Below are 62,631 nucleotides of genomic sequence, written 5' to 3' on the forward strand. Positions count from 1 at the left end.
ATAACAATAAAGAAAAAGTCAGAACACGCTAAGCTAAAAACAACAGAGAGAACAAATATGAGCATAATTAAAACTACAAACACAGAAAAAAAAGCTAAAACAACGCAAGAATCACGAGAAAGAGAAGTAAAAGTTGATGACCTTATCCTCTGTCATTTCCTCTGTCTAACACGTTTAGTTAAGTTAAACGTGTCAGAGCTTGCCATGGGAGGAAGCCTCGCTCTTAATTAACATACGACTTTACATTACTCACTGCACGCTGACCTCTTCATGCAAAACTAGAACCTAGAAGTCTGGTCTGTCTAACTACTTTGCAGTTGTTTGAATTTGGTTTATCTGGTTAAAACAACAGCTAGGCCGCTCATAGACGTCACATAATGAGCTGGTCGTTTAGTGCAGGCAGCATGAAGCCACAAGGTTTAAACAGGAAACCACGTCCTTATTCCCTCTGCTTCCACAGTGATGCAAGTTTGTTCTTTTCTGTAGCAAATTATACAGAAGAACAGAGGGGAAATTCAGGTGCAGCAGGGGGAAAGTGGCATAATGCGAGGCATGTAGGTTCACACAAAGATAAGTATTAAAATATATATCTAAAAACCTAAATTAAGAATAATATACTGAAAAGATGAGGGGAAGTTCTGACATAAAAAAACTGTGCAGTCATTAAAAAAAACAGAATACTACGATCCAAAAAAATGTACACAAAAAAAAAAAACTTTGCTTAAGGTGGAATTGATTGTATTTAAAACAAAGCAAACATTTTTCAGTGGCAACATTACAAAGGTGTGAAATCCTGCTCTCAAACTGAAAATGTAAACTCATGCTTAGCTTTTTAATTCCTACATGTTCACTGGCACGAACTCTGTGAGGAAATCTGAGTAGTCAAAGGACAAATAGACGCTACTTTAAAAAACAAAAAAGTATCGATCTTATCGCGCCGGTATCTATCAATTCTCTAACAGCGCAGAGTGAGTGTCGGACTTTAGGCTATGACTCAAACTTTTATTTGAGTATATAAAGGTGTGACACACGCAGACCCATTGAGAGATGCAGTTGACTAAAACATTATGCACGAACCGCACAGTATATAACTGTAACATTTAATAATAGATGCTTAAACAAAGAAAAAGACAATCAAATTTTCTCATTGGTAGTAAACCCCACAAACGCTAAAATAAATGGATCCAGATCAACGATCCAGTGACTAACAAGGCAGCACCTTGGAAACAGTGTGTCAACTGTGTGAATGTAAACCAAAGTGTTTTCATTCAGCTGGAGGGTAGGGATTCCCAACATGAGTCATCCAGCAGGTCTCACCCGGATTAATCTAATTGTGTGTGTAAGACGCCGACCTGCGCGACTCCTACACTCTTTATTCCTGAACATGTTCATTATTCGGGTGCTGGTACCGATTCTGAGTCAAGTACAGTAGTCACCGAGGGAGGGGGGAAAAAAAGAGCTTGCATCAGGACACACATCCTGACACTGAGTCATAAAATCTTCCCCTGCTGCCTTCAGGCCAAAACAGGAGCGCGTACAACAAAAACATTCTGAGAATGAAGCGCTGTTGTTTCGCAACGGCCGGACGATGAGTGAAAATTACTCTAATGTTTCTTGCTGTTAGACTCTAATGATATTTGTAGATGGTTTACGAGTGATACTCTGCTGCACTTTCATAACAAACCTGAGCAGAAATCTAAACTCAGTCCGAGGGATGAATTCAAAGTGAACCCCATCGCAGATTTAAAGAAGCCAGGAAGATTTATCAGTATTAGAATGAAAATCAAAGATTTTGTAGAGAGAATAATTAGCTGATAACGAATCTGGCTTTTAGTAAATGCACTAAGGTTTACTTCTGACGTCATTTTCATATATAAAACGAAACACACACAAAAGCTCATAACAGCACGCATTTCTACACAAATACTAAACTAAAGGGGGAAAGTTTGGTGGAGGAAAAAAAGGGAGAAAAATTTAAAATTTCTAAGCCACCTGTCATTCTTCGGCGTCTTACAACAGAATTGCTATCTCCAACAAACAGAGTGAGTCTTTACAGTGTGAGTCAATACATTTTGGTATTTTATATTTTCTCAGAACCAGTCTGTGCATTTTTGCTCCAGTTCTTACACCTCCGTCATTCTGAACGGGAGGTCAGCTTTGGATGCCCCTGGCTACGGTTTAGTTTGCTGGGTGCCCTGGAAGTCCCTCAGTTTGGAAACCTGAGAATTCAACTCGTAGCCGCCAGGGGAAGGAGTCATCATGAGGACCTGATCAGCCAATCAGAATTGAGCTAGGGAAACACGCAAGCCACGCTATGTTCAACAGCCAATAGTCAAACTGATTTACTCTTTTTTGTTTTTGTTTAAACTTTACTTGGAATGTAAATAAACTATTTATGTAGATAAAACTACATCATACCTCGTCATACATCATCATGTTTTCACATTCGATGTTTTAGAAAGTCCGACTGTGTAAACCGGATGGTTAAAGAGGTTATGTTTGCATAATTAAATAATTAAAGCACATGAATCAAAGCTTGAGGCTTATTAATCATTTCAAAAGCTCACTCACTTCACGAGAGTGAAAGTTCAGAGCTGGTGTTTTCTGTTCAATACAAAAACCTCCATACATTAAAATAGAGCAAATCTCAGGATTTGTTTATCCTTTGAAGAAAAATTGACTGAAAATGTCAGTCAATTAATGTGCTCTGTTGTTCTGAAACCCGCCTGGTCTACTCGGTTTCTGATCCAAACTGTGTTACTGGAGCGAGTAAATAAACTCGGTGTGGTTCATCCTCCTCCAGGCCGGACCCGCGTAAAACAAACGGGAACAATCATGGAAGGACTTTGCTGTCTTTAATAAGGCCAAGGAAAATTAAAATAAAAAACACCGACAACCTTTTACACAACACAGCTTACGGCTAACACCCCTGGAGGAATGTGCTGAAGCGTGTGGCTGTTGTAACGATTCTGTCTGTACTTGTTTCTCCTCAGATGTTTGGACCTTTGCCAGGAGAAGCCGACAGCCTCCGCTGAGGCTCTCTGGATGTGATGCATCATGTTTGAGGGGATGCGCTCTGAACCAGGCAGGTTTCTTCCCTTTCATCCAACGTTAAAATCAACTTGGTGAAAAACAATGCCTAACATGGCCATTAGCTGAATGCAGCTCAGCACATCCCATCAGTGTGTCTTGTAATGTACAGGCCAACGTGGGTTTGCTGCTCATTTTTCTTGCTTAAATCGGAAAAGGTGCATTTAACTGGAACTTTCCACTCATTTCTGGTGAGTCTTGTCTAGACAGCCTTACTTCAAACTATGAGGCAAGAACCTAAATCTGAACTCAATTTAACTTCAGTTCAGGCTGCATTTTACTAGGCACCAGATGTGATACCAACTCTGGCACATGGTCAGTGTGCCAAAGGCGCAACACTCATTTAATCTCAAGAAATTGTGGGCAGTGGATCAATGAAAGGACTCGATGACTAACGCAGCAGAGTGAGATTTGGACTGCGTGGGAGGGAAGGACGTGTTGAGCGGGTTCCAACACAAAACTTGTTGGGTTCAGAAACAAGTCCTCAGTTTGCTTCAAAACAAGAGGACAACAGTAGCTGTGCTTCCATTAACAATAAAATTGCACAAATTGATAGTATTAAAATAAATTTGTTTAATAGAAACACGCCAATTTCGGTGGGGGCGAGGGGAGAATACACGTCTTTCGATAAAACGCCTTTATCGAAACGCTCCATTGACTACAATTTCCCCTAAACGCTCCCACATATAAGAGGTTTGTTGCTTCAGCGCCTGGAAAATGTGAAAATCTGATGGCTGATAGCTGATGAATGCTGTACTGAGTGAATTACGAATATAACTGTTTACATCCATCACTACCATGATTTTGTCTTGACTTATCGCGTGAACAAGCCTCTTCACGCGTAATTTCAATTTAATTGGAAACACAGCAATTGCAGTTATGTTTTTTCAACATCAGACTACAGATAAAGATTTGACCACATTTGTAATGGAAACAGCTACTGCCACTTACGCTTTGTTTATATTCTGTCTCAAACGCAAACATCATTTTATTGGGATGTTTGTGATTCTGCCAGCAGTCTACTTGTGCACAATCTGGCTTTTATGGAAAAGTGTCAGCAAGAGAGTTATCGAGAGAAAACGTCATAAGGAGTCCGATTAAAGTTACCCTCAAGCCATTTAGGGGACATGACGAACAGGTGGATGTGTTTTGCTCAAAGCATATTTATAGGCATGTGTGTTAGAATGGCCCATCAATATTGAACCGATAATCTGTGGCGATTTAAGTTCACATTTATGCTTCCGATCCAAACTGGATAGAAATGTCAACAAAATACAATTCTATATAATATTGGCTAAGACAGATGAATACATACTAATCATTTCTGTATTTGGAAAACCCCTGAAAACCATGAATCATTTTTCCATCTACTTCCCAGTTACAGCAAGGCACTGTGATCTCTTTAGGTCACCTCAGTCCTGCTTTAGCTGCAACGTTTTGAGTGGACGTGTTTTTGCTTTGAAAAGTTTGTGCAAATACTTCCTGTTTTTTGCTGCCCTCTGTAAAATCACTACCAGCATCCAACGTTTGGTAACCAACATTGCATTATCTCCTGCAAGGTGCCCAACAAACTTGAGTCACAGGATTTCAAGACAGTTTGACACAATATCCTTTATTTGACATCAACAAAGACTGATCAAATGACAACAAAACTGTTGGCAGAGTTTGGTGTTCTGGCCATAAACACAGAAACTGTTACAGGATGACACCTTTATACAGGCAAGATGTACGCGGAACAGTGTGGAAGCTCCACACGCGACCTGGATGGGAGGCCAAAGAGTCCGGCACAGACTTAACATTTAAAGCCGTGAACGTTGGTCCTTCTGAAGCGTCGGTAGCTAATAATCAGAGGGGGGAGGGCGCGTGGCAGAATACGATGGATGAAATGAGAGGTTTATCACAAATATCAAGGCAACTTGGGCTACACTGCAGTGATAACAATAAGGCACCCTCTTTGAGATCTGCTCAGTTCTCAAAGAGAACTGAGCAGTGACTTTGAGATAACACAGAGCAAAGATCCACAAAGACACCTGGAGGAGGCTAATACTTATGTTTCATATATTGTGCTTATGGATGTTTTTAACACTGGGCTTGTACACTGAAAAAAAACCCCAACTGTGTGTGTGTGTATAATGAAGAACAAAGCGATGCGCCGTGTGCTGCCTCAGATTACACAAACGCGTCTTCTAGTGGCTAAAATGTGCATATTCCAGATATCCACTTGTTTCAAGCATTCTGCAGTTTTTGATGCTAATGCGTCTGCACCGCTTCACAGTAACAAAACAAAAATAAAACACTAAAAGCCCTTCATTAAACACAAAATCTAAGACATGAAAACAGAGGCAAAGATTCCCGCGGCTCTACGGTAGGAAGGTTTTAGACCACGTTCCCGCAATGAGCTGGAAAAGTGCGCCATCCAGTGGTTGAATCACAAACTACTCATAGTCCTCTGTGAAGTTTCATCTGGATGAGCTGTGTGATGACAAAAACCAATAAATAACAGAGAAGAATGCAATAAATAACTGCTTGAAATAAAATGCAGCACAGTCAGTGATGTTAAAGTGTTTTGTGTTGAGTCTTGTGATGAGATTTCCTGTCTCTCTTTTCATAAATGCTGCTCAGGCTTGTGATAAAAGTGAAATCTTGTTCAGTTTGAATAGTTGGATTTTGATTTTGGTCGACCGTCTTCAGAAGTGTTGCCGTGGTAACTAAGCATGGGCCAATGTTAGGCTGTATGAAAACTTGGGAGTTCATTTATATAAAGTGAGTAAAATGCATAACTTGATCTCATTGCTAATGGAAAGTTAATCTCATTCATTTCCTACAAGGGATGTCCCAATCTGATTCCAGATGTTACATATTCCTGATTATGGCAGTGTTAGAAATGACCGTTTTTGGAGTTCCTGAAGGATTTCATGCCAGCTGCACCTCCAGGTATGCATATGACACATATTTGATGCAGGTAATGTGCAGCTATATAGTTTGTGTCCACGAACCTGTTCATCAGATCTGGGTTTTCTGTTTGTATCAACGTTCACAAACAGAGAGAGAGGCTGTAGCAGCTTCCTGTCTGTCTGTGTCAGCAGATGGAAATAATCAACAAGACGTATCAAAACAAAATAAGTGCTACTAAGAAATGATGAAACTATGCACATTTTGACATGTCAGAATCTGCTGATCGTTGTTATTAAACGATTGGTTTGGTATTGGGAGCAAACATCCTGATCAGGACATCCCAAATTAATACATAACTGTATGTAGCTATATTGTTTTATTGTACAATTCATCCTTTCAGCAAGTAAGAATAGAGTGTATTCTTACTTGCAGTCAGCAGGCTCTTTTCAGCCTGCTGACTGCCAGTGTGCAGCAATAGTTGAAGGAAAAATGCCTCTCACTCCAGCACCATTAACAGTCAAAAATTCTATATTATATATATATATATATATATATATATATATATATATATATATATATATATATATATATATATATATATATATATATATATATATATATATATTATATATAGCCCAATATAGCTATTGGGCTATATATAACCCAATAGCCTTGGGTTATATATATATAACCCAAGGCTGGGTTATATATATATATATAACCCAGCCTTGCTCTGTACTGTGAGCCTGAACGCTACAATCCAGTGTTACAAGCTTTCAATAAAACATTGCAAGGTAAACCAGTAATACATTTCACACATTGGATGACAACTAAATACAAGCCAACACGTGCGACTTTGGCAATTAATTAGGGTTAAAAAAAAAAAAAAAAGAGCGTCTGAATTCCAGTTATGGCATGTCATCATTTTGTGGAAAATTCAAGTAAAAATGAAACCTTCATCAATGCAAATAATAAAAAAAGCTTTCCTTATTAGATTAAAACATGTTCACTTCCACTCTAAGTTTGTTTTATTATTTTCTTTTCAAAAACTATACAATAAACTGATTTAGCTTCTTATGAAACTAAGCCTATGCAATGACATCATCTCATTCGAAGGGGGCCATAAATATATTTTGGCTCATATTTTATTATTTACCCGATTGGTCATAAGCAAAGACTGAATTAATTACAGCTGCTCCACTATTTTTACAATTAAACTTTTATAATTCTTTCTGTAATTGCCACTGAAGTGGGCTGCATCATTCACTCACTGAAAATGGCTGTTTGGGAAAAAAAAATAGAAAAGAAAAAAAAAGAAACTACCCACTTAAAAATAACTTAAACATACTAATCTAATAAATTATAATCAATGGAAAGAATCTTCAGTTTCTTGAAATAATTCAGTGCTATACTTTACTTAGTCATTTTCCACAGCTCAGAACCAAATGGTCCCTAAGTTGGCGCCCTGTGGTACACCAGCTGCTTGCCTGTGGGCCAAGTTCCCAGCAGTAGCCAGGAGACACAGGCGGGTTTCTGCCAGTAGTGCCCGGTTCGGCAGTCACCGTCCTTAAGCTGCTCCTCGTCTTCTCACTTCAGCTCGTCTTCTGTGGTTCAATGTGCAAAGTGGGCCAGACGCCACACAGAAACTGAACGAAGGGAACATCCAGCAACAGGTCAGGACTCCAGAAATTCAAGCTACAAACATTTCAAAATCTTTTAAAAGCTTGTCCCATAAAAGTAACGACACTGGCATACCTTAACTTTTGGTCTATACTTGAGGTAGGTGGATCTGATCTGCAAGCTGGAGGGATGCAGGCAGCAGCGTAAGTCGTCATAACCGAGCACTTTGTTGACACAGACTAGGGATCTTACCTGAGGAGAATGTGCAGGTAGGAGCCGAGACCTGTGAAAATGTGCCACCAGGCATGGAACTGTGTCACCACTCCAACACCAGGGGGCAGCACTTGTCTACTGGCTCTGAGTTAGGAAAAGAAAAAAAAGAACTACATTCAGGCAATTTTATTTCCTGCTTTGATCAACAAATACGTCCAAAAGGATTTTAGTCAGTTTAATTTATAATCTTAAAAATGTCTACACTTCTTGGATATTTTTAAATATTAGAAAAATAAAAAAAAAACATTACTATTCTTTTAGTGATCATTTAGATGAAATCTGTGCTACTTCACTTGTCTTTTTTACTGTCAATATGGCATTTCTGAAACTCTTAACATTAAATCTTCTCACCTTAACGAGTCACAGAAAATGTTGTCGATGTTCCACAGCAGGAAGCCCAACATAAAGATCCCTAAAGAGGTGTAACACAGGCCCCTGAGCCACGGGTACACCCTGAAAACACAGGGCCGCACAGCCTTTCATCAGGACGTCGCTTTATTGAATACGTCTGAACTATTCTCTTCACATGACTGGTGTTACTTACCATGTAACAATGAAGACTGAACGCATCACCAGGCAAGCTACCAGGGCACCATACATGACCTGAAAAGAGGATCCGCAAGTAGATCTAAAACAGTCCATGAGCAAATGCTTGCTACAGTTTAAAGAGTTAGGCCAAGAGGAGTTTTGCTGGAGAGAAAAACGTCTTTTTAATGTGTTTTCATTTGGCTTACTGAAAGTGAGGTTTTACAGAAATGTTGCACGTGAAAGGAAAAGCAAAAGTGTCAGCAGTTTCACTTCTGCTTACCGGGTAAATAAATATCCTGCAGACTAACTGGTGTAAGTAACACCAGTTCAGGAAAGTGCATCACCTGGCCTGGAAGGCAGAGAAACTAAGCAATTTGTTTACTTCTTTATTTATATGAAAAAAAAAAGTTTAAAAATTAGATTTAAAAAGTGTTACAAAGGTCAGCAAAACCAGATTAATGTTTAAATCCAAATTAACTGCTGCTGGCCTACGCCGCCCAACTCAATCTTTAAGCTCGCACGTGAAAATGGCTGCAAACAGATGCACAATTTTGCAACCGTGCATCTTTTAAAGCCGAGGTGGAGCCTCCTGCACAACCAACAAGGATGCAGCAAGCGGTTTCTGGATGGTACGTCAAAAATAAAACTCTTGTATTTTGTGCAGTTGATGCAGGGACTGGTTATACCTATATTATTGAAAATAATCAAACCAAATCTCCACTCAGTTCTATAGCAGCTACTCTTTGAAGTTCTTAAACGTAAGAAAATCAAACAAATGAAAAAGCAGTTCTTATGATAGAAGAATACCAAAAATGTACTGAACCGTGTACACACTGCCTACCAATCAGCATCTACCATCCAGAGCGCACCTGCTGTGTGGGCGGGCCCACTGTTTACATAAGTTAAGGGTGACCTACAGCACACTGCACCCTGCTAGCAAACAAGGGCAGACAAACGCCTTACCTGGTGAAACACTGGCTCCTTCCACTGCAGGTACACCTGAACAAGATACACAAAGAACGAGAGGATATGACTGTTTTTGTCTACTATGGTTACAGTAAACAACTTTTAAAGCACTTGCAGACACTCACCAACGTGACGGAGACGCTGAAGATTATCAACAACACGATAGGAAACACACTGATGCTGTTCTCTTGCTTGAAGCACTCGTATCTGAACAAAAGAAATACGTCCCCGTCGTTTAGCTTCGGCTTAAGCTGCGTTAAAAGGTGAGGTTGAAAAAAAGCGGTTCATGAAGTACACACACGGCTGGAACATTATAGTTCCCTGGAGCTGTGAGGCATTCACTTGAAATTGGATTCAACAGGTCTTCTTACAGTCTATGTCACATTATACAGGTGTGGACAAATTGGCAAAAAAAAAAAAAAAAAAAAAAACTTAAATGAAATCATTTTTTACTGCAGCAGCAAAACAAAGGAAACAATTAGAAAAAACTCCTATATATTCAATCAGGGAAAACACTAAAAATTATGCATTTCCTTCTGGAGCGGTAGCAGAATTATTGCTAACCCTAACAATTCATTTACATAAAATGTTACTGAGCATTTTAGACCAGCTTTCAAAACCAGTTCATCGGTAAAGGACTTTAAATGCATCAAAATAAGTAAAAAAAAATCTGAACCACTTACAGACAGTACACAAACACACATGTACTGTAAATCATTGGCAACTCGTCCAGCAGCTGCAAAACAGCAGAAAGAAAACATAAATACATTTTATTGAGAACAAGAAAGTTCGTCTGTGGATGTGTGGAGTGTGAGAGGATGAAACGGCCGCGTATCCCACCTGCATCTCATACAGCAGCGTCATGTGGAAGCACCAGGAGCCGACGCCTACAGCTGCGTCCCACGAAACACGCACAGAAAGAAACGGAAAGACGTTTTAATATCCTGCCATACGAGCGGCGCGACCAGCAGGAGTATCGGCTGTGAGGCCTTCACCTCACCTGAAAGACCAAGAAACGAGCAGATATAACGAAACTCCAGGCCGTCCCGGAACGTCTGGACGGCTCCGTATATGGGAGGAAGAATCATTATCAGGTTGCTGACAGTGTTCCCTGTTCAAACAGAAGAGAACAAGTCCGACTTTAGATTGAAACATCTGCATCTCCTTCTATTGTTGAGCTGCTGCTTCTAAATGGTACTCTACTCCTGCTTTGTTTAAAGTCTTCCTGTCGGTTTAAAAAGGGCCCACAGTACAAAACAGGATGTGATGTCGCTGAGGTAACCTTGAGTTCAATCCAGTTTCCAAGGTTACTAATTAGGTTTCCATCACGTTCAGGCTTTTCCTGGTCTATACAGAGTTCCTTTTTTCTTTGAGGTCTGACTTGTTGATTCCCAATTTGACTGAAGCTGGTCAAATATTTGCATTTTCTATCACTTCTTTTAACTTCACAAGTTTATTTTTAAGTTGAAGTTAAGATAAAAGATGACATGGCAGATTCTCCTTATCCAAGCTCTGTTTTATTTTCTAATATGGCCAAACTGCTGATTTTGAATGTGCCTTTGCAACACTATAAATCCATGTGGCCTGGCTAAATATCAAACCCTAAACAGCTTAACACCAAACTGTTACCAAGTATTTTTGGTTTTGTTTCTACTGCAAATATCTCAGTACACTTGAAATAAGACAAAACTAACATTCAAGTAGCTTTTCCAGGAGAAAAAGTTAAACTTCTTAGGAGTTTGAGTAAATAATTCCTTAACATTGATGAAAAAGTACTTGTTCAATCAGCAGGTTATTTCACTTATGACGACATACCTCCAACAACGACCTGAATAAAACACAGGTGCACAATCAGGCGTATCAAGCAGAACAAACTGTTTATCTGCAGCAGAGGCTCATTAAGCCAACATAACCTTGTCCTTGTTTCTAAGACTAAACAGATAATGTTTTTATGGCTCTGTAACACCGCGTGAAACAGGAATGCTGCATTATAAGCACCGACTCAATCAAGCATCAGCCGCTTCGAAGTTTATCTGTTCAAATTTCCTGCAGGATCCACCGATTCCTGCAATAATTCGGCAGCTCTGAGCCTCTTAGCGCTCCTGAATGGGCCTCTCCTGCCTTTCAGTGGGAACACAACTAGTTGCTGAGTTGGCAAAGCAGTCACCTTCCTGGGTCAACTCAGGAGGATTGCTTTTATTAGGCTTACAGCAGTCAGATAACGAACCGTCATCTGTTGAACTTGCTTCACAGTCCAGTGGGACGATGGGTGTGTTTGATTCTGCAGCGTATGTGGCTGGTACCGAGCTCAATATGGAAGGTCTCTATTGATTTCTGTCCTTCGAATTATATCCAGAGAAGTGCTTACACTTCTTGTTGAAGAATTACCTTTGACTGATTTGGTATCCATGTTGTACCTGCTTGTTGTTCTGCTGTAACATTATCAGAACCACAGGCAATGTGAGTTAGATAATAATCAGAGTCATGTATGTTCAAGGTTTCCCCCAGAAAACTTGCTAAGCCCGGTGATAGTGCGCTAGGGCAGTCATTCATCCAGCAGTTTGTCGTGTTTTTGAGTTAAATTTTTTTTTTAAGTTTTCAAGGAAATTTGAAAATATCACTTGATAATTATGTGTTATTGAAAGATTGGAAGATTAATACCAACTATAAAGCCTTAGAAATGCAAACATTTTAAAAAGATTAGAAAACACAAACAACACCACAGCAACACATTCAGATTTATTCCAGACTTTGACTTTGCTGACTTTCCACAGCTCAGAGTGATGCTAGCCTTGTTTGTTTGTACTGATGTACTTCGGGTTATTATCCTCCTGCAATAATAAACGTAAGGTCAAAAACTGATGGCAGGACATTCCCCTAAACCTTCACACCCGGAATTTAATTTAGGAGACAAATAAAAAGCTAGAAAACTACTCTAAATGTGCTCAGGCTTGCAGCATGATTTAGTAGGAAATTAAGTCTCGTCTAGAAGGATAATGGCAAAAAGACAAGTTGTAGAATTCAGCTCAATGTAGCAATTAGAGCAAGCCTGGATAAGCTGCTAAATGCTGAAATCTGATTCCTGTGCAGAAGTGCAGGAACAAGGCGGCCATTATTTTCTGAAAAGATTCTATATGAACAAGAGGTTGGGAAGCCCTGCTTTGGGTGTTGTTCTGGGTTTTCTGTGACTTCCTGGTTGAGTCGTAGATGAGCCCTCAGTGATTTTGGTACCTTAAGGAAGCGTTAGCGCCCCCTCCACCTGTTCTCCCTGTTTGTAGATACTACCTCTCACGGAAACCCCAAAGTCTTTAAAAGAACTTTGCAGACCCAATTCCAGACTGAGAGATATCATCCGGTTTGTTTTTCATCGTCAGTTAAGAGAATGATAGAGATGTGGAAATAATCAGGGAGTAGCTTTTGAAATGGAACTTAATTTTGTTTTTTTGTTTTTTTATGTTTAATTACAATTAAATTATGATTCACTGAGAGGAGCAATCCGTCTTCAAAATTTAAATCATCATTTGAAAAGTGCATTTTAGTTTTTTTCAGGTTATCTTTGATGCAAAATTTAGCTCAAAGATCTGAAACATTTAAATGTGATACAAAAATATAAGTAATTTGTAAGCGCTGCATGAATCAAATTAATTCTCCATATATTGAAATTTGTCTTACACAGTATTCACACTTATTTTCATTGTGCATGCTGTGCTTTTATAAACCAGCCTGATTAGACTGAAATAACTCCATCTAAAAGACATTATTTATTGCATTAATATAACAACATTTCCTTAAATTAAACTAGGAATCGATGTGGGAAAATTACTTTAAATTGTTATTTGTTAAAAGTGGGAGCAAAACAAAAAAGTCCTGCAGTGTTTGTTTCATTTCATGCTCAACATTATAACCAATCCTAAAAATTTAAGAAATGACAAAAGTGGTGCGATGAGAGGCGCCGATCATGGAAACAATCAGAACATGACCCAAAATTTGAACATAAAAGTGAAGGCATGTGCCGTTTTAAAATGCATGCATGCGCTCAGGCAACGGATAACAAACGCAAACAAACCCTGTTGTTTGAGCCATTTAAACATTTCAACGACAAGTGCAAATATATGAGTGGCATGTGCGCGGCGACGTCCCTCACGACGGCCATGCTCCGCTCCGCCGTCACAGAGATAATCCACCAAAGTGACGCCTCGGACATAGGCTGAGCGTTCCGGCCCCGCTCCAGGAACAAAGCCGCATTCCGGCCGCTGAAACCTGAATAAGGGTCGTTTAAATGCCAAGCCATTCTCCTGCAGCCGACAACCATCACCTCTGCGGGGCCGGTGCGCGTGTTATTTATGCAAACAAAAGCCTCAACTGTTGGTATTCAGCAGGTGTGTTGTTGGAGGTGTGAAGGTTTAGAAAACCTGTCAGCGATATTCTGTTGATTGTCGCTACAAAGGAGGTCTGAACTCTGACCCAGCTGGCCTGACTTCCCATTGAAAAAAGTTGTGCCTTAGGCAGACATAAACCAGTTTACCTGGATAAACCTATTAACTCTGCAAATTTTTAACTAATTATTTGCCGTTTCTTTATTCTCGTACGCATTACACACATTGACAACAAGTGCTATTTGAATAAACGATCCCTGTGATGTTAAATGCTGCCGAGATGTTTGGGCGTGTGTGAGTAAAAGTGCAGCTTTTGCCATATCGTTGCATCGCCCTGCTGACAAAGGCAGCTGTCTAAATGGTCTGATAGAAGCGCTGTTTACATCTTAGATAGTGGCGCTCGAGGAACCAGTTTTTATCATCAGACCAAACAAAAAGACTCAAACAGAGCTGAAGGAATGTTTTATCAGCTTTAAAGATGTGACTGAGAATCACGCACTCCAAGAAGACATCGAGCCCAAGGAATTACCTAGCAAACACATGAGAAATTTAATTTATGAAATTTATCTGCTCTGTTGTGAGCTGTAGTAGCCAATGCTAATTTGTGGTGAGGTTATGCTTGCCCTGCCATACTTTGTCTTTGCTGCTCATAAACAAACTTTAGCTTAGCTACTGCCACCTACTGAACTGGAGGATACCAATTAGTGTTACCATAGTGCAAAATGATGGAACTGCACCCTTTTTTAAAAATCAATCTGTGGATACCGAATCGTCAATAGACTGCAGTCAAATGTCGTAATATTTTTTTTATTTTATGTATCTCATTTACCTATATATCTTATTACAAAGATATAGCCACACTACATGTTGCAATGCCAAAATGGAAAAATCCCCAACAACAAAAAATAACTAAAAGCATTTTTAAACATATGTACAAAACACATGAAACCTTAGAAATACATGCCGTACACTCTTTTTTTTAAACCAGTACTTTATGAAGCCCGTAATGCCGAAACCAAGTAGTTTAAACCTCTGAGGTTAAAACATTTATTAGCATTAGTTCAACAACAAACATCCCCAGAAACTGCAAATACAGGGCTATAGGTCAAGAGTCCCAAGATTTTTTTTTTTTAATAAAATGCCTAGAGAGATATTTTTTATATCAATTTACAAACAAGGACTAATTGTAGAAATAAGATTCAATAAGACTTTAAATACGTTAAAGTAAATATTTATATATATATTTAAAAAACAGGGCATGGAGGGAGTAGGAGGGCAACATGGCCAGTTTCGCCCAGGACTCCAGCTGCCTAGATCCACCTCTGGTTGAAATGCAACACAGCTGCTGTGTCAAAGAGTAAGGTAAATGTTTTAGGATTTTGCTAATGATTACATTACCCAGCTGTCGCTGCACTGCACGAATCGATCTTTAGTAAAACTATTCGTCAGAGAGCAGGTTCACAACATGCCCTTGTTAGCAGACAGTTTTTATGGCAGGTCAGGTGCCGTACAGGCTAACACTTAGCATATAAACAGAGCCGAAATGAACGCGGTATTTCAGACACACTGGATAATTGTTCCAGCTGTGTAGCCGTACATGCCCAGTCTCAGTGTTTACGTTATTACGGGCGACTGACTGTACGTGTACAGTATGACTCTTACCGCCGAAAAGTCTCTTAAAAACGAACCCTTGGACACGCGGCTTTTCGGTAAAAGGGACAGAAATGTCTTACTCACAGAACTCCGCGATGTAGAAAGAGACGACATAATTCTCCTCGCACCAGTCCAGCGTTGAGGTCGGCCGCCCCCAGTATCCTTGCCTGTCTATCGAGGGAGCCATGATGGAAGAGGAGGAAGCGGAGGGCACTAACGGGTTTGTAGTCCCATCACAGCGCGAGCTGCGCGCGAGCAATGCGCGAGCCCTCCTACTCGGGAGCTCGAGATGGATTGGCAGGTAGAAACAGATAAATTGGACCACTACAACACATCAAAACATGCGTGTACAGTCAGGATATTTGCGAGAAAATTTTATTTTTTAATCATTTAGTTTTAATTTTTTTTCCCCCAACACGTACTAGTTGAAAACCGTAATGGTGGAAATCTAGGCATGAACACAAAAATGGAAACCACACCAAAAGTAACCAGTTAATAGCACAGTTTTACTTTAAAGTATTATTTCCACACTTGCAATATTTAGACGTGTGTAAGGCTAGTTTGAAACACACTCAACCGTTGCTGATTTGGTTTGGTGTTTCAAAGTTTATGCTGTTATAAAGCTTTTATGTAATAATCTAAAAACTGCAACATTACTAGACATTACTTTCTCTCAGATTAAAATAAAAATAGGGGAAAAGGACGTTGGAACAGCTGTGCCTGTATGTAGTTTAGCCATAAAGCCGATAGGTGGCGATAAAGGCTAGGGAGTGTTTCAGAATGCACTGAAACATTAATATGCACAAAAAATTAATAATAATTCCAAGGAGAAAAACATAACACCAATATTATTGTTATTATTTACTGCTTCCCATGTGTTATTAGGATAAACCTCACATTGGGAGATTGCTGACATACAATTACACATGAGTTGAAGCAATTACATGATATAAAAAAACACAGCTACATGTTTTCTCACATTCTTTATTTTAAAAGAAGGAAATGCCTCACATACTTTTCCCCTCAAACATGAAAGGCATTCTTTTGAAAATGAAGAATATTTAGGTGAATCAGCTGTTCCCAAGTGCATCAGGAAAGCATGAAAAAAATAACAACAGACTGCAACAGTGCAAAGAACAGAAACAAAAATATAGCTACCACTTTTGGAAAAAATATGACTTTGTTGCTTTCTTTTTTTTTAAATCTCAAATCTTAGAATTTGCCAAAGACAAACACTGAAATGCTGCATCTTGAAAATAACCCATTCAGACATTAGAGTATAACAAATATCCCATAGTTGACCGCAATAATCCAAATAGCATTATCTTTATTTTTTAGTTCTCAATCTACAATGTAAAATATGAAATAATTTATTGTCAATTGGAAAACTAAATTGTAAAAATGCCTAACACAATTCCCATATTCAGTGTTTTGGAATGGCTTTTATAACAGGGGAATACAATTATACAACATCAAAACACATCCAGAACATACAGATTCAGTTATAACTCGTCTCTCATTTTCTCTCCTTTGGGCCTGACCATCCGGCCAATGAACAGGTGCGAGTTTGTTTTCTTGTCCTTGATGAGGAAAACGAACGGGTGGTCAGCATAAAACAGCTTTGGGGTTTTGAGTTTCTCTGTGCCAAAGATGCTGGTATCAATTTCATTTCCATGAGTGTCCCATTCCAAGGCCGCAGCATGGAGTACGCCGGACAGATAGAGGTCCTTTTTCCCAGAGACGTTGGACAGATCAGCTTTGGATTTGTCCACAGCCTCGGTGAGGCCCAGGTCCTGAAGGTGCTTCTAAAAAATAAAGAGCAGAAAGATTCAATGTGATGAAACTGTAAGGGTGAGAATCTCAGAGTGATGAATTTTCTCCAAATCAAGTCTCATGAAGTGTGGCGTGTTTTACCTGCAGGTTGTGACTAACTTCCATGCTGACTTTAGGCAGAGAAACAGCCACTGCTGTCTGCTTCATTTTTCCCATCCATGTGTCCAGTTGCTTTTTACTAAGCATCTTCTCTAGTCTGTCCAGAGGCTCCATATGGTAGGGCATGATGAACACCACTGTGGACTTCTTATGAGCCAAAGGCAAGCTCAGAAGATACAGTTTATTTGTTGTGTCATCATAGAAGTCAAATAGACCTAAAAAAAAGAAAGAAAAAAAAACAGCGGCACATATAAAGGTCCCACAACTGTTCTTACACTGAGGAACCTCTTAAAGGGGCATTATTACGTGTTTTCCAGGCACATAGTGTCATTTTTATAGACCAGTCAATAAATATGTTAACTTAAGTTGTTATAAAAATATGATATATATCAAATATGACATGAAGACGTTTGACTTCAAATTGGGTCTCTTTCTATTTAAGACCCCTGCTCTTTCTGACACTCCACCTCCAGGAAGTCATCACAACATTACTCCTCTATCAACATTTACTGTACAAATTAGCAATTTTTTGAATAAATGAGTATAACTTTGACCGCTAGATGGCGTCAAAGCGTTTCCAATACTTTTTTTTTTTTTTTGCCAGTTTGGGCTGAAAATGCAACAAACATTTTATAGGAGTTAATGAAATGTACAAAAACACACAAAACACTATCCCTTTAAGTAAAATAGTTTTGTGTCATATCTGTAATTTGTGAATGAACCTAAGCAGTTAGTTATCAGAAATTCTGTTTCCACAGTTTTTGTTGTGTGAACAGCACAAAAGTTCCTTATGTCGATTTTTTTTTTCCCGCCAGAAAAAAAAACAAAAAACAGAGATTCTTTCACCCACCTGTGCGGTGCATCATCTGCAATGCCACTGTGTAGCTTCTGGACACCAGGAACCCTCGGTTGTCCACCATTGTGGGGTGGAACTGCTCGTCCCAGTGAGCTGTGAGGAAAGGCCAGGCTTATTTAGAGTTCCTTCAGATGAAACAGTTCAATTCCACACAGAGAGACACACTTACGTTTGAAAAACATAGCATTGATGATCATTGCTCCATCAGTGTTTTCCACGTCTTTGGTGACCTCGGGCAGCTTGCCGTCGGTGGACTTGGCCGCCCACTCGTTGATGGAGTTAACGGCACTCTTTTTATCTCTGAAGTTGATCTTGGAATGGTCACATTTGTAATGCTTTTTGCTGCTCTTCACGAAATCCTCCGCAAAGGTGACGGAGCTCGGTCCGTAGAGGCGGTTGCTAATCTTCCAGGTGACATTGCGCTCTTTTGGGTCGCTCACCTCGGTGAGGAGCTCCGCCAAACCAGAGTGCAGCTGCTCATCCTGAACCTTGGCTGCGTTCAGGATGGTCTTCACTTGGGAAGCCGTGGAACCCTTTCCCCCGAGAGCCACCAGACCCAGGGAGGAGGCCACTACCACGGGGGAGATGAGGATGTTCTCTGCTCCTTTTTCCTTCGCCACATTCTGGTAGAGGCTGATAGCCAGATTGGCACTGTTGTCAGCCAGTATGGTGGCATGGTTGCTAAGGACTTTATCTGCTGTTGTAGCCGTGGCAGCTGAGATCGCCGGGGCCAGAAGGGCCAGGGACACCAGGAATGTTAGCCACATTGTTACAAAACCTGGAAAGAACATGAAGTCAGTTGTTTGTTTTTTTTATTATTATTGTGTGTCAAACTTCTACATACAGAAGAACAAACTCCCACATTTGACCAAACTGCTGTAATACACTTATAAAGACCATCCCCTTGTACTATCTGGTTTGGTACAGAGGGTCTGGGCTCTTGGACTCTGACGAGGTTTTAAATGTTATCCAATAACTAATGTTTGCCTGTGACACATTTAATGCAGCGGTTCGATGCTATGAAGCTTACCAGAAATCGCCTGCACTGTAAACAACCATCCTCCAACCAGGTGTTGAGCCGAAACAGACCCAGGTCTGTTTAGTGTTTATTCAATATTTGGTATACTTGAACGGCTTTGTTCACTTCCTCAGCTGCCATTTCTTAAACGATCGGCAGACGACTATTCTAAAACATTGCAGAAAATCTACGTCATTCCTCATAACTTCTCAAACTACTTAAAAAAAACTATGTGTTTGTATTTGTATTTGTGTTTGTATAATTTGGACTGACAAAATTGACAAAATACACCACAAACACAAATATTCACCTTTCTTTTTTGTCAAAATTCATCAAAATTCTTTTGGAAGTCAGACCTACATATAGAAAACTTCCCAGAAAAGACGTGAAATTGTTGTGCAGCCACGTAGACAGTTTTGGATCTATCTGAACCAAAACCCTGGTCTACGTGATCTGAGATGCTCATAACTGGGCTCTGCACTAGATTTCAGGTCTCAAATGTCATCTTCCAGTGGAATGAATGTGGTTGAATCTGATTGGCTCCATGCTGTGTGGGAAAAGAGGCTGCGTGCTGCCACACGTGCTGCAAAACTCTTGCTCTGGTCCCCTATCAGAAAGCGTCCGATAGCCTGAAGGAGAGCGTAGATCTGCTGCGTGACAACAGGCTGCTTGCTTTCTACACGCTGGTTTAAGCCTTGAAACCAAAATAAAAAGATGAAGCGATGTCTGGCTTCACCTGGATCAGTTTTTGTTTTGGCGAGGCAACATTTTTCTAACCAACTGTTGTTGGCAGCTTTTGTGAGATCTAAAAGCAATCCTGCATACGACAATTTAAGATTAAACTCTCTTGCTTTAAATAGCAAATGAATCAGTGATGCATTATCTTAGACTAGCACAAGATCTCCATATCAGAGGTAAAGTTGGACCATGACTGTCTCTGTAGAACTATCAGTTCATCTTCCTGGGCTTAAAAATAGTTTTGAATGGATAACAAGGCTCCAGACAGGTTAGAAGTAAGCATTATTGTGTCTATAGACAGAAAACCACTGAAGAAGAAACATCAGATCCAAAGCTGCAGCCGTCTCACATGACTACACCCACCCGCTCATTCATTCTGGCCTACAGACGTCAACATCCACTCTCATCAACAGGTTTCAAAAACCATCTGTACATGTGCAACAGAAACTTTAACACCAGAGCGCAGGCAGACAGACAGACTAAAATGTCTGGACATTTGTTCTCCAAGACTCCCTCCCTCCTCCATACTCCCAGTGTTTACCTTATTTGGCCTTTGGAATAATTCAGCAAGTTTGCTGTCTAGTTGGGTTCACAAAGGTCCACAAGCTCCGGCCTTCTGAGCATGAAGTCAGAGTATCTCACGGAAGAGAAGAAAAGTTGGAGAAAAGGAGTTCCTGTGCTGGGAGAGAACAAAAATCTCTGCCCTGGGCTCCTGTTTCTAGGCCGTCCCACCCAGAAAGAGCAGTGGGAGAACGAAACATCCCGCGCCCCCAGGTCCTAAAGCCTGGATCTGAAGTTCGGAGCTATGGCGTGGAAATCAAAATATGTTCTTCAGTTGATACATTTAGAAAAGTAGCTTTTAAAGTTGGTGAAAAATGTTCTACACTGACACAACTTTAGCTTTATTTAATCATATTTGGTGCAGCCTCATAGGACGCCTTGCAACAGTGTTCATGCTTTTGAATCTTTGTCACATTACTAGATATTATTATTAGTAAAGAATAAAACAAAACATCTCTCATTGACCTTCACAATTTGGTACAATTTCATGTCAGCGATTTTCATAAAATCCCCCCAAAATTACATTGATGTTTGTGATTGTAAAATTACAGTTTCACATTCAAGGGACAATAATACCTCTGTAAGACACTTTTCTCTAGTTTTAACCTTATTTTCCTTCCCCTCCTCTTCCTGTAGCTGCGTATTTGTGTCGTCATCTGGGACTAAGGAAGTCGAAGGACGTCTTTAAATATGAATCAAAGGCTGATGTTGACTTTAACGCCCTTGTGAGTCTGTGCTAAACTAAAACTATTAACTGTCAAATTATTAAAAGATTATTTATCTTCACACCCTATAATTTGGAGGGCGTTGGAGTCAAGTTAGCATTTTGTACAACTGTTCTTAGCCATGTAGAAGTCTCTTTGTGTTTTCTCCCAACTAAAGGATTTACCAGCATCCTTATTGTCTGAAACTGGAGCCTGAGTTAAATGTAAAGGAATCCCGCCTCCGATGTCACATCCTCCTGAGGGTTGCACATTGTTTGGACGAGGATTGTACTGCAGGAAGTAGCCGAAGCAGCGGATGTATATCCGGCACAAAGCTGCCAATACATTTAGTCACTACGAGCTCTGGAGCCATTTTTGTTCACTTTGGCTTGGATAGGAAAACCAGACATACTTGATGTGCATGAGAGATTTAGGTAAAGTTAAAAAAAGTCAATGTGACATAATACTGCCCCTATCAGTAATTCTGTTGGACGCAGACAATGTTCGTTAAATGATGATTAAATGATGCCATTATAACTTGCCAACCAGTTAAGCTATTTGACAAGAATGGTAATGTTGTTGCCAGTTAGTTATTCTAAAAATAAACCCAATCCTCTTTCTTTTCTGTGCAGACGTTGTGCTCACTGTTGCTTGATAAAGAAATCAAATCTTTGTTGACACAACAGAAAGAGCAAAGGCAGGTGATGATGATGATGATGATGATGATGATGATGATGATGATGATGATGATGATGATGATGATGATGATGATGCAGGGTCTTCTCCATTACAACTTCACGCTCATTCATGCTTAATATACTTTTGTCAGTAATCAGTAGATAATCTGAGACGTCACACAGCGTCTTCATTCAGAGGCTTCTTCATCTTCATCAGTTTTCAAGACTGACTTCCTGCCCCATCCACAACAACCCACTGAAGATACTTAGATGATATTAAGTCACAACACCATTTATTTTTGCCTTTGGGACAAATAAAGTATCTTTGAATTGAACTGCACATCCCTCACAGTGTACAAAGCACAGAACAAAGGAAGACACAGACAACTCATTTCAAGCCAACTCGGTTTATTTATGTAACGAAACCAGCAGATTGCATGAATTCTTCGACGCAATCCCCCATCATGAGCAAGCGCTGGGCGACAGTGGGGAGGAAAAACTCCCTGTGAACAGGAAGAAACCTCCAGCAGAACCAGGCTCAGGACGGGCGGCCATCTGCCTCGACCGGCTGTGGAGTGGAGGTCAATAGTAGCCACAGCTGCCCAGGGGCAGTCTGACCGAGGCAAGGCTGGCACGCACTGGCCCCACTGGGACCTCTGACCACCAGCAGGCAAGGTGGACGAAGTGTCAACGACAGAGGAGGACAACTCACCGCTAGAGGGCTGAACTCCCTCGATCATCACCATCAACAGATAGATGGAGGGAGGGAGAGATGGAGGGAGGGATTGAGGAGGAGACAGAGAGAGGGAGAGATGGAGGGAAAAATAGGAATGGTTGGAGAGAGGGAAAAATGGATGGAAAAAGAGAGGAATGGTTGGAGAGAGGGAAAGATGGAGGGAGGAAGAGAGGAATGGTTGGAGAGAGGGAAAGATGGAGGGAGGAAGAGAGGAATGGTTGGAGAGAGGGAAAGATGGAGGGAGGAAGAGAGGAATGGTTGGAGAGAGGGAAAGATGGAGGGAGGAAGAGAGGAATGGTTGGAGAGAGGGGGAGATGGAGGGAAAAGAGGAATGGTTGGAGAGAGGGGGAGATGGAGGGAAAAAGAGGAATGGTTGGAGAGAGGGGGAGATGGAGGGAGGAAGAGAGGGAGAGATGGAGGGGAAAAGAGAGTAATGGTTGGAGAGAGGGGGAGATGGAGGGAGGAAGAGAGGGAGAGATGGAGGGGAAAAGAGAGTAATGGTTGGAGAGAGGGAGAGATGGAGGGAGGAAGAGAGGAACGGTTGGAGAGAGGGAGAGATGGAGGGGAAAAGAGGAATGGTTGGAGAGAGGAGAGATGGAGGGAGGAAGAGAGGAACGGTTGGAGAGAGGGAGAGATGGAGGGGAAAAGAGAGGAATGGTTGGAGAGAGGGTGAGATGGAGGGAGGAAGAGAGGAATGGTTGGAGAGAGGGAAAGATGGAAGGAGAGATGAAGGGAGGGAGGAGCAGAAGAAGGGAGGGGCAGAAGGAGGGAGGGAAAAAGAGGAATGGTTGGAGAGAGGGAGAGATGGAGGGAAAAAGAGGAATGGTTGGAGAGAGGGAGAGATGGAGGGAAAGAGAGGAATGGTTGGAGAGAGGGGGAGATGGAGGGAGGAAGAGAGGGAGAGATGGAGGGGAAAAGAGAGGAATGGTTGGAGAGAGGGAGAGATGGAGGGAGGAAGAGAGGGAGAGATGGAGGGGAAGAGAGGGAGAGATGGAGGGGAAAAGAGAGGAATGGTTGGAGAGAGGGAGAGATGGAAGGAGGAAGAGAGGGAGAGATGGAGGGAAAAAGAGGAATGGTTGGAGAGAGGGGGAGACGGAGGGAGAGATGAAGGGAGGGAGGAGCAGAAGAAGGGAGGGAAAAGAGAGGAATGGTTGGAGAGAGGGAGAGATGGAGGGAGGAGCACAAGAAGGGAGGGGCAGAAGGAGGGAGGGAAAAAGAGAGGAATGGTTGGAGAGAGGGAGAGATGGAGGGAAAAAGACGAATGGTTGGAGAGAGGGAGAGATGGAGGGAGGAAGAGAGGAACGGTTGGAGAGAGGGAGAGATGGAGGGGAAAAGAGGAATGGTTGGAGAGAGGAGAGATGGAGGGAGGAAGAGAGGAACGGTTGGAGAGAGGGAGAGATGGAGGGGAAAAGAGAGGAATGGTTGGAGAGAGGGAAAGATGGAAGGAGAGATGAAGGGAGGGAGGAGCAGAAGAAGGGAGGGGCAGAAGGAGGGAGGGAAAAAGAGAGGAATGGTTGGAGAGAGGGAGAGATGGAGGGAAAAAGAGGAATGGTTGGAGAGAGGGAGAGATGGAGGGAAAAAGAGAGGAATGGTTGGAGAGAGGAGAGATGGAGGGAGGAAGAGAGGAATGGTTGGACAGAGGGAAAGATGGAGGGAGAGATGAAGGGAGGGAGGGAGGGAGGGAGGAGCAGAAGAAGGGAGGGTTAGAAGGAGGGAGGGATAAAGAGAGGAATGATTGGAGAGAGGGAGAGATGGAGGGAGGAAGAGAGGAACGGTTGGAGAGAGGGAGAGATGGAGGGAGGAAGAGAGGAACGGTTGGAGAGAGGGAGAGATGGAAACATGGAGAGGGAGGGGGAGGAAGATCTGTCTATCTATATATATTGATAGACAGACAGAGGGGTAGGTAGATAACAGGTAGGTAGATATGCAGGTATATAGATAACAGGTGGGTATAGGCTGGTAGTTTTCAGCTTGATTGAACTCGTGTAGACATACTTACCTCCATACTTACCTCATACTTACCTATCCATAACTCTGGGAGTGGATCTGGTTTTGGTTGGGCCTTAAAACACAGACACACAGTTAGTGAGAAATCATAAACTCCAGAGAAAACTGAGGTGTGAGTTCAGTGATATTCGCTGAATGCAGTCTCCTACTCTGTGATGCTAATGCTAATTTATGGTGGGAGACAGCCCCTCAGAGTCTTCATCAGCTCTATTGGATCCGTTGTCATCTCTTTGCAGTATCCACTGGAGGCCTGTGAATGAGAGGAGAGATATGCATGACTTGACTTATGTTTGTATAGTGAGAATAAAAATATGTAATGTTGACAACATACCATGTCTGCTGCAATAGGGGAAGCAGGAGACTCTTCAGGTGTGAAGCTCATGGCATAAATCGGGTAAGCCAGAACTGATAAATGAGCAGAGACAAAGCAGAAGACAGCCAGGTCAATGAAGTTTACTTCAAAACACAGAATCTCAAAATGTTTGTTAAATAAGGAGGTTACCAAAAACCACAAGGCACGTGATGAAGAACAAGCTAATGTTCTCCTTGTATTTCCTTTTGGGGAACAGCTTACTGCCGATGGTCATCCAACTGGATTTAGAGTGTGGCTCTTCTTCTCTTATCATCCCTTCTTCAGTGTTCATGTTCAAGTCTTTGTGAGGGATGGGTTCTGTGTCTGACTCTATGTCCAAGTCTGCGCATAGGATGGTTTCTGTGTCTGAGTCTGTGTCTAACACCGTGTATGTGACGGTTTCTGCGTCTGAGTCCGTGCCTACGTTTGTGGATGTGATGTTGTCTATCTCCAAGTCAAAGTCCGTGTACGGGATGGTGTCTGCGTTGGTCTCCAAGTCAAACTCAGAGCAAATGATGGTTTCTGAGTCCGAGTCCGTGTCTAAGACCAAGTTCATGTCTATGTGAGGAACAATTTCGATTTCTGTTTTCGGGTCGGCACTTTTACATTTCCTTCGCTTTCTGAAGATTCTGCATGAGTCAAGAGAATAAAAACAAGAATAGTTACTTTGAAGACAGCAGAGGACAGCGATAGAAATATATGTAACGGTGGACGCATTGCTCATCCAGCTTACTTGCATGAAGTCTCTCTGTAGGAGATGGTTGGCAGTCCGTCTAGGTTGTAGTAACCCAGTGACTGTAGTCGAGTGCTTCTTCTCATCATGACTGTAAACAGGAAGCGAGACATGGAGAGAAGATCAGTGATTCGCTTAGACAGAGCACGTTTCTCCACCATATTACTGGACTCTAGCATTGCGCTGCTATTGGTGGCAGCATGTTGCTCTGATACATTATTTCTGATTTTATCAATGTTGTAGACTTTTGTTTATAGACACGTTTTTTTTTTTTTTGTTTTTTTGCTTTTGGATAAATGGAGATAGCAGAGAAGGTGGATCAGCAATATTTGTCAGTAACAGATTATGTCATCCAGGATATGCTTGTGTGAAATATTGCCACAGGTGTCCAGATATTGAGCTGTCAGTTGTTGCTTTTAACAACTCTGTTGCTGCTATGACAGTCATAGCAGCAACAGTCCCTTCAGTACCTCTTCAGATTTGTTGGAAGACTGACTGCTACAAGAGATCATCATCCACAGCAACTCTTTGAAGATACTTGGATGATATGAGTTACAACAACGTTTAAGATGAACAAAAACTGTTCATAAAACTTTTTGAGAAACCCAGACTACCTTTTAATATGACTTCCTTACAAAAAACAAAAACATTAACTCTCAAGAGTTTGGAGAGTTAATGGAGATTCATTTGAATCTCCATGAAAGAGATTATACTAACTGGACAAACAAATCATGTTTGTTTATCCACATCTTTGTTTGTGGACAAACAAATCATGTTTGTTTGTAAACATCTTTGTTTGTGGACAAACAAATCATGTTTGTTTGTAAACATCTTTGTTTGTGGACAAACAAATCATGTTTGTTTGTAAACATCTTTGTTTGTGGACAAACAAATCATGTTTGTTTGTCCACAAATAAACACCATCTCTGTTTGTGGACAAACAAAGATGTTGTTTGATGACAACAACATCACATGACTCCATCAAAGTCATGGAGTCATTTGATGATGTCCACAAACAGAGATGGTGTTTGTTTGTGGACAAACAAAGATGATGGACAAACAAACACCATGTTTGTTTGTCTACATAATGAGCAAACAAACATGGCGTGGGGTTCCTCAAGCGTCGATTTTTGGACCACTTTCATAGAATATTGACATGCTCCTCCTTGCTTGGCTTTTTAGAGTATTACATCTCTTACTTCACCTGTGAAGAATAAACACTACATCATTTTGGTGTTTATTTATTTTGGTGAATAAACACCAAAATTAATGTTTTGGTGTTTGGAGATTTTTTTACAATCTACAAACAGGATTTTTGCTTCTAAAAAAAGTAAAAAGAAAACTATGTATAACATTTTTATTGTTGATATCTTTTACACCACTTTGTACGAGATGTTCATAGTTTATTAAATGATACCTACTTTTTAAAGGTTAAAACCATAAAAATAATATTATTTAGAGTTAGTTAGTTAGTTAGTTAGTTAGTTAGTTAGTTAGTTAGTTAGTTAGTTAGTTAGTTAGTTAGTTAGTTAGTTAGTTAGTTAGTTAGTTAGTTAGTGTGTGACTTCAGGAGGAAAAACAGAATTAGAAAAAATATTGTTTTTTTTCTGTTTTTACTAATTGTACTTTTTGTTTTGTTATCCAATTATTCTATATTTTTCTGCATATGTCCTATTCAGTATCTTAATAATAATAATTCTGCACTATTTCAGACCACACGTTACTTACTTGGTTTTCAGGAAAAAAAAAAAAATCTTGACAGAAACTGCAGAGCAAATCTAAGCTTGTCCAACTTCTTAAAAGGATCGAGTCCTTCTGAAGGAACTGTGTTCCAAAGCAAAGAGACTCGCCTGTTACGTTTCGTTCTCAGTCGCGTCACGTTAAATTCAGATCCGACCCAAAGTTCCGCGCTCACGTGCGAGCAAACGCGACCGAGATATACCAGCTGGACATCATGGTATTTTATTTATTTATTTATTTATTTATTTATTTATTTATTTATTTATTTATTTTGCCGTAAGAATTCATTCCCTGTTCAACGAATCCATCTTTAAACTCTTAAAGTAATTTGTACCTACTTAGCAGAGAAAAGAAGCGAAGTTAGCTTCAGATTTTAAGCTTTCCGATTCGACAGTTTGATAAAGAATTGCCTTTCACTTATTTATAACAACAATAACATAATAATAGCTTGTTATTATTATTACTAAAAATACATGTGATGATGAGAAACTGATATCAAATCTATTGTTATTTATTTATTTATTTACATATTTATTTATTTATTAAAGGATGACTATAGTATTCTGTAATTTAAACCAACTATTCACTCCTTAAAGCCACTGTTTAAACATTTTAGGGTATACCTATTTTATTTTAGGTGTTACAAAAAAAGGGCTAAATGAATAATCATTATTCGAGTTACAGAGAAACGTAAACCCACCATTCTCGTTATTAATCGCTTAAAGTAAAATAATATCTATTTCTAATATGTAATACACCATAGGGGTTTTGGAAAATACTCTTTCTTCAAGTGTTTTTAACTACTTCAACGTTGTCCCACCACTCACTAAATAAAGCAGTAACGCTGGCTCTAACTGTAGTTACTTCAAGCGGACACTAGAGGTCAGCAAATACCTGTGATAAAATAAGAAGAAACGCAACTAAAAAAAATAAAAAGGAAAAAAAGAACTTCAGGACGAAGTTCCCCTAATTAATAACGTTGTGTTGGCTACTGTGAGATCAATATTAAATGTTGAAGTTGAAAACACAAAGCTCCTTTTCCCCTGCTGGAAAACTCCTAGTTGGAAGACCTTCACTGCCAATTGTTTGGGATTAAAGGGATCTGCCGTAATTATCCCAAACCAACAGTTAATCTGCTACTGCTGAGCTGGGAATAGATAGCTTACAGGATGTTACTCATCTGCTCCAACTCTTTGCCTGTGCTCCACCTTATGACACTGAGATGGTTCTCTTCTATCGAGGTGGAGAGGGGAAGGTGGAGGATCGGTGTGTTCTTGACTAAACATATGGAAAGTTTCACTGCATTCTTATAACCCATAGGTCATAGGAATAAAGGAAATGTGACGGTAAGGTTGTCATGTAATTTAGAGGGCAACATGTAGAAAAAGATTTGCAAATGTTTAAACTTCACAACCCACACAGTTGTTTTGAAGATGTAAAATAAGGAGCATATTGAGATCTGAGATTTTTCTGTTGCTCAGATCTGCAAACTGATGATCCAGTCTGTGAGTTATTCACTTCTCTCCCAGTCAGTGGAGGTCCAATGGCTGCTGGATGAGCGCCTCCTATTTAAATATTTCAGAGGTTTTTTTTTTGTTTGTTTGTTTTTTTTTTTTTTGGTGGAGGGGGTTGCTAAAATGTCTTTTCTATCTGCAACGACCTTACTACGCCGTCGTAGTAAGCTCCTTCTGCTTCTTCTTTTTCCAGAGTAATTCATAACTCCGCCCACATCATGTCACACGGATTATCCACTGCAGCGCAGTGAGGCGCGCTCAGGTAGAGGAACCTCCTCGGGAACGTGCTTTCTGGAGGCTGCGGCGTCGCGCAGCAACAGGTTCTGGACGGTCCGGTGTGGTGAAGGCTGCTGTGGGCCGCTGGTTCGCGGGAGAAGGCTGCTCAGTCATTTTCCTTCCCTGTCTGAAGCTTTTATCTGCGAAGAGATGTGAAGGTCCGTGGAAATAAATAGGTAGTTTGTAAGTGTTCAACTCTGAGAAGGCGAAGAAGAAGAAGTCTGCAGAGAAGACAAGGTGAGTGTTTGTTCGCTCTTTATTGGATTATCTTCATATAATCTCTCTCTTGGCCCGTAGCGGGATTATTGTGGGTTTATGTGGACTTGTAATAGTTATGATGGGATGTAAAACGTACATTCAGACAGTTTCACTCTCAAAAAATTACTTTTAATATACGTTGTGAAAAAATAATTGATGAAATTTATGAATCAGTTAATTGTTATTGTTGACATAAATAATTCAGTCAAACGTTATATTTGCGCTACAGATTGATAAAAAAAAGCTACCACACACACACACACAATTTATTAAACTGATTGAACTGCAAGTAAAAGCTTCATCAAATAAAATCCGGAATTAACAGAAAAGTAAATATAAAGGTAAATGCATAAACAACTGAGAAAAGACGAATAAAGTATATTCTTTAATCGTATTCTGATTCATAAATAAACTAAGAAACGTTTAAAGAAAGAAATAAGTAAATAAAGTCAAATGAAAACCACAGCAGATAAATGTTCAATAATTAAAAAAAAGAAGAAAAGTTTACTTTTAAAATGTTCAGTAAATACCTACCTCCTGCAAAACTTTGTTTATGAGACTAATATGGTTTAAATGTCACTAAATGGAGCTGTGGGATTAACCAGTACATCGCTGGTCTATGATTCTTGTAAACAATGCACAATTACACATGCACATTTTGTCCAATTCTTACACGCTTTTGGGAGGGCATACTGTACTTAACTGTATTCTTAATAGTGTTTATATATATATTTTGTGTGTATACCGAGTTCCAGTCACTTTGCTACTGGTCCACCTGATTATAACGTCCTTCTCTGTCCCATGCCAGCTGCCTCTTGTGGAAACGTGTGTCTGCTCACTGCTGAGGATTTTCCAGTCTTGTGTTGTGGTTGTTTAGCAACAACAGGTCTATGAACTTAAATCAACACAGCAAATACTTTCTTTCTTTTCTTTTTTTAAAAAGCAAACTTTATTGGAAGACATATCAACACCTCTCATACGTGGCAGCATGACTCAAACCGTGCTGTTGCCCCAGTCGCTCACTGTCCTGGCAGAGAGCTCTGCCTCACCTCAACCTGAGCTCTTCTCGTGTCCTGCTCGGCTCGGCAGCTGCTAATCTCGTTGCCTTTGTTTCCTGCTTGAAAACCTCCCACGGTTTCCTCTGAGTGGGCAGCGAGGGTTTTGTCGCCGATGGAAAGCGCTTTCAGGCCAGGTTCAGTGGAAGATTAAAGGCGTTATCGGCGTTAAGTGTTTGTGACAGAGTGGAAACAGACAACGGAGACGACAATGGACAAACGGGATAAAAAGGCTTTGTGGAAGCTGAGTGGCTGAGATTAGGGATTATTGTATTGTTTGAGTCGAGACTCTGTTCAAGCCCTGATGATGAGAAAGTAATGGGGGGGAAAAAATTTGATTTTTGTAAGAGGGATCTTGACTAAAGCCAATGAAGGCTTAGTAAAAAGGCAACTATTCTACAAAAGCACAATTGAACATCAGTGTTTTATTGTCTCTGTATGCAATAAACCAATACAAGATAGTGCGTGATTGTAAAAAAGAAACAGAAAAAAGCTTTTTTGTTGTTTTTTATGAAGATGTGTGGTATTTATTTGTACCCTTCACTATGACACCCCTAAGTAAAATCCAAGGCTACTAATAGAAAGTATCTGAGGAGTGTCTCTGGTAGGGGGCGGCAATGTGTCTGAAAAACGCAACATGTTATCATATCAATAATTATTGATTTGTTTTTTTGTTTTAAATATCTGAAATATTGCTAAACTGCTGACATGACCTGTTCCTGTTTCCTCCCAAGCTGTTGGACTCATTTTCTGTTTTCATTCCACGCTGTTGCTTTTTATTTGACACGGTTTTAGCAAAATACGCATATTTGCTTCTGTTTTGCAGTGAATAAAACAAGCAACAGCTCAAATGAGTAACATAAGTGTAAGGGGTTTCTCAATGTTATCTTTTCAACTGCGTCAATCTAAGCAATATTCAAGCATCTTCAGTGCTTAGTAAAACACTCTTTCGCTGTTATGATCTGCTGCACATCTGATTTATAGTCCTCAATTGTGCTGCATCCTCTTTACAGTACGAATATGCACAATATTCATATTGCAAAGTGAATATGTTGAACGCAGCAGTGGTTCGCTATGGCACTGTGTGTCAGAAATGAACATTTTCATTGTTGTCTTGTCGGATGAAGCCTGATCGCAACGTTTTTGCGACATTTAACTCTAATATTGTTTGGATTTTCTCATATTGTGTGCCTCTAATGTATAGCCAGACGACAGCTTGGGTGATACTGTTATCTCCCAAATCTTTTCGTTTGCTCCACACACTGCAGGTTTACGATCCCGAAAGAAGACAAGCGAGGCTTAGATCGTGAAGAGACCACAATGCATCTGGTCACCATTGTGATTTTCTTGGCTTTTTGACTGTGCTTTTCTTTATTTATTTATTTTCTTTGTTTATGTTCCACACAAGTGGAAATCAAGCTGTCCACAGGCAGACAGAGGCAGATTTAGTTTGGCTGTCCTCCACGTTGTAATTTGCCCCGTTAAGAGATAAGGACAAAGGAGCAGCTGGTTCTGTCGAGGCTTGCTGACCAGGAAACCAACCCTTAAGGAAATTACTATTTGTTCCAAGATCTCTTCCACAATATAGGTGAGGAAAATTTAGATTTCAGAGTGGATTAATGTCCTGCATGAAAAACCTTCTCCTCGTAGCTGATTTGGCTGTTGAAAAGAGACGAAGCCGGGTTCGTATGTGCTCTGGATCAGCTGAATTGAGTTAACAGGCAGTAGTTTCCAAAACGCACGAAAGAAAAGGAGCAAACCTTTTATAGGCGTGTTTAATATATGTGGCTATACATCTGTCTGTCGTTTTGTGTTTAAAAACGACAGACACGTGTCTTTTTTTCAGCCACACTTTTCAAGCATAATATCTGCATTTATGAGCATCAGAGAAATATTCCTTACTTGTTGAAAAAGAGTGATTTAGCTTTGTTTAATTATTTACTTAAAACTAATTCACGACACGCTTCCCGGCAATCAGAATGAGCTCTAATGCTGAATAACACTGAGATCACAGATAAAACTATGAATGTACATTTTGTCGACATTATTTAAGAACCCAGTAGAAAGGATATCTGGTGTTTTGTGTCAGAAACTGGGTAGATTGCTTTCTCCTTTTCACTACCAACCCACTGATTTCTCTGTTTTAAAAGCAAAATGTGGCAAATACACAGTACCCGATCTTTAAGTCTGACTCAAAGGTGGTTAAACAGAAACCAGATCATTATGGTAGACAAGAGTCACCTGTAAACGGTATGTTGATCTGCTCTTACAAGTGTCGTCACACCAAGCGAGGCTAAAGGCTGGCAACATATCGATGTTGTTGGGCCGAAAAAAACAAAGTGTTCGTACCTCATGACATAACATCAGGCAGAGGAAAGTGTAATTAGCTGCCGAAGGACGAGGATGTTTTTCCCAGGTCTTCAGTAACTTCCTCATGCCTTCCTCTTCAGGGTTCCCAGTCGTGTGTGGGATGTTAACGGACTGGAGGCGCGTTGAGGCTGAAGGAGCATGGTGAAGCACCAACCCTTACAGGTCTACGAGAAGCAGGTCCTTCTGTCTTTGGTCACCGGGATCTACGGTTGCCGCTGGAAACGCTACCAGCGTTCCCAAGACGAGAGCTCCAAGGTGAGAGAAGAACAAAGTGTGGAGACCATGAAATGGCTGCGATGCAAAGAAAGTTGTGTCTGCATCTGTCAAGGATCATCGTTTTATTTATTTATTTATTTATTTTAAAGGAATAAGGCAGAAAAGTGTTTTGGACACTTTTCTAAAGTGTATGAAGGTGATTTATGGAAATAATTTAGGTAACACTTTATTTGAAGGGGGTGAATAAGACGTCCCCATTTTTTAAACAAAGGTTTTGATGCTCCTATAAGGTGTCTTTTTTATTTATTTTTTTTGCTTTTCTGAAAAATATTTAATTTGCAAAAAGGGGAGATTGCCAATAAGTTCAGATGTAGCGAACATCTGATGACGCTAATGATTAGCTTAGCCTGGTTGATTCGCTCCAAGCCACTTTCAATACCGATACAGTTATCTGTATCAGTATTGACACCTGTATCGGTACTGAACACAATACAGAAAATCAGTGATGAATTGACTTAAAATGTTTCTTTTTTTTAAATGCAGACATACATTTACTGAATTCCAAATGTTCACAAGCTTGGTGAAAAACAGCACAGCTTTAATTTGTTCAGTCAGTGCAATTAGGAGTATAACAGCCAATGTAAAATAAATAATAATAAATTGAAACTGACAAAAACAACAGGTTGCCTACTTTGCTCAAACATGTAAAAATAAACTCCAATAAATTTTCTTTCAAATGGTTGATAAAGTACAATTAGTAATTTTAAATATAATGTAAAATAAATAAAGCATGACATCGCTCAGAGCACAAAGCATAGAACCAAACTCAATAGATCTGCCCTCATAGCACATTGTCATCAATACCCAATCTATGTTTTTTTTTTTGTTTTTTTTTTTTCAATATTGCGACCGATACAGGTATTGATATCGGATTACATCTCTTTTTGCTTTCTGTGTCTCCGTGTCTTGATCTCATTGCTCAGCTGTGGACATTTGGATTTAGAGGACTTTCCATTGTCATTTCCAACAGTCTGAAACAAAACCTTTAGGTCTCATTCTTTCTAAGTGGTGAATTCTTCCAGGCCTCCCAGATCAGGCCCCAGTAACTGCAGGAGCCGATCCTCCTCATAAAGGCTGCAGCAAATTTAGTGGAGCACTGAAATGAACCAGACATCCAGCTGTTCTGGTTTCCCGCTGCGCTGCCACACCCCCCGCTGCTGCGCGTCTCATTTTTATCACGAAGCGACAGCAAGCTCTGCCATAAATTAGCCCGTTTACTCAGTTTCAAAGCTGGTAAGTGTCGATGTGTAAACCAAGAAGAGGAAAGCCATCCGAGCACGCAGCTGAATCGCCACCATTTGTGTGATTTCCAAAGCTTTGTGTTTTTCTCCCTCAAACTCTGATCAAACTCTGGCATTCAGAGTCCAGCATTCAGAAAGAGAAACAGTAGCTGTGTTTCCTTTCAATAAAAGTTGCTTATCGGAAGCACACAATAACTTTAGTGTTTCAATATAAAGTATAAAGAGGTGGTTTGGTTGACCTTATTGAAATCAGTGCAATGGAAACATTTCTTTGGCTTTGTAACCAGATGTTACTACAGGCGGAAAAGGCAAATAAGTGGCATGAGGAGGAAGTCAGAATGAACAAACTTATTCTCATGATTATTTATTTATTTTTTTTTTTTTGCTTTTCTTGTTCAATGGAAACACTGCAGTTGTAAAATTGTTTTTTTTTTCTCGACTTTAGCAGAATATCAACAAAGTAAATGGAAGCACAGCTAGCGTCTGCTTCCACTGCAGCGCAGAGCGACGGTATTAGAGGAGGAGACGAGGCAAGCAAAGCGGCAGTGCTGCGCACTTACATGTGGTCACTTTGTCTCTGATCAGTGGAACGAGCCCCACGGGAGGCCGTGAGTTACGGCTCAGAGTGAAGAATTGTTCTTGCCATTTATCTTCACCAAGGTGATTTTCTCATCTTGTCTCGTTAGTCACAGCCTCGTTTGAACTCTGCTTCACCCCCTTCGCCTGAAACTGGAATTCTAACCTGACAAAGAAACTGTCTCTCCGAGAGCCACATGTGTCGATCGGCACAGAGCAAACACGAGTAACGTTTCAGGAAATAAATCAGTTCCAAGCTGGAAATCTTCCGGTGTCGTCTGTTGTGTGATTCGGGTTCGCAGCGCTGTTGTTTCTCGCTAATCTGATTTTCCAGATAGCGAATTGGTTATTGTAATGACCAAAGCCAGTGTTGGTTGAAGTGAATTCTCTATTTTCATCTTTGATAACAAATTTTCGTCATGGCATTTTCTGTCGCCTTTCGCTTCTGTCATTTCAGAGCCTTTTATAGTATAAGCTTCTGGAAAAGGGACAGTCCAGGCACGGTGTGCTGAAAAGTTAATCTGAGCTTTGCAGAATCCTTTGGGTTACCTATCATACTGGACGCCTCCCCCTCAGCTTGCATTAGCTTCTAATCCAGTTAACCGCTGAGGGGAAGAGTCCTTCAGAGTCGCAGAAGATCTCTGTACCTTTGCTGCACAAGTCAGGACATCACAGAGGCACACAAACACACACAGGACAAACAACCGTGCATTCACACACACACTCATACATGAGGACACTTCAGAGCAGAGGTGGGTAGAGTGCCAAAACTATTGTGCTCTAGTAGGAGTAGCACTACTTCAACGTATTGTATCTCAAGTAAAAGTAGATGTCCAAGAAATGACTAAAATATGAGTAAGAAAAATAGGTTTAAAAAAAAAGGGGATTTAAATACTGAGCAGCTGAGCATAACATTTGATTTAATATTTTAAAATGACGCCATCAGACAAAAGAAAAGCTACGTGCAAAGTTTAAATAACATAATTATAAAATAACAAATTAAAGAGGAAGATATACTTTCTAAAAAAAAGTTATTTTTTTACATAACTAATACAATAAGTATATATGTATGCTAGAACAAGGTAAGTATAGTGTTTACTGTGTGTTGTTGGTGCCGGCAGGTTGAAAAATGGCATTAAAACAATAAAGCTGGTGTTTAAAAAAGAAGTTTGACTTTAACGTAAATGTCATGAGTGTGTTTGTGTGTGGTGCGCTTTTGGTGAAAACGTGATTCTCACTCATTCAGTGAAGGTACTTTCAGAAGTTTCACTGAAGTGAGAGAAGAAACACTTCATGATAATATTACTGAGGCAAATTCACCCGACAAACATGTTTTTAGACTGCGGGAGGAAGCTGGAGTACCCAGAGAGAACTCACTCATGAACAGGGAAAATATGGAAACAGAAAGACCCCCAGGCTGAGATTCAAACCCAGCACTATTTTGTGTACCCCATTTTCAAAACCTAGTGGGGTTTTTTTTTTTGTTTTTTTCCATTAGCTTCCATTGGTAGATAACTTCAGCAGTGAATGGTAACACAACATAGCTCTTCATATCAGCAAAGTGCTGAATGTACTTTGGAGTATCTGAACACCTCTAGATTTAAGATGGAAATATTACTTTAATGCATTTATCTGATTGGTTCAGAAAATAGCATGGGGTTAGCAGCTCAAAAATAAAAGGTGTGAGGTTATGGATTTCCATGGTAGAGTTTGTAAGTCCCTGTTGTTCCTGTGAGGATCTCTGGATGCTCCCGTTTAGTCCATGTAAGGTTGAATGCTGGTAAGTTGGCTGAAGTTATGAGCATTGATCCTGTTTTCCCTGTTAACTGTGTGGGAGTTTCACCATTAAATTAAACAGATATAGAATATGGACAAACACAGTATGACAAGTTGCAATGATAAACACTTTAGCAGAGCTGAAAACGCTAGAGAGCATTAGATACAGCGCATTGAACCTGAATCAGACTGATAACAGTTTTTGGTTCTTTCACTGTGCTTTTCTTCACAGTGGGAGTGTGCATGGTTCACCATCCTGAGTAGTTCCTTCCTTCTCCTTCTCTTTTGGACCTACTTCTGGTTGGTGGCTCAGAATGATTTCAATGACTTCAACTGGTAGGTGTTTTCCTCTATGATGTACTTACTGGGCAAAATATTGGATATCTGAAAGGTCAGGGACTTATTCCAGATGAGGTTGGGATCCTAATTTACCTCACAATACCCCCAACAACATATAGGAACATAGAACATTTCTTTTTAGGTTTTCTTGAAACTCAGTGATGTAAATCAAGGCCAAACATCTTATCTTTGGCCTCAATTTTCCAAAAGGGCACTTCACAAGTCATCTGTTGTTTTGAGAGAGGAAAGGAGAGTGGTTTTATCCTGGCACTCCTGGATGATGGAGGTCCACACTCCATCTCTAAGGTTGGAAGTTCAACTTAACCACTTGAATTCAGGACTTTATCTTTTCCGTGTGATCCCTATGTCAAGACCGTAGTAGTTGACAAAGAGGTTGGGTTAGGGGTCAGTCTCTCTCTCAAAGACAGGAGTTTAAATATCGTCTTGTTCAGAAGTAATGACAGGATGGAGCTAGAGACGGTCACACCAACTCTGGCCTCATCTGCAGCAACACCAGTTGAAGAAAAGGTTGAGGTAAAAGGCAAAGTTCTTGATTTGGAGTCCCTCCAAACAATCCTACCCTGTTCTTACATTCTCTCATTGAATTGTCATGAACTTTCTCCTTCAACATGTTAGCTGTAGGCCTGTAGAGTCTTCAATGTGACAGTTTCGTTTTCTGTTGGCTTTGAACTCAGCTACTTACCCCCTTGATTTCCAATTGAAGCCGTCCCATTTGGCAAAAGCACATGAGGTAAATTAGCGATTCCTGTCAACAACCTGATGGTGTCATCCAAGACTTGTTGCCAAACCAATCCCTACTGGGTTCCTGTAAATTGAGCTGTCAGCATGCTACAGCAGTCACGAGGATGTCAAACGTCAACAGTCTTCAGCCTATTCTGATTCCAACAGCATCAATAATGACTCTTTCACAATGCATAAAATATTTTTGAACTGGATTGACTTGAACTGAATATTTTGAAACTCAGTATTGTCTTGTTTCATCATGGCATCACCTTGGATAATTCAGCTCTTGTTTGTTCGTACTCCAGGTCGGTGTACAATCACTCTGGGGAGTGGAGAGACGAGACCATTCCCATCGTCACCTCCACCACTGTGGGATTCATCTATATCACATTCCTCCTGGTAACAGCCTTTCCCAAACCTTTAAGCAGCTCCAACATTGACCGCTTGATTTACAGCTCACTGTTTGTACGTTTTAGATTTTGGCACTTTTCCATATATCCTTGGGTCAACAGCTCAACCTCTACTGGGTTCACAAGGTGCCGTAAGACGACCTCTGAAGCTGTTACTGTAGATGTAGCCGATTTACACTTCAGAACTACAGCTTAGGTTTACCATCGCTTGTCTCTACAGATTGGAGTACTGGCCACTCTACTCACCATAGTCTCTGGTTTTGTCTCTGTCGATGACGTCTGGGGAGATGAGTGGGAAATTATTCTTGTTTCACTTCAGGTGGGAACACAACTACAGTTGAGTTTGCATCCACCATTATAAATCACGTTTTCACAAATATAGCAATTTTGATGCTGTAATACCTATGAAAGAAGACAATGAAAATGTTGTTCCAGGCATAGTTTCTGAGGTGAGGTTAGAAACTACCTGGTGTTATACTTATTTATCCAAAATGGGACAAACTCACCAACTTTGAACAAGTGCTATCCTAAGACGTCAAGCTTTACAAATATGCTAATGTAAGTTACTGAACACTATTCCTTGCTAATAAATAGCACCAATGCAAACTGCCTGGGTGACAATTCAAATGCTTAGCAATTTGTCAGACTAGTAAGCTGTGCACAACACCATCTTAAGTTCCCGGGTCAGTTGAACGTCACAAAAGTTATTTTATTATCACAAGTATTAATTCCATTGTGAAGTCCCTATTTTAGATTCAAATGTTTTCTGATGACTTCACACATCGTCCTGATCTTCCTTACTAGTTCACTGCTCCTTTCCTGCACATCGGAGGCCTGGTCACACTCACAGCTGTGAGCTGGTTGATAGCTGGCTATGTGGTTCGCAAAGAGAGATCCAGTAAGTATTGATGTTTATCTGAATCATCATTGGGATGGTTTCAACCTTCGGTTCCATTAGTGTGTAGGGAATGTTGCTTTTTTCATTTTTGCTCGGTTAGGGATTGGACTTTGTACTTTGTAATTGTATGGGTCTAGCTGCTCCATGCATTTGCTGATCAGTGCTTTTGTAAAACTGTCCACATAATTAACCAGTTCTTTTCATTATTAGATTTCCAGGTGACTGTGTTGGCGATCTACATTCTAGCCCTCCTGGCTCTTTGCCTTGCACCTCTTACCTTCACCTGCCCCTGCATTATGGACCGCCATGTCCTAAAACCACCACCGGTCATTATTGGTCGACGGGGAGCTCCAATGGTGAGCTGAGACTCCCACTGTAAAAGCCCCAGAACTTTCAGAACCAAATTAGAGGGACTTTGTTGGTATTCTGCTTACTTTTGTAAATAGTACAGCAATGTAATATTTTAATACTGATCTGTTCTCCCAAAAGGTGACATTATGAAGCTTCTTTAACATACAGAGTGAACGTGTGCATGTTTCAGAGCTGAAGATGTAAAACCGAATAACAAAATAAGCCTGATGTTGTTCAGGTTGGTGCATGATGATATGCACATACTGGTCAAAATAGCTGACTACAAATGCAGTGATGTTCAGAGCTGTGATTATGGAGTCAGTCGACAGACTTCTCCGCAAGAATAACAGCCTCCAACTAGCCTGGCCGTCGCTTTCCTACACAATTCCTCTTGATTCTCATCTCCCTTTAGTTCTCCATCTGGGATTTCTTCATTGAGCTCGATTTCTCAGGATGAAATTCATCCTGGTCAAACGGCAAACAGAAGGAGAAGTTGTGAACAATGACATTGATTTTCTGCACTGTTTCAGAATTGTAGTCTGTCTGTGGTTGTGGTTTGGTAATGACAATGGATGAAGCGAGCAAAGCCCTTCGGTCCCTGTTGGCCACGACTCCGGATATTGAACAATTATAGAGAAAGATGAATGTTTAAACTATTTTTTCGCTGGCAAATATGTCACGACCACTCTCATTAACAGCCATCTCGTTCAGCTTGGCACTTCTCTCTTCACAGTGGGTGATGGGTCTTTACATCGCACGCAATTTCCGGGTTAGCTTCATTGCGTAGCTTCCTTCACGATCGAGTTGGCACATTACATGGTCATCAGCAGAACTCTGTAGTTTTATTTTGCAGTGTTGGAATTAAAAAATCGGCTGATCAGAAATGCGTGGCACCAATAAATAAATACATAAAAGAGAACAATAAATGTCAAAATGATTTATATTACCAAAGACCTGAAAAAGCTTTGCAGCACTATGCATCGACTGGAGAATCTAAGCCTCCATTTTCTTCTAGTCAAGTTTGGCAGTTCTCAAACATTTGCCAAGTTAGAAAACAGTGAAAATTCTAAGATATTTAATTAGGGGTTCAGTTTAGGTATTTTCTATACTCTGCACAGTGACTGACTGTGGCACCCTTTGCTCTAGCTGGCCCCTGAAAACACCATGATGTCCTTTAGCAGAGCCTTGCAGCACGGAGCCAGCTCTCTGGAAGCAGACGTCACCATCAGGTGATTAATTACAAAATAATGACTTATTCATATTTCATGGCTCTGAGCTTCCATATATAGATCCTGGCTGATATGTGGGATAGTGGTTAGAGATTGATGTGAGAGAGAGATGCAGTAAAACTGTAATTTGTCAAACTAATGAATCATGTGTTATATCTGTAAGTTAATTTTGCTCTACATTCATTAGGAGATGTATACACTGAAGATAAGGTAATGGATGTTTTTTTTCCCTCTCGAAGTGTGGATGGAGTTCCTTTCCTCATGAGGGACCACACCTTAAGACGGACCACAGACGTCAGTAAGGTCTTCCCCTCCAGAGAGCATGAGGACGCCTCCTTCTTTAACTGGACAGAGATTCACTCTTTAAATGCAGGCCACTGGTTTTTGGAGGTACTGGATTCCACTCTGGCTCTGTCGAACTCTGAAAACACATCGAGAGCGATTAGGACAGTAGAATTTGCGTGATCCTCAGCCTCTCCGTTTGCTTTCTTCTGCTTCCAGAGTGACCCCTACTGGACGGTGAAAACCCTGAGCCCGAAGGATCGCAGCCGGATAGGAAACCTGACGATTTGCAGCCTGGTAGAGATGCTCCGTCTGGCAGCCAGGGCCAACAGCTCCGTGCTGCTCAACATCCGCAAGCCTGCGCCGGAGCACCCGCGCTTCCGCAGCTGGTTCATGGACACGTTGTGGACGCTGCAGAAAGCAGGGATTTCCCACAGAAAGGTGATGAGCTAGAAAAACGCAGAGGAACTGGCTGGTGACCGAAATGTCACGGTTTTCAGCTTGATCAAGCCCTTACTGGTGACCGGTCAATCTGAAATTGAAAAATGAATCCTTTGTCTGGTCAGTGAACGGACCTCAAGCTAGGGATGGTGACCTGAGTAAAGACTTCAGACATGAGTTTAGACTTGTGCTTTAACAGCCCAAGACTCAACTGGATATGAGGTGTTGGACTAGAGTCTCAACCACTGTATGTACTGTATGTAATCAGCAGTAAGTGACTGTACGTGTAGATCATTTGAGTAAATGACCATTGTTGTCCCATTTGATTAACCATTGTGGTTGTCATGGTGATGTTAGACACAGTATGCAAGCTACAGTGCACAGCTTGGAGGAGGTATTGACTGCTGTTCTTGAATCCCTAAATGGTCGTCATGCTTTAGATTAGCCTGATGATTTGAATCGATAACCTACGACAATTTTGAGGTGAGATGGTATGCGTCTGATACAAGAATATTCATTTCGATCATTAAGGAGTTGACTTGGACATGGAAAAAATGACAACATGACAAATGACAACAAAAATTACAAAAGTTTTTGGTTTTTTTAGAAGGACTACTCCTAATAAGATTAATTGATCACCACTACTGGCAGCAAGGCTTAGATCAACAAATATTGCGAATACTGTTTCATTATCGTAAAGAGGAACTGCAATTGGCAAAAACCAGGCAGAATAAGAGTTCTACAACCGGAGAAATCAGAGATCTGGCTCAAAACTGATCAGTGTATTTGTAGTTTGAAGTCATTCAAGTATAAGGGTCAATTAGTAAGTTTCCACCTTATATAATCATTTTTTAATACCTTATCAGCTTATCATATTCTGCTTCTTTTTGCCAGGTGACATGGGCCCCTGACACGGATAGAGGACGGGTGCGAGGTCTTCTGCAGACAACAAACGAGAAGCTGTCAGTGGAGGAGATAAGGCACAGAGGAATTACAAGTCTGACCATCCACTACAGAAAGATCAGCCACCACGACATTCAGTAAGAGCGAGCGGCTATTGCTTAGCAACCGATAAAGGGCTCAGAAGCAGTCCTAGGAAGATAAAAAAGGAGATTATTTTTAGCCGAGCTAATGATATCCAGCAATGAATCACTGGCTTAGAAGTTTTAGCTTTTTTTCTGGTGAAAAAGTTTCATCGTACAGAGAAGGTCAAATTTGTCTCGGGACTGAAATGTTTTTCACGTTTTCCTCGTGTTCTTCCTTTACGTCTAGGCTGTTGGTTTTTAAGATCAGAAGACATAAAAGCAACAGAGCAAAAAGTGATTTTCCTTTAATTACACTCAGTGGTTCAAACATTTAATTCAGTGACATCCCATCATTAAAATCTTATCTCTGCAGCTTAAAATGTAGTTTATTTTGAGAAAAACAAAAACAGAAGGTTAATAAAAACAACAAATAGAAGTAAAAATGGATTTGTTCTGTAAAATACATTTGATTTAATAAATTACTTTTTCAAACTAATATTATGAACCGCATACTTTGTTCACATGTTCTACAGAGGAACACATGCTACTGACTTGCTACTGAAAAACCTACAGTTGTAGCAGCTTCCATCCAGATGCTCCATTTCTGACCAGTATTATTAGTAGCATAAGTTAGTTTTGATACTTTTAACTTTCCACTGACTGCAGAGAGACAAAAAGAGAGTTATATGGCCTCTGTTCTTAGTGCTGGCATGTATTTTTTTTGTTTTCCCCGCCCTCAGGGTTTATCTGGCTCACAATGTGAGCGTGACTGTCTACCCTGTGAACGAGCCCTGGCTCTACTCCGTCCTGTGGTGCAGCGGGGTGCCTTCCGTGTCTTCTGATGCCCCTCAAGTTCTTCAAAAAGTGCCTTACCCCGTCTGGCTCATGGTAAACAGCTCTCTCGTCTGACAGCACACACACTTCAGCTTGCAGACGAGGTCACTCAGAAACACAAGAGGACAGAGGGGCAAAGGAAAGAGACTGATGACGGCCCAGCGAGGCAGAGATGTGGAATAAGCCTTCAGTTCAGCACAGGACCCTGGGAAAGAAGAAGCTGAGAACAGATCTGATGTGATGATGCTGCCCTGAGCTGTTTTTGTTGTGGTAGCTTTAGGCGACATGTGGTGACATCTAGTGGCAACAGCAAGAAATTACATGACTTCTTTCCTTCTTCGCAGAGTCACAGTGCTTACAACTTCATCTGGATCTCTTCAGACCTCGTCTCTGTCGCTGTCATCATGGGGATTTTCTTTTTCCAGAAGTACGTTCATTTTCACAGATATAAAAGACTGTGAAAAGCTTTCAATCAGCCCTCTAACATGTTGTTTATGTCCAAGTAGCTGGATTTTCTTGTAATCTTTCAAGGTGGTGTTGATCCACCATTCTCTAGCTTTGCTGAAGGCCTTTTTGGGTTGGCTTATAAACATTGCTTCTCTACTCAACTGCTTGACCTACTGTTGCTAATGGTGGAGACTTTGTGATTCTATGGGTCTGTTTCCTTGATTGTTTAAAATATGCGGACATTTTAAATAAAAATCTCCTGGCCTTTGTCAGTAAACCATACTTTTGTGATTACCGGGTCGTTCAGCAGGTAAGTGATCCACAGCCAGCTCATCATACAAAAGGTTCATCAGACACAAAACTCTGCCATCTTCCAGGAGAATTTTATGCGACAGCATGTGACCATGTAGATGGAAAGAAAAAGGAGTAAATTTACACACACAAAAAAAAAATCTCAGCCCAATCTCAAACAGTTTCTAGAAAAAACCTTGGAAATTTCTGCTTTTGCAAAGTTGAAAATTTGCTAGAAAAAAAAAAACATTCTAGAAAAAGCTTTAAAATGTCAGCGTTTTTTGACTGAATAAGTTTTTCCTTGAAAATGTATGAGCTTTATCTCAAAATTTCTGTTTTTCAGCATAAATCTTATCAGGTTTTTTTTTTCTTCCTTCTTAGCTGCAATGGCCACAGTCGTAATCTTAGGTTTTCAGTGAAACTATAACATTTTTGTTGCAATCTGGACGTTTGCTTACAGTAGTCAGAGTGTCTGAAACATTTTGTGAAACCAGGTTACAGAGTGGAACTTTTCACAAACACACCTGTGGAGGTGTGATGTACAGGTGTGAAAGCGCACATCCGCAGAACACCTGGCTAGTGCTTACTTGATGCATGCATGTGTAGAACGCAACAAAAACAATGGCGGCTACCATTGAGTACTACTTAACCTGTTCGGTTTGACACTAACTTCTGAGCATTACATGAACATTCGGTTCATTGGAGACGGGTTACTGTTTTCTAACTGAGCTGGAAGCTAGTGAAGTGGAAGCTAAGGGGCAAAACCACCTGTGTTTTGATGACAAGTTAAAATCACAGCGCCTTATAGTGGTCTGGTGTGAAAACTACAGCGGATTCAAGGTGTCTTGGCTGTCTCGTCAAAATGTGGAACTTTTTCCCAATTAACACAAATGTAGCCTCAGTCCTCAGATTTAAACTGTATAGAAAAGCTGTGTGGAGAGTGCTGAAGAAAAGACAAGAGGAGTTGTCCACCATGTTATCCTTCTACAGACAACCTAGTATATGTTTTGCTTGGCTAATGTCTAGAGAAAGACCGACTATAGATGGGTTAATGCGTACAGAAAACGTCCTGCTTTGCAGTGTGGGTCATTTCTCCAGAGCTGACGTTTTGGAAGGTGAGGGCAACATTTCCGTTCAGTGAACTTCCTGAGCACAGCACTTTTACAGCCTTCAGGCCTCTCTGAAATTTGTGCAGAGTGCCTGGTTTGAAATGAGTCTAGTGCTGACACTGAGCTTCACCACATGGCTCCTTATACTTCTCCTTCATCTTAATTATGATGAAAGTCAACTGAAACGTGTGTCGAAATACATAAATACTGTTTCGATAGCATTTTTGGAATTTTCAGTGACGGTTTGTTGTCCAGACAGGATGTGTGTTTGAACTGGACCAGATTAAAGTTTTGTCGCTCGTCATTCTCATCATGTCGGTCATCTTCGTCCTCTGTGCCGCGACCTCTCACTGTCCTCCTGTCTTCTTCTCCTCTCACGCTCTTTCTTTGTCCTGCGCTCTGCCTGATCTGCATTCAACCTTCCTCTGCTGCTCCCTGGCATCTGTCAGCTATCATATGATCAGGTAACCATGGCGTCCCCTTTAACCTTTGTTTCCACCTCTCTCTGTCCTCCTCCTTGTGCTTTGTACGCCTGCCACTGTTGGTCTGATCCTCCCTCCACTGTCCTCTCGTATCAGATTTTCACCAATGTGTGTCTACATAACGCTTGAACACAAAGCAGGTTGCTCCTTCTATCCAATACCTGATTTTTCTCACAACAGTTTGAATGTGTTTGTTGCCACAGGTGGAGGATAAGCGGCATGCAGAACTATAACCCAGAGCAGATCATGCTGAGCGCTGTGGTACGACGGCCCAGTCGAGACGTCAACATCATGAAGGAGAAGCTCATTTTCTCAGGTGCAGCTTTCTCAGATTCCAGTCACTGTTTTCAAATTCATAATTAAGCTGTTCGGTGTGTGGAATATGTTTGCTGCTAGCTTTAATGTTAGCTAAGCTGCTGATAGCGACGGCAGCTGAAAAGGTTCAATTTGCGATCCTTGAAGCAAAGTTCTGTCAAAGTAGGGCGATAATAATATATATTGCAATAGAGGCGTTATCCATATCAGTAGATAATATGTCTGATAGAGTATTACTTCCCTGAACTCCGACCCAGAGCCGCATGGCATTCTGGGGGATGTAGGCAGAGAAAAGGCTTTAGAAGCTCAGCCTCTCAAGGCTAGCATGGTTGGTGGCAGCAACAGACTCTCGCTCTTTGCTACTTAGCAACAACCTGTTGAGTAACTTGCGTAGCAGCAGTTCCAGGTTTCGCCTCATAACTGCTTAAAATAAAAAACAATGGCGTGGAGTGAGAGGAGAGGATGAGTGCAACCGCATGAGAGCAAACTGTGAATAAAACAAGAGGTCACATCACCAACATGGCAGTATTTCAGATATGAAAACCAAAAATCTAGTATTTTTCAGTCATATTGTCTATCCCCATCTAATAGGTTATTTATTAGCAGCTAATATATTGCTTGAGATAGCTAACTCAGATGCATCTTCATCCATGGATTACTTAGCTTGTACCAGAGGTTGAAGCTAATTGCTAATATAAGGGGGGTCAACATCAAAGTTGTCTTAAAACAGGTCCAATTAAAAAAAACTTGTAGAGGTTTAAGCAAACACTGTTTTATGCACATCTAAATCACCGTAAATGTTGTCTCTGGTGATTATTTACACAGAAGGCGATGATTACTTATCAGGAAATTAATGAAGGAGGCAAGAGGCGGCGTACCGCCAATGACAACTCAGCTTATCTGTTACCTCAAACAATTCTACATAAACGTGAAGGGATTTGTTTTATCCATGCCTACTCAGAATGCAGTTTGGGAAATGTAAAGTGACAACATTTATTTATTTTTTTTAATGTTAAGCCAAGTGAATGATTCCGGTGTTGGGTGAGTTTCCGTCAGTTTTCCTGTCTTCCTGCGTCTTCCAGAGTTGAACAACGGGCTGGGCAGCACGGAGGAGCTGTCTCTGTATCCTGAGAACAGCCATGTTGGATATTCCCACGGAGGCCTCAGCTGCTGAGCGACACAGACGGCTACAGGAGCAGCTTGGATTTCAGCTGCTTCAGATTTCGTACTCTGAACGTGCTTCCCGACGGGGCCGACAAGAATGTATCCCTGCAGCGGTAGTGAAATCACGAGCATGTAGCTACCGTCACAAGCATAAATCAGTTGGTTCGCTAGTTTAAGTGTTATAACGCTGTTTTTTTTTTAAGATCACTTTAATGTTGTTCATTTTAAACCATACTTCCATTAAATCCAGCGTTTTTATCCAGAATAGAAAAAGCTAAAAGCGTCATTATCATCACTACCAAAGTACTAATTTAAAGTATGAACAGTGTGCAGGTATGTGCCTATCACTTCATGAATTAAAGTTCCAGCATACAAATAACTGACCTTTAAAACATTAAAAAAATAAGACATGAAGCTGAAATTTATTTTATTTTATTTTTTTATAATTTTTTAACAAATTTACCCTATTTTAATAAAAAGTAGCCCAAACAGCTAAAATATGACACTGGAAATTAATCCCTTACAGTATACAGAGGACCCCCTTCGTGAACAGCTGAAATCCACAAACACTGGAGGCTCACTCAAGAAATACTGTTAACTGCCTAATTTAATAGTTCAAACACCAAATATACCTTAATATGCATTAATACTCACCATGGTAACCGTCTCAGCACTACTGCAGAAAATCGCATCTACAATCAAGATGACTTAAACTCCTGTTTGTGCTGCTTTCCAAAAGCTAGCCAGTAGCGTCTCGGGAAGCGTTCCACCGAGGCGTCTCAGCTGCCCAACAAGCATCTTTCCTTTGAATGTTTTAGATATGCTCTACGAAAAATCCTCAAATAAATACATTTTCTGTGAATAGATTCTAGTAAGCTCGCACAGAAAACTCCAGGAATCGGTCAACCTGCAGCTGTGAGTAGGAGGGGGTCCCTCTGTGTCGTTTGTTCTGAGAAAGTTGTACAACAGATTTTTGTTTTGTCAGATTCATTTCTTTTAAATCCAAACTAGACTGAAGATTTGAGTTGTTTTTGTTAATAACTGATGTAGATATAACTTTGTTTCAGAGGATTTTAAAAAAAATAAAAAGGTTTCAACAGTATGAATTTTATATTTTAAATTTGAATAATCTCCATGTTAACGTGGACTGAGGGGAGATTTCATGGTTCGTCGTTCTTTGCGAAGGACGCTACGAACATTCTGCCTCTGCCGTCACGCCACGATTGTTTCACACATAAAGTCCATTTAGCCGTTGTGACGGCTTTCACATGCTGCCTTTTTGTTACGTGGACGTACATGTGGAGTATTTTGACCTTGTAGGGTTTCGTAGCGATGCTAACTTCAACTTCCAGCGACTACTACAAGCTGCAGACGTGATGAGTGTTTAATAAAGTTTCTCTTTTCTTCTTATGATTGTGCAGCTTGTTTTTTTTTTACGGAAGTCTTTTAAAACAAGCTCAGAGGTATCTAAATGTTTTTGTCACATGGACCAAATACTCAAGTAAGAAGTAATCAGAGGCCAAAAAAGAAAAAAAAAAAAAGACTTTGCATAACATAAATAACAGATAAAAAAAAATACATATATTTGTTGAGCTCATGTCTATTCAATATTTTAACCGCAAAAGGGTTTTTGAATTTAAAATCTCGCTTATTTTATCTACATATAGTTTTCAATCAAAATTTTATTGACTACAGACGCTGCACTTAAAATGTTTAGTCAAGTCTCACCAGTATTTTAAAGCATTAAGTAAAACCACAGAGGGTAAGATGCTGATTGCTCGTAAACTCTCCACAGAAGCTCACCTGTAATGATATCAGTGAGAGAACGTGTTCATCAAATCTTTATTTCAGAAAACAAATCACGTTACAGAAGAAGCTCGTCTGAAAAGGAAAAACAAAAAAGGAGCCAGTTCGTGTGTGAGGACTTGATCATTAGCAAAATGAAGCGATTCCAACCTCACGGCACTTTGACGTATCCAGAGAGAAAATGAGGCCGCGTGTCCTCCGTCATGACGCAGCCCGAGTCTCTGGGACGGCTCTTCACGTCTTCACTGGACCGCTCCGGTTCCGGACTGGATTCGTCCTCCGCCAGGCTGTCGGCTAGAAGGCAGGGAAGCAGGTTTGGTTGGATGGAGCGTGTGATCAGAGAGGCGGGTAGATGAGAAGAAATCACTGCTGTGATTGGAGGAAGAGCCTGTCTGCCCTCATTTCATCCTCTCTATTTGCTCTCTGAGGTCGTCCTGTTAACTTTCACCTCTCTAGCTTTGGTTTCACCTCTGCTTACGCTGGAATGCCTCTCGTCCCGATTCCCTTTCTACAACCCCAGTATTTGGGTTTTTGTTTCGTTTCAGAATATTTGCATTCACAATGCTCCTGAACGATGCTCAAACCGATCAAGTTCACTGAGCAACGAGGAACGAGGAAGTTGAAACTACTTGACATGAAAACATAATGAACACATCGCAAAACTCATCAATACACATCATTGTTACCTTAATTGTGGTTCAAAGACAGCTATAAACAGGTGGAGTTTTAGTCTAGATTTTAAAAAATGTTTCAGCTGTTTTCAAGTTTCCTGGAAGTTGATTCCAGATCTGTGGTACACAGAAGCTGAATGCTGCTTCTCCTGAGAGGTCTGGAAGGTCGACATGACAACAGCAGATCTTAACCATATTTTCTCGCTGAGCCATTCAGTGATTTATAAACTAACAGGAGTATTTCAAAGTCTGCTCTCTGAGCTACCCCGGTCCGGCGCTTACAGTGCAGTGGCTGCAGGGAGCCAACGGCGGCCAGCAGACGTTCCCTGTGCTCCGGCTGAGTCACGTTCAGCTCCATCAGGTCGCTCTCCCTCAGCTTCCTCAGGTCATCCACTGTTTGGTAACCGCTGCGCTGCAGGGATAAGGCGTGTTCCTGATGAGGCAGAAAGCACCGTTTAGAGTCTTTCAGACAAACACGGAGGTGTCACGTCAGAGGGAGAGCTGCACCTCCAAACCGAGGCGCCTCAACGCCTCCTGGACCGTTGACTTCTGGCTCGCTTCGTGCAGGGCCGTGCTAGAGGTGTGTGTGAGCACATCCACGTAGATGAACTTGAAGTTTCCCGTTCGACCGTTCAGCGAGCCGGTCCATGTCCCCATGGGGGGCTTGGCGATGACATCGATCACATCTCCCACCTGCAAACAAGTTCCTCTCAGTTTCAGTATGTCAAATTTGATTAAATCCCTCAAATAATAGTTGCAAAGTTACGGCTTAAATCATTTATACAATCAAAATTGTTTCCATCTGTTGCATGCCAAAATACTGAGAGAGATTTTGTGTTTAATCCTTTAGCTCTTTTTTTAAAGGGGCAGCATTATGTATTTTCTTGGCACATAGTGTCAAGTTATAGAACAATCAAGTAACAATGTTACCTTGAGTTGTTATAAAAATGCTATATATATTAAATATAACTTAAAAGAAATTTGACTTTGCAATTTAATGCCTTGAAATTGGGCCTCTGTCTCTTTAAGAATCTGCTGCTCTTTCTGAAACTCCGCCTCCAGGAAGTCGTCACAATGTTGCTCCTCCAATAACCTTTTTACCAGCATCCAGCAGTTCGTATAATGACCTCAGCTGATGCGCGGTCTAACCAGGTGTTTGCTAATTGCTGCTGGCTAGTCTGAAGGAGATGACTGGGGGAGAGTGCTGCTCTAAAGCTGAATGGTTGCCACGGGAGATTACAGGATTTGTAAAACAAGCATGAGAGAGTCAAGGCAACACTCCAGGTATATTTTTGATGAGGGACTAACATTATAAAATGATGAAAAGCTCAAAGAAAAGAAAAAGTCTATTTTACACAACAATGTAAGCTCGGGTTTCGTTTGGAGGAACTATTTCCGGTCTCCTCCGGGACTCGTGTACCTTGAGCGTGAGCGACTCCGTGTCGTACGGACTTGGAACAAACTCCGTATGAACTCTCGCACGGCAGCAGAACTGCTGTGCGACCGTCGGCTCGTCCTCCAGCCTCAGACTCTCTCTGTTACTGGAGCAGTTTGACCCACTGGTGACGCCACCTGAAGCACACAGCAGAAGAGTCACTGCACACACATAGTGAGATACAGATGGAAATATCAGTAAGGAGTGTCTGTGTCTCATAGGATACTTGAACATGTGGTAAGGCCAAGTTGCCCACCAAGATAGCGCATCTGTGAATGGGTGAATATGACTTGTAGCGGAGAAATACCGTGCTATTGTTGGAGAGAACTTTTAGTTGATTTAGTTGATAAGAGTTAAAGTTTCAAGGAACAAATACTTTACTGAACATCTGCAGCTCACTCGGACAGCGTCCCACTTGGGTGAGGAGACATCCTGTCTTTATACAGCTCTTCACACACGCAGGTGTGGTGGAAAAACAGTTACAAAACACCAAAGTCAACCAATTCTGAGAACTTTCTGACAACCAAGTTCTAAGAAATTGAAAGGTGTGAGCTTAAGAAACTATGTGGTAAGTTTGCTATGACTTTGTGCAAAAGTTGATCCCAGGACTTTAAAAATCTCAGGGTAGCTTCCCATGTTAAAACTAAGCAAAATGAACATATTAAAAAGTATTCACACCCTCATAAAAGTTTTGGCACCCTGGTTAATTCTGATGCTTATGAGGTCAGGAACATCAGGGAGTGGTCAGAAATCATTTTAATTCAACGCTATGCAAGTCCAGTCCTTTATCAGAGATCAGAGTACGGCTACGTTATAAGCAAGGATTTCATGAGTCGTGTCTCACTGGAGGAGCTCTGTCCACTCTTCAGGCTGTAGAGGCTGTCCAGGGAGGTCCTGGACCGTCTGCGTCCGTTAGCACACGTCCCCCTGTCCCTCTTCACTGCCTCATCGTTCTGCACGTCTCTGCTCTATGGAGTAAAAATAACAGTAGTCGCATTTTTAACTTGCCCCTTATCTGCTCTGCCTTGTAGTGTGTGTGATTTAGCTCCTGTTGTCTCCATGCTTCTCCTAGCGCGTACATCTGGAACTATAAAAAAAGAAAGAACAAAAAAAAAAAAAAAAAAACCCAGCCGGAAAGGAAGTTGATAAGCTCCGTCAGAGCACCAAGGTGCGGTTTAATTCCTCGTGTGACGGCGCAGTTTAATTCCCGTTCTTTTCTGAGACGCGCAACTGCTCTGGCAAGCAATACGCATAATCCTGTAAACGCTGGCTTGCTTTTTATAGTCAACACCAAAGAGGTTTGCTCTGAGTGAAATCCCTGACTACCTGTGGACAGCTTTCACTTTCCGGTGAAAGGGCCGGTGGAGCTTTTAGGTGTCTCTCTGCCTCAGCACATCTGGCTCCAATATTAGCTGATGGCGCTGAGGAAGTTTAGACATTTAATTGAAGCGTGTAGGACAGGGACGTCAAACTCATTTTCATTTTGGGCCAAATCAAAAATCTGAATGTTCTTAAAGGGCCGGTTGCGCCAGGATGTATTGATAAATCCCACCGAACTGTTAAAATATTCATAAGCAGATGTTTGTTTCGGCATTCAAGAAGTGTTTCTTAGAATTAAATAATACTGAACATTGATCAGTCTCTCCAGGATATTGTGATTGTTTTAGTGTTTTGTTGGGTTTTTTTTTTGTTTTGCTAATTTAGAAATATTTGCAAGGAATTTCTACCATATTTGCGTTAACGTGCGATATTAAAAGTGACTTTTTATTATTACCTGCTGTATTCATCGCTCGACATCAAGTAAAGCTGAGGCAGCACTGACTTAAACCCGATGTTTTTGACCAATTTTGAGAAACATTTGCAGCAAAATCAGACAAAAATGTGGGGAACTGTTGATTTTGTGCGAATTTTGCCGATTTGTGAAAAACCGGAGGAACTTGTTGATACAATTTGGAGTTTACAGGGCCACGTAAAAAGCTGCGGTGGGCTAGATTTGGCCCCCTGGCCTTGAGTTTGACACACGTGGCGTAGGACGAGGAACAAAACTAAAAGCTGCAGAACTCTGGCCCCCCGAGGACTGAAGTCTGAGACCGCTGACGTATCGACATGCCTGCATCCTGGTATCAGTTCATCATGAGTTCAGTTTGTGAGAACAGAGACAGTCTGTGTCCGCTGACCCACAAAACAGGAAGTCCATCATAGAGTTTGGCATTGCAGGTGTGCGGCTGCCAGCTGCCTCCCAGATGTTTGATGCGTGAGCTGCAGCAAATTTTCACCTTTGTTTGATTCATAACTTACACCAAGAGCTGCCCCGGTTTCCTCTGGCGAGACGTCGATGTGCTTCGGGTCGCTTCCTGTCTCCGTCTCCATCCCCCGCAGCTTCAGCTCCGCGGCCTCCTGCCTTCCCTGGAAGTAAAGCACGTTTTAAACCGAGAGAGGCCGCCGCAAACGGATTCTACTTTTCAGCAAGTTGATTTCCTGGTTGCACTTTTTAAGTCGGATTGAGGAGTTTGGGATTCTGGAGCCATTATCCTGGATTCGCTTGAGCTCTGTGTTGTCCGATGGCAACAAATCACTCAAGCGGAACCAACTGCTCGGGTAATGGAAGGATTAAAAATGTGTACTGCGGTGACAGATGGACATGTTTTTTTTTTTTATTATTATTATTCTCGGTGTGACCCCGCAACATAAACATTCCCTGTGTTCATTCCCTGTCTGTGACGACGACACAGAATTAGGTTAAACCCTGTCAGCCTTACAACAGTAGACAGGAAGGTGGTCGTGGGGAGGAGGGGACCGAACATCTGCGCTCATCTTCAAAATAATGGATTTTTATTTTCTCGTCCCTTGAAACCAGATGTTTGCATGGGCTGTTTTCTGCTGGCATGACGCCGATTGTGTAAAGTTATCCGGACTTAAATTTTATAGCAAGTAGCCATGGTAACTTCAACTGTTAAACAAATGCGACGTATGTCAAATATGACAAAAGAAATGTAAGAAAAATGAGGCCTCTGCTCTTTCTGACACTCCGCCTTCAGGAAGTCGTCACGACATCAACATTTTTATCGACTTCGCACTGAGAAGCAGCTCCTATAATGAGCTCAGCAGATGCGCACTTCCACCAGGTGTTTGCTAATTGCTGCTGGCTAGTCTGAAGGAGTTGAGTGGGGGAGATGTGAGAGAGGGAAGCTTAGAAACTGCAGCTCAGAGACATTTTGCATTGAATGGTTGCCATGTGAGTTTCTCAAACATGCATGGAAAAAATTTAAATTAAAATTAAATCGCCGTCACCCAACATAATGAAAAAAATACGTTTTTTGTCAGAAGATGGTGTCGTGCGTCCTCATCTTACGTTGCTTTCTGACGACTGCAGATCCGTGAGGGACCGGATCATCCGTGACAGAGACAGGTCCGACTGTTTCCGGTCCAGCTCCCGGATCAGACTCTCAAACCGATCCCACTCCAAGCTCCAGGGCGGGGACGAGACGTTGCCGTCGTGGGCGCACGGTTCCCCAGGAGTCCGGTGGCGAGCGTGCGGACACTCGAACGTCTTCCGCCTCCGACGCCCCGTCCTTGGGCTCCAGAACCCTCCTTCGGTCGCTTCTCCGGGGAGACTCTGACGCGGCTGAAGCGGGTGTGGCGCTGCAGCGGCTTTAGGGGAGCTCTTCTCCGTCCTCCTCGAAAGGCCGATGCAGGTTAGCACCGTGCCGTTGTGTCTCACCCCTTCTGCCAAGCAATCTGAATATAAGCAGAAATTATTATTATTATTCACCACTTTGACTCGGATCACAGAACAGAGACGAACCTGCAGTGACTCACCGTGTTTCTTGGTTGTGCTTGAGTCTTTAACGCTGTCAGTCTGATGGCCGTTCTTTATGTGAACCAGTTTTTGAAGCTTTTTCAGTCGTCCCGTGGTTTCAGCAGAGTCACCAGGCTGCAGTTAGAGAACAAAGCATCCGTTCGGCTCAGACATGTTTGAAACTCACACACAAACCCAACAGCACTTCACAAGAGTAGACACAACGTTCTGGCGTCTGCACAGCTTTGCAAAATTATCATTTGAGCAGAAAAGGTCGTTGTTTAGTCACGGCAACAGCAAGGAAGCACTCAAATGCTCTGCACCACGCTTGGGAACCAAATGTGAGACTGTTTGCTTGGAAAATGTAAAGTGAAAGTTCATTTTAACAGATCATTATGTTAAAGTGAGATTTGTTCTGGGCGGGTTCTACCTGAGCTGGTGGATCTGTCCTTGTTCTTTCTGAGGCCGGCTCTCTGATTTGGACTTGTCTTGTTAACGCGCTGCTCTCACTGCAAGCTTCAGAAAGCAGAGAAAACTGTTTAAGGTAAAATTAAGGCCAAACACACACACTTTATAAAACAAGCCTTTTAAATGCAACTCGTCGCAAATGAAAAGCAGCTGAGCACATTATTACAAATGCTCTGGGTCTAAAAGAAGAAACTAAAAGACAGTCTCCTTGTACATCAAGTCTTCATCCTTTATCTGGTTTTTATTACTGTGTCTTTGGTTTATACGCTAAATAATAGTTTCCGCTCTAACTTTTGATGCATTAATTAGATCAGATCTGATTTACTGAAGGTTTTCTGATTCTGGTATTTTGTCTGGGTTAGCAACATCATCCAACTAGCATAGCATTTTTTTTAAGAATGCAGTCTTGTATTATTTTGTACTCACCAAAGGTTTCATCCTCCATTGGCTTACATGATCTAAAATGGCAAATAGCAATTAATTAATCAACTTATTGATTGAAAAAAAAGAAAAGAAGCGTTAATAACCTCAGATGAAGTACCTTCTGCTTTCCTCTTTAGGTTTGGTCCTTTTCTGATGTTTGTCCTTGAAAAAATAAAGCATCGTCTTAAACATTGAGCTGAAAGTCCAATCCAGTCACTCAGTTTCTATAATTTCTCACTAGACCATATCACAGAAACTTTAACGTTGCACCTTCTTTTTTTCTTTTTTTTTTACATAACCAAGCCCACAGTGTTGGGCTACGCTTAATGAAACTGGATTAATTACTCAGAGTTCAACATCGGTGTCTGCTTATTGTGGAGGGAAGACAGAACAGAGACAGACTTACAGAGCTGATGGACGGGTCTGAGCCGCCCCACTCAGGTTTGCACCGTAGATGCCCAGAACTGCACTGACACTTGGGCGAGACGTCCTTGTTCGTCTGGCTGTTCGCTGGTTCATAGATGCTCTCAGTGGAGCCATCCTACAGAAACAAAACAAGCAGATTTCATGTCCTCGTCATCTGAAAAACGACAACTGTTCAAATACAAACTGTCTCTGTTGGTTCTTGGACAGTTGGGTGCTCTGAAAATATGCAATCTAACGCAGATTGACACGTCTACTGAGTTACACACTAATCGACTGTCAGTCGTGTCAGTCTTGGGTTTTCCAGATTGGTCTCAGATGTCATTGGATTCCTGTGGCCCATAACAAAGACGCTGTTCAAATGTAAAGTTGTATTGAAGTGCACTTTGTACCAGGCCACCTTGTGCCAAAGGTTGATTTTGCAGTTGTACCATCAGATCCGCATCATGTCTTAGACTCCATACCAACACAGGTCCACTGCAGTAATTCCCTTTTATGATAGTTACCATAACATGAATGTACCATATCTCATGTTTTCAGCACAAATAACATCCTGAACCAAAATACACAACTTTATGGGATTTCAAACTATTTGTTAAGATGAACAGGAAGCAGCCTCAACCGGCGATGCTTTGCTTAGTAAAATGGACGTTGCCTGAGTCTCTGGGAAAAACTGCAGACGTTTGATATCCACAAATACTTTGAATTATTTTAGTCAGTCCAGTCAGAGATGTTAGCTTTCCACCACTGTAAGTTATGGTTATAATTAGTTCTGGTAATAATTTCACAAAACCTCAATTCTAAAAATACAAACTAGTTCCTGAAGAGGTGGTGACCTGTCGTGTCTAAAGGCGACAAAAATCAAAGTAATCCCAGAGCCATCGATGTTCAGAATCACGGCAGGAGAAAGCTGCTGGATGTCAATTCCTCAAACAAGGAGCCGATTACAAAGCCAGAGTTGCTCTTTGGACGGCTTTCGTTACAAAACGCATTTCAAAAAATCTGTGCATTCCCTACGTTAAGCAGAAAGAAAAAATAACTGTTTCATCTATTATCGTCAAATCTTGTGATAGAAATCACAAATAATTTCTAATCTTTAAGTATCAGTTGTGTAACAATGAATGTGTTACCAGTCTAGTAGAACACCTTCAGAGCTTTTAGTTTAAACCTTTGTTGTTTTTTTTAAGGTTGATTTGATGTTTTGATCAATAGAAATACAATCAGAATTCAATAAAATCTTAAACTTCCATTCCTTAACGTTAAGTCTGTGCAACTATAAACATGTTTTCATAAATCCCAAACTATGTACAGCAAGAGAAGAACGCTTCTCAGAAATCAACCGAATCTTCTTTCCAACACCAACGACGTCCCCAGAGCTCCTCGTAGATTCCTCAGCTCACCGGCTCTCTTCAAAAGGTCGCAGGAGTCAAACAGATTCTCCCGACCGACTAACTCAAAACATTTCAAACACTTCAGAAGCTCAGCCTTACCAGCATGAAGCAGAACAGGTTCATGTTCCACAGTCAGGAGCCGGAGACGACCGCCAAAAGCGACCGAGCTGCGCTCCGCAACCTCGAAGCAAACTTCTCCCCACACACAAACACACACACCCTAACACACACACACCCCTGTGATGCAAGAGCCACGCAGCCCCCACGCCGTCTCCCATCCAGAGCTTAATCCTGGTTTTAAATCCCTCCTATAATCCAATAGATGCAGCGAGCCGTCACTGTCGAACGTTGGCCTCGGACGGAGTCAAAGCTCCCGTAACAACAGGACAATAAACAACAGGCCATGTTTGGTCACCGTGTGATGATGATGATGATGATGATGATGATAACCTGAGACTGGGATGGAATAATCACTATGTGATGTTAAATGGTTTTCCCCTCTTTTTTGGAGGGGCAGGGTGGAAATCTGAGGGGGTATCACCATATGTTCTAAAATGTGCTTTGAATGTTATTCCTGTTTGTATGTTTGTGTTTGTATAAAAATATTAATATTCAGTCAATTCTGTTCACGTAGTGGCCCGGCAAAACGCAGTTTGTGTTGCAATCCTGGGTTTTGGCTTTAATTAATGATCTCTAATTTCTGTATTATCGCTACAATGGTCTTGCCATTTTCAGTTGTTTGTTGTTCTCATTAGGGTTTTATCCTTCCAGTTAATTTTCTTGAGTTTCTCAGTTTATCCTTGTGTTCGTTTCTCTTAGAATCAGATCAATGCTTTTCTTTTTGTTGTTGATAAGTTTGTCGTTCCGTTGCCTCGGCTTCCTCTCCTGGTTCCACTGAGCATAAACGTCAGCCAGCCACAGAGGCCGAAGCTAACGCACTACATCATTTTCTATCTGCTTTTACCTCAAACTCCCATCTGGGTAAAGTCTCCATCAGTCTGAAAAAAATCTGTAAGTGTGTGAAATGGACTGAAGACCGGAGTCTGCAAGTGTGTGAAAACACCTGACCTCAGTCGTCTTCGAAAAAAAATAAATAAATGAAAAAAGTGTTTCAATTTCTTGAGGCAGGCCTCGCAACGTTAAGCTGATACTACAAACCAGTGTTGTGGTACTTGAAGTTGGTCTTGGTCTCGAGACCGGTCTTAAGACCATTTTTTGATGGTCTCGGTCTTGTCTCAGACTCGACCGCATTTGGTCTCGGTCTTGTCTCGGTCTCAATACACTCTGGTCTTGGTCTTGGTCTTGGTCTCGGGTTAGGTGGTCTTGAACACAACACTGCTACAAACACTTTGGTACACTAGTTGTATTACTTGAAGTTAAGCTAGATCAACTGAAAGGGGGAAGGAATGTAGAACATCTTATTTTAAAACTTCAGGAAGGTATAGATAAAGTGGGTAAGTGGGGGGTAGAGTGGGGCTTTAAATTTTCAATTAAAATACAAAAGTGATGTTTTTTACAAATAAAAAAATTGGGGTTGATAAAAAGTTGTATTTATATGGGAAAGAGTTAGACAGGATTGACTGTTTTCTTTTTTTGGGAGTAGTTTTTGATAAGAAACTAACTTGGGAAAATCACATAGAAAATATTATGGAGAAAAGTAAAAAGGTTCTTAACATTAGGAGGTGTTTAGCAGGGTTGACATGGGCTGCAAGCTTTGAATCACTTAAAAATATTTATGTGTCATTAATTCGATCAAGTATAGATTATGGGAGTGTGGTGTATGGTTCAGCAGCTAAAACTAGATTAAAAAAGTTAGATGTCAAAATATCAAAGTGGTTTTCGAAAAGGGAGGAGTAACGATCCAACGCTCTGTTTAGAGCATGACATTAGAAGAGCACAAGTAAATAAAGAAAGTGTAGTGGCAATATTTTTTGATATAGAAAAATCAAAATCATGATGTGGGTGAAGGAATTATTAATTAAATTATACAAGTTGGGTATTAAAGGGAGAATATTTAAATGGATTAAAGACTTTTTATCAAACAGGAAAATACAAGTTAGAATAGGAGAAGTTATCTCAGGAAAATATATAGTAGAAAATGGAACTCCACAGGGGAGTATTATAAGTCCATTACTGTTTTCAATTATGATAAATTACGTATTTAAAGATATTGGAAAAGACATGGGTTGTTCACTTTTGCAGATGATGGAGCTGTTTGGAAAAGGGGGGAAAACGTTGATTTTATTGTTTAAAAAATTACAAGAGGTTATTATTGAAATAGAGAAATGGGTGTTGCAATGGGGATTTAAGTTCTCAGTTGATAAAACAAAAGTAATGATATTTACTCAGAAAAAAATAAATAAGGAAATAAAATTGAAATTATATAATTAAGAGTTAGAACACGTAAAGTGTATAAAATTTTTAGGATTATGGTTTGATGAAAAATTAAAATGGCATATACATATTCAAAAAGTTGTTGATAAATGTAAGAAGATTTTGAATATTTTGAGATGTCTGGCTGGCAGTGGGGAGCAGATAGGAAATCACTAAAACAGATTTACACAGGTATGATAAGGTCCAACATAGACTTTGGTTGTTTAGTTTACGGTTCAGCAGCTAAAACACATCTGGTTAAATTAGACATTATCCAACATCAGGCACTAAGTGTTGGGTCCCAGGGTGTGGGGATTAGTTTGGCTTCCTTTTCAGTTCTTCGGCAGTCCACCAGAGGGAGCCGTTGGATCACTCTGCTGGAGAGGGCGTGCCTGCAGGCTCAACTACCCACACCTGAGGGGAATTATCCACAGGAGTATATAAGCAGCAAACAGCCAACACTTCCTTGCCAGAGTGTTTGCCAATTTTGGTACTCTAGCTCCTCAGTGTGTTTAGTAGTGATGGGTAAATGAGGCGTCATGAGGCGTTTCGACTCATAGCAACACTGTATTGATACTGTGTCGATACTGTGTCACTCAATACTGACACCTGCTGGACATTAAAAATTCCTACAGGCAACGTAGTGATTTGATGACCAAGTCTATACAATAAGATTTAAGTCTTTGTATTTTATTGAATATTATACGTTGTATTATGTCATATCTTCAGTTACAGTTAAAATATATTTGATATACAGTCAATAAAGAATGTGAACAGGTACCATAAAGTGAAAATTTAAGTGTGTTTGGAATGAGGATGCATGGACTGTTTTTTCCCACACATTTTTATTAAAAAGTTTTTACAACCTTATGAAATGAAGCCTGTTTCGCTTTTTTGACAAAACTTCTGCTGTAGAAAAAAAGTAAGTAAACACTACATTTACAGCGAACCCTTGTTTTTCTTAGGGGTTGCGTTCCGAAAATAACCCGTGATAGGCGAAATCCTTTTTTACAGTTATTACACAGCATACATAAATACTCTACATTGAAACCAAAGAACAAAACCTGTTTTCAGGTCAGCGGATGTGCGTGTGCATCAATCGGGCCTTAATGTGATCCGTAGTCATGTCATTAAAGCGTCTCCTCCAAGCTGCTTTGCGAGATTCACAGCTGTATCTATGGCAGAGTGATGGATCTCATCAAACGAGCCTCCGGTCGGGTTTTGCGCTGCCTCTGGCCACAGTTATTTTTGTTGTTTTTTTTCCAGCAGACATTGAAAGTTTCAGTTTCCATCTCCTGAGTGGAGATGGAAACACCGTAACGTTATTGGCACTCAGGTAGCGCGGAGATTGTTTTTACCAATCATATGGTCAATAAACCAGCGGTCAAGCAGGGCGAACAACACTGTAGGAAAAAAAACTGCACAAAAAAATCTGCGAAGCAGCGATACCGTGAAAAGTGAACCGCATTACAGCGAGGGTTCACTGTATATGAAATAATTTATAAAAAGCAACTGAGTAATTTGTAGAACTTCATTCTCATGCCTCATAATGCCTCAGCATTGAAAATGTGGATTTATTTAAATAAGACAGTTTAGTCAAACATATGCGACACTTAACCTGCAGAACATAATATGAAAGTAAACTAAAAGTCAGTTTCAGCTGAATTTGGGTTCAGATAGATCAAGTAGAAACTGACAAGAACCGGATGAAACGACAAAAATGAAAACAAATTTATTTTCCAACATAAGATCAAAATGGCCCCACACTGCGGAAACATTTTGTTTGAAACTGCTAGATGACGATGTAAAAGATCAAGAATTTGTTTGGCAAATGCTTTTGACAGATTCGCTTCCTTATAAACACAGTTTGGCATCCAGTGTCATTTCGAAACAGTTCCTGTATTGGTCACGTGACTTGCTGAAACCAATACGCGCACCGACACGGGTGTTGGTCTATGGGCTTGATGCATACGCCGGTGCGTCGGTGTTGCTGGACCCATCACTAGTGTTTAGTCTAGAGACATCTTGTTTTTTGATCCGAGTTTGTTCAGGCCCTCACCCTGTTTCTTGTGGCTCTTCCTCAGGAATCCTTTGAGACCTTTGGAGTCGGTTTCCTCAAGACCACCAGCCCTGAAGAAACCTTTTGTGACACCTCGCTGCAAATCTGACCTGCCCACCCGCCAATGTCGGGTTAATCTTCAGCCAGCCAACATCAGCTTTCCCCCTCATCTGGAACCACGTTCCTCCGCCCATCATTCTCCACTTGCTTTTCAAGTAAGAACAGAGCTCACGGCCATTCGTTAACTCCCTTCTCATCCCCTGTGAAACCATTAACCTCTCTCTTCCCTTGTGTGCAGACGCACCCGGACTCCGACCCGCTGACCCCCTAGCCGTGTTTCTTTGTTTGATTTTTGCAATAAACATCTTTTACTTCCATCTCTCTGTTGGTGTTTCTGCATGTGGGCATGAAACATTAGACCCATTATGACACTAAGATTATGTACTGGAGCATTTAAAACCACACCAACAGCAGCCTTAGAAATAGAAATGGGAGAAATGCCGTTAGATTTAAGAAGAACAAAATTAGAAATTAATTATTGGTTAAATTTGCAAGGAAATAACGCTAATCATCCAACTCTGGAAATTTTAAATCCATGTTGGGAAAAAGAAAAAGAAATGAGGAG

The 62,631-nt window shown here is 40.9% G+C and overlaps 5 protein-coding genes across 5 annotated transcripts; 1 reads left to right on the top strand and 4 right to left on the bottom strand.

Moving 5' to 3' along the window:
* Positions 1 to 7,007: 7,007 nt before the first annotated feature.
* On the bottom strand, positions 7,008 to 15,666 carry acer3 (alkaline ceramidase 3). The gene is made up of 11 exons (XM_014973569.2): positions 15,486 to 15,666; positions 10,373 to 10,483; positions 10,213 to 10,265; positions 10,056 to 10,108; positions 9,498 to 9,579; positions 9,370 to 9,405; positions 8,423 to 8,481; positions 8,230 to 8,331; positions 7,858 to 7,962; positions 7,741 to 7,786; positions 7,008 to 7,631 (listed from the first exon to the last, which is right to left on the bottom strand). Exons 1-11 carry the CDS (start codon positions 15,586 to 15,588, stop codon positions 7,578 to 7,580), a joined length of 804 nt encoding a protein of 267 aa, XP_014829055.2. The 5' UTR covers positions 15,589 to 15,666; the 3' UTR covers positions 7,008 to 7,577.
* Positions 15,667 to 16,369: 703 nt separating this feature from the next.
* serpinh1a (serpin peptidase inhibitor, clade H (heat shock protein 47), member 1a) lies at positions 16,370 to 20,682 on the bottom strand. Its single transcript, XM_014973570.2, has 5 exons — positions 20,487 to 20,682; positions 18,359 to 18,967; positions 18,184 to 18,282; positions 17,316 to 17,548; positions 16,370 to 17,206 (listed from the first exon to the last, which is right to left on the bottom strand). Exons 2-5 carry the CDS (start codon positions 18,954 to 18,956, stop codon positions 16,904 to 16,906), a joined length of 1,233 nt encoding a protein of 410 aa, XP_014829056.2. The 5' UTR covers positions 18,957 to 18,967; positions 20,487 to 20,682; the 3' UTR covers positions 16,370 to 16,903.
* Positions 20,683 to 24,799: 4,117 nt separating this feature from the next.
* Positions 24,800 to 26,365, bottom strand: LOC106907734 (uncharacterized). The gene is made up of 4 exons (XM_014973568.2): positions 25,716 to 26,365; positions 25,133 to 25,611; positions 24,962 to 25,035; positions 24,800 to 24,880 (listed from the first exon to the last, which is right to left on the bottom strand). Exons 1-4 carry the CDS (start codon positions 25,892 to 25,894, stop codon positions 24,800 to 24,802), a joined length of 813 nt encoding a protein of 270 aa, XP_014829054.2. The 5' UTR covers positions 25,895 to 26,365.
* Positions 26,366 to 28,946: 2,581 nt separating this feature from the next.
* On the top strand, positions 28,947 to 48,568 carry gdpd5a (glycerophosphodiester phosphodiesterase domain containing 5a). Its single transcript, XM_014977534.2, has 16 exons — positions 28,947 to 29,482; positions 33,009 to 33,183; positions 37,030 to 37,133; positions 38,186 to 38,279; positions 38,357 to 38,416; positions 38,511 to 38,609; positions 39,095 to 39,188; positions 39,399 to 39,544; positions 40,686 to 40,768; positions 41,008 to 41,158; positions 41,270 to 41,491; positions 42,386 to 42,531; positions 43,257 to 43,404; positions 43,695 to 43,777; positions 45,883 to 45,995; positions 47,077 to 48,568. Exons 2-16 carry the CDS (start codon positions 33,067 to 33,069, stop codon positions 47,166 to 47,168), a joined length of 1,752 nt encoding a protein of 583 aa, XP_014833020.2. The 5' UTR covers positions 28,947 to 29,482; positions 33,009 to 33,066; the 3' UTR covers positions 47,169 to 48,568.
* A 408-nt stretch (positions 48,569 to 48,976) lies between these two features.
* Positions 48,977 to 57,697, bottom strand: samsn1b (SAM domain, SH3 domain and nuclear localisation signals 1b). Its single transcript, XM_088012621.1, has 13 exons — positions 57,674 to 57,697; positions 56,167 to 56,301; positions 55,879 to 55,922; positions 55,764 to 55,795; positions 55,300 to 55,385; positions 54,890 to 55,004; positions 54,423 to 54,808; positions 53,369 to 53,476; positions 51,915 to 52,038; positions 51,056 to 51,207; positions 50,143 to 50,328; positions 49,918 to 50,068; positions 48,977 to 49,258 (listed from the first exon to the last, which is right to left on the bottom strand). The coding sequence occupies exons 1-13, from the start codon at positions 57,695 to 57,697 to the stop codon at positions 49,116 to 49,118; spliced, it is 1,686 nt and encodes a 561-aa protein (XP_087868747.1). The 3' UTR covers positions 48,977 to 49,115.
* Positions 57,698 to 62,631: the final 4,934 nt, after the last annotated feature.

The sequence above is a fragment of the Poecilia mexicana genome, unplaced genomic scaffold (genome assembly GCF_051168715.1).
Source record: "Poecilia mexicana isolate PSO_F unplaced genomic scaffold, ASM5116871v1 scaffold_14, whole genome shotgun sequence".
Taxonomy (NCBI): domain Eukaryota; kingdom Metazoa; phylum Chordata; class Actinopteri; order Cyprinodontiformes; family Poeciliidae; genus Poecilia; species Poecilia mexicana.

What these genes read in the sequence shown, in the direction of transcription:
- serpinh1a (XM_014973570.2), bottom strand. Translation starts at nt 18,956, where the DNA reads ATGTGGCTAACATTCCTGGTGTCCCTGGCCCTTCTGGCCCCGGCGATC. An exon ending in CAATGCTATGTTTTTCAAAC is followed by an intron (nt 18,283 to 18,358) that starts GTAAGTGTGTCT and finishes CTTTCCTCACAG; the next exon opens with CTCACTGGGACGAGCAGTTC. An exon ending in AAGTTAGTCACAACCTGCAG is followed by an intron (nt 17,207 to 17,315) that starts GTAAAACACGCC and finishes TTTATTTTTTAG; the next exon opens with AAGCACCTTCAGGACCTGGG.
- samsn1b (XM_088012621.1), bottom strand. Translation starts at nt 57,697, where the DNA reads ATGAACCTGTTCTGCTTCATGCTG. An exon ending in CCTAAAGAGGAAAGCAGAAG is followed by an intron (nt 55,796 to 55,878) that starts GTACTTCATCTG and finishes TTGCCATTTTAG; the next exon opens with ATCATGTAAGCCAATGGAGG. An exon ending in GGACAGATCCACCAGCTCAG is followed by an intron (nt 55,005 to 55,299) that starts GTAGAACCCGCC and finishes CTCTAACTGCAG; the next exon opens with CCTGGTGACTCTGCTGAAAC.
- acer3 (XM_014973569.2), bottom strand. Translation starts at nt 15,588, where the DNA reads ATGGCTCCCTCGATAGACAGGCAAGGATACTGGGGGCGGCCGACCTCA. An exon ending in CGCTGCTGTATGAGATGCAG is followed by an intron (nt 10,109 to 10,212) that starts GTGGGATACGCG and finishes GCTGTTTTGCAG; the next exon opens with CTGCTGGACGAGTTGCCAAT. An exon ending in AGGAGCCAGTGTTTCACCAG is followed by an intron (nt 8,482 to 9,369) that starts GTAAGGCGTTTG and finishes TCCTCTTTTCAG; the next exon opens with GTCATGTATGGTGCCCTGGT.
- gdpd5a (XM_014977534.2), top strand. Translation starts at nt 33,067, where the DNA reads ATGGTGAAGCACCAACCCTTACAGGTCTACGAGAAGCAGGTCCTTCTG. An exon ending in TCTATATCACATTCCTCCTG is followed by an intron (nt 38,280 to 38,356) that starts GTAACAGCCTTT and finishes TGTACGTTTTAG; the next exon opens with ATTTTGGCACTTTTCCATAT. An exon ending in CAGGGATTTCCCACAGAAAG is followed by an intron (nt 41,492 to 42,385) that starts GTGATGAGCTAG and finishes TCTTTTTGCCAG; the next exon opens with GTGACATGGGCCCCTGACAC.
- LOC106907734 (XM_014973568.2), bottom strand. Translation starts at nt 25,894, where the DNA reads ATGCTAGAGTCCAGTAATATGGTGGAGAAACGTGCTCTGTCTAAGCGA. An exon ending in TACAGAGAGACTTCATGCAA is followed by an intron (nt 25,612 to 25,715) that starts GTAAGCTGGATG and finishes TGACTCATGCAG; the next exon opens with AATCTTCAGAAAGCGAAGGA. An exon ending in CACGTGCCTTGTGGTTTTTG is followed by an intron (nt 25,036 to 25,132) that starts GTAACCTCCTTA and finishes CTCATTTATCAG; the next exon opens with TTCTGGCTTACCCGATTTAT.